We start from the raw sequence: 72,089 nt of genomic DNA on the forward strand, positions 1-72,089 counted from the left end.
TTATTTTGTTTCCAAGGCTCTAACCAATACAACTCGGCCTTATACCCCAAACGGAGAAGCCAACTACAGCTCATAGGGCTTTCAACCTCAACTAGGAGCCCTACTACTAATATCAGACCGGAGCTACTGGTTCTAATACAATATCTGGGAATAAATCAACTTTCAGCAATACTACTCGGACCTTCCCTAAAATCTGACTTGCAAACTTCGACTCCGCTCTTGCATTCTATGATTGTAGCTTCAATCTCCTGTGCGCGGATTGCTAGGAACTACTGGCCCGGGTATGACATGACTTTCTCTTATAGAATATAGAGGATTGAACTGGCGCTAACAGGACAATAACTAGAACCTGGGACCTCCTAGTAAGCAGGAACCAAACAACTATACCGGAGAATTTCGCTAATAAGTATAGGATCTAAGTGGAAACAAAGGTGCTACTTATACTTAAATGAACAACTGGGGATCGAACACTGCCTAGCAAGACTCTCACTATTGCTTTTAGAGTACAACCACTAGCGATAAGAGTTGCCCCCACTAATTAGACTCCTTTATCCTGTTATGTTGCTAGTACCCTTCATTCTATATTCGTAGCTTCAAACTTCTACTAGTAGCTCTTGACCTGGCATTCCTTGGTTCTTATGCTCCTCGGTGAAACCATTGCTTCCGTGTTTTAGTATGTATTACTTCCCTTTCTTTCGTTCTGAAACTCAATACTTGCATCCTATCTCCTATGTTCGATTGTCGGCCTACTACCTACTCCTATCGGAATCAAACTAGGAAATCCACTCGGTGAGCTCAACTCGGGCCAAGCAAATAATACTAAATGAACTAAACTAAAAAAGGGGCCAGAATATTAATGACACTACAAACAAGACTCTCGCAGCTGGCTTCCACGAAGAAATAAAAGAATACAGAATTGGCTACTTATTCCACATGGCATATTTCCTAGATACAATACAGAGTAGCGGTATTTACTTAAGCCTTCCTTTCAGTCCCTTGTGCCCGAGTTGGTGTCTAGCACCTTTCCTAATAATAATGAATTGGATCACTGCTCCCTTGTCTATGCGCCTCACGCTACTTACGGAAATTATGTATTATCACTTTTGCTCTTCTACTACTAGCTACCAGATTGAACCGTGCCTAACAGACACCAGTGTGCTCTCTAAGACGACTTTCGCCCCCCGGCTAATCAGAACAACGTCAATTGTCATAGGGAATAGGAACAGTTACAACGATACTTTACTGGCGGATACAGAATTCTACTTGTAACTATAGGGCTGATACTGCCGATAGAAAGATGGAAAAAGGAAAACAGGAATCCAATTGACTACTCCGCCAACTCACTCTTACTTTAATGCCTATAAGCTTGGCGCGCTACTGACTTCGAAGCTGACCTTAACGAACCATACCCATAAACTCCATTCTGTATTTCAAGATTCAGTATTACAGGACCCCTGGCACACCCTTTGACTAATGAATTGGATTTTTGCTTTCCAACTGCCAACTAATGGTTTCTCGTTCTTGAGCTACCGGCTTGGATTCTGTAACTGGAATACTGGGTATTGTATTTCACTATTACTAAGTAGAACTGAGCTACTACTGATTAGACTGCTCCACCACTATATCAATGTTTAAACACATTATTATTAAGTCAATTAAATAAGGCATTGAAGAAATCCAATATAGATTCAAGTAAGTAAGGGAAGGCTAACTGGCAGAAGGGGCAGACGCAGACTCGGATAATATGCAATAAGTATGGCATGTCGGGGGGAGACATTAATAAGGCTTGGGCTACTCAGCGCCATTCTTAGATTGGTGAATTGACTTCTGTAAGTCAGGTTTTGTTCCATAGTAAGTTGAATCTCTTAGAGCGCTGTTCTACTCTTTGACTACTCGGTTTCATTATAACTTGACTACTTGAAAGAGATATTCTATGGTGGATTTACAACTTTACAGAAATAGGCATAGGTGGGCGAGAAAGAGTTCCTACTCGAGTTCTGGTTCGAGTTATCTTCTTATAGTGGGTAGTTTCATTTATATTGGGTAGTTTAATAGTATTCTTTGCTTGTATAGTAGTGACTTGTCGTCTTGGTGGTCTTATTTTGACTAGTTGAAATACCGGGTTAGAGTTAAAGCAATTAGGCTACGTTCTTTTACTGCCTTCCTTGATTCTAAGTTAGAGTTAAGGTCCCATCCGTACTAGCCAGCAGCTGACGCTGCCCTCTCCTTATTAAGAGCATAGTTCTCTAGGCGCCGCCGCTTTGTAATTCCTTATTTGAAGACCGGATCAGCTGTTAAAGAACGAAAGCAAAGAGATATGGATGTCGTGTCCGAGTAGTTGGAATCAAAGTAAAGGTAGCTAGACTTAAAGCAAGTAAGGAAAGGCTCACTTCTGACCTGAACTAAGTAATGTTATGTTAGTCGCAGTTGGATTCCTGCTTGATAGATTCGGTCTTGGAAGTAAGTGCGAAAGCCTGTTAGAGTAGCTTGCCTCTTGTTGTCAGTAGATTGATTCCTCATTAATAGAGAGATTACCCACCTAGGAGAGAAGCCTTGTAAGCACTAGTAGAATCCCTATATGGAGTTATCGTAGTATAAGCCTATGAGCCCGACACCCATTCTGACCTTCCCTGCCTGAAATCTAGAACTACCCATTTGCAAACTGACATTGCTTGATCTTATTCTGACTATCCGATATCCGATTCTGACTATGATGGCTTCTAATTCTGACTATCATGGCTATTGGTCTGCCCTTCCTCACCTCTGCAAACTGATACTAATGTCTTACTACTTGTCTTACTACTATTAGGATTGGGCTAGCGCTAACAAGACTGATGTTACACCTAACAGAATAACCCCAAGAAAGAGGAATTGGGCTGATAGGAGCAAAGATCAAACTGTGCCCTAACCCACTGGAACTAGTTTGACTGCCGCTACACTCTTTTTCCCTGACTTTTGACTATATCGTAGGCGACTATTAGACTAAGTACAATACTTTAGAAGTTAACTAGTAATGATAGGACTTGAAATACCAAATAGCATAATGAAACTAAGAAGTACAAGAACCAATAAGCCCACAAAATAGAAAGAATGGAACTGTGGACAACCCTGCTAGAACTGCTGCTACTGCTCCCCAAACCCTATGTGCGATTGTGAGTCTGCCCCTACGGCTTTCAATGTACTACCGACTTGAGCTTACTGCTATAAGAATTGATCCACTGCTTCTGAGAGCATAGCTACTGGAAAACAGACCCAGAACTAGTTACTATTAGCCTGGCACTAAGGACTTCCAATAACTTTACCTAGAATACGGGAACCCAACCTATACTGATGAGAGTCAAGTGAACAACTAGTAATTCCATCACTGAAAGCCAGGCTCGAGCTACTGGTTAACAGCCTTATTACGCCTTCCTTTATTCTGAGTTCTGAGTTAGAGTATTATAGGTAGAGTAGCCCCATACTAGTGATTCTATCAATCATGTATTGCTAGCGGATTCTATCAATCATGTATTGTATGTTGCCGGGGCCCTATATTCTTATTGGCGTATCATAGAAAAAGAACTTAGCTCACAACTAAGACTGTTGTTACTGGACTCAAAGCAGCCATTCATGGATCTCATATCCATATTTGTATCTAGCACTGCTGGCACTGACCTCAATGCTTGACTCTTATCGGCCCCGCCGGTCTCTAAGCCTCAACTACTTACTTCCATTCTCCAATTCCAGATCTAGCATCTTGCTTTAGTGTAGAGTTTTGGGTTCCCGCTCCCGCTTCTCAGCCTTACTATCCTTCCTTTCACTCTTTAACCACTGCGTCGGATCCTCCAGCTGCGGATCTCATATCTGTATCCCTAACATAAGGGCTTAGGTCTACTGCTTATTTATTAATAGTAAGCTTGGTTCTACCTTAGCTATATGTTATATGAGTTGTTCTCTTATTGTTATTACTAGATGCACACTCGTACGGACTCCTTATTCCAGTAGATACAAAACTTTGACAGTTGGATTGATTTCTTGTATTTGTTATTTATATCTTATAATAGTGGTTGTACTTATCTATTCTCTTTTACTATAATATGATTTGCTTATCTATTTACTTAATATTAGAAACTGCTCACTGAGTGCTTTAACTACTTAAAGCTTGGTCGTTAGAAGTTGCTTGGCCCATTTCCATTTCTATTTCTTAAAGCAACAGCAGAATATCCGGATTATCTTTATACTGTGCTTTCTTACTTAGGGGCCGAGTAAACTAATCATTATGAAATTTAGACTAAAGGAATTGACACCGGAACTGGCCATTCTCCACTCGTATACTTTGTTTGAGCGTAAGCGGCAGAATCCGGCAATTCTCGTTGTTTAACATGGGTTCAACTCCTATTATAGCAAATCACCTATCTTGCCTCTCTTATGGATGTTACACGACATTTGATAACCAAGTAAGCCAAGCGTATACGCAACAAGTCGACAACAGAGGATGCAGTTAAGTAGAAATAAGGGTATTGCATAGAGCCAGGTGGTAAAGTGGAATATTCCTTTGATATAGGCGGGTGAGAGATTCCGTGCATTCTTAAGACAGGACAGGTCTAGTATCAAGTGTAGTTATTGTTTCCAGAGCAGGTGAGGAATCAGCTCCTCCCGCGCAAGTGTCAGCTGCCCTAGGTTCTGCAATCTAAGTTTGATAAGAAGCCTCAGTCTTAGAGAATTGACTGATTGCCTTTACTGGGAAAAGAAACCCTCTTCCGCGCTCGACTCGAAAGATGAAATGAATTACTTTCGGGGCGCTACTGGAGTGTCAATTTAAGTAGTTGAAATTACTGTTTGACTGAAGTAAGAGAATTCATTGGAGTTAAGTTCCGAGTTTAGTAGTTGAGTATATAAGACGGGTATAAGACGGGTAATCATCAATCAATATTCATTTATGAACTGAATGTCGACTCGATCAGAAGAGTAATCAACAGTGCGAGTCGAAAGTCCTGTTTTCTGTGTAGTGTTAGGAGTGATCTTCTCGGGAGCTCGAAGGGTTCAATGAATTCTTATCGCGCTGAGTACTGCCAGTTCCAACAAGAAACAAGTGTGTTAGAGAGTGAAAGGCAGAATCAAATCTCGAGTCGGCTGTTAGAGCAGAGCCAGATCCTTCAGTCATAGGTAGAGCAGATCAAAATAGGCTTTCAGCACCTTATAATCAAAAGTAGAAAGTGGAGTTTGCAAGTCCTTCTTTAACACCCTTTCTTTCCGTTAGCGGGTGTAACCTCTGTCTTATTCCTCTGATTCTATCTACGACAATACTCGAACAGGGATGAAACTCATTTGACTTAGCCAGCTTACTTCCGAACTCCTTACTGAACTCCAGACTCGGAACTTGCAGCTCCCCTTAGCGCTTTAGTACGTTGACGTTGCTTGAAGACAGGAACTAAACTCACTAATACTATACTTTCTACTTGATACGAGCAGCAATCTAGTAGGGGAGCAATGCTCAGTAACAATCCCCGCTACCCATCTTCTTATGAATCCGCATGTCACATACATGATAGAAATTATTCATTCCAGAATCTACGTAGCATATGAGATACTGACTGAATCTACGTAGCATATGAGATAAGGATTTGAAGAATATACCTTGCATTGCATAAAATATAGTAAAGAATATACAAAGTATAATAGTAGATAATACAGTTGAAAAACAAAGCATTACTTCAAAGACTCATAAAGAAATGAGTTTCGGGATACCTTAGACTTCACTTCTTGCTGTAGGGCCTAGACTAAAAGTACTGGTTGACTTCTTTCCTAAAGCTTGTTCTTGACCACATGTTTGCCCGGTGCGCCCAAAAGGAAAAGTCAATAACAGAACTCCTCCCGCCCGGAAAGTCCGTGTTAGTTAGTTCTCTGCCCGGCCTTATAGTCATTCGCTAATCTGACTCGTAAAGTCAAAGAATAGAGATAGGATAGGCACCAAGCTTTCTTTCCACTGCTTTAGCAAGGTTTTATTGAATCTATAGAGCACCTTATATGGATTCCAGTCAATTCTGGGATTTGCATCTATTTTTACTGGACTTGTAGCTTACTACCTTTCTCAATAATCTTCTCGGCTTCAGAAATATGATGAATTCTTATTACCCTCCGGATTTGAGAACACGCATTTATGGAGTTGGGCCGGAAAGATAAGGTTGTTATTTGCCATTGAGTAAGGAGTTGTGTTACTTGAGAATTGATAGATCTCCTTTGTCTTCCTTAAGAGAGGTCGGTCCATCGATCTAATTGAAATGTGTCTCCACGTGCCGACCACCTCTGTCTATCTCTCTATCTCCTTAGTCGTCGACTCCCTTTCATGAACTAATGGTGAGTTCGGGCTAGCCACAGCCCCTTCCCGACTAGACGCTCTGTCTCGACTCTAGTCTAAATGTTGATAGCCAAAAAGAGGGAAAGAAAGACACAGAAGTCAGAGCAAATAAAACCTTTATTCTGAGAGTCTATCTAAGCCAATCTCATTCATTTAAGCTTGTTTCTTCGGGGCTAGAAGTGTTCCCTACTCACTGAACTCATCGAAAGACCATTTTATGCCTTACTTGATTCCATGTGTTCTATAGAGAATTGGATTATATAAGCAAAGAAGGGAGCAGCCTTTCCTTTCCTGGAATAAGGCTATCGTTCCTCGTTAGGAATCAATCGTTCTTTGGTAAGAATAAGAAGGACGGACGATCTTCATCAAATATATATATGCTGAAACCTATTCTGGATATGCTGAAACCTATTCTTGGCGGTCTAACGTATACGCTTGGCCCCGGGTTCCCTTGATCGACCTAAGGCGTTGGGTATGGGAGAACCCGCTCAAGAGAGTAATGGAACGGAAGGTCTCACTCTATCGCTTGACTTTCTCTTCAACGTGAGTAGAACCTAAACTCTTATTCGGAGATAGCCTTTTACCTTAGGGACATGTTTCACCGATGAGCCCCTTATTCTCTTTCTTTTGTATCTTTTTCCTTTTCTTCTGTTAACAGCTTAGAGTGGAAAGTAGGCGATCTTTCCAAGTCGTCTTGGTGCAAAGACAAATAAGATAATTGGTCTCTTGTTACTAAAGGGTTCCTTCTTGTGAGATCTTCCTGCTTTCGTGAGAATAATGTAACCTAATTCATCTTTACTTATTCATCAGATGGTATCCATAAAAAGAAAAGAAAGGTTGATCAATTGGGATGGTTCACGAAGTATGACCCGCTGTCAAAGCACGACTTGCTCTACCTCGACCTACTCCCTTTGTCTAGGGAAGCAGAGTAAACTACCTCTCTTGTATGGCAGATAGGCAGATAGAAGGCAAAAAGCACTCGCTAATGAAATAATAGAATATGGATTGTAGCCTGGCTTGGGCTAATTACCCTTACACTTTTCCTATGGTTTTCATCAGCTACACTAGGTTTGGTTTGCTTTATTAATGACAAGCTAAGCTAACTCTCTATGGTTGTTTTCTTCCTTTTATTAATTCCATGAACGAAAAATAAGGGACACTGCTGCCAGCCCAGCAGCTGACGCTGACCTTGCTTTGCTCCCGCCACGATTGCCTGCCACACCGCCCCAACTAAGTGTTACCTTTGAGTCAAAGCACATCGGCCTATCATTGTGAAAGTACCTATGTAGGTCTCGTAGGCTATGGAACCCGCTTCATTCCACTCTTATCTCTCATATAGTTTCCCATTAAAGTATCGTATGGAAAGTGTTCTTTGAGTTCATGCTTTGATGGTTTCAGGCTCTTCTTAATATGTAGCCACGTCTATCTTTACCGTTGATGTAGGGAGGGTACGTAATCGGAATCTGTCAACGAACTGTGCAATATTCCAATTGTCCTTACATTACTATTGTCCTTTACTTACATTTGAAGTTCCATTACATAGATAGGGTTCGACCCGGTTGACTCACGTGGTGTCTCGCACCAATCTCAATATTGTATGTCTAGAAGATTTCAATCCAATGTGACGATATCTCTATACTTGATGAAAAGAATTAGACCAAAGGAAACTTGATCGGAAGGCGTGGCCCACAGAATCGAAAGGAAAAGGAATAGACCGACCGCAAAGTAAACTTCCACAGCTTATGCTTATCAATAGTCTTCCATGTATTATCCAGAGGCTTACCTTGGGACTTATTCACGACCTTGCCTACTTACAAATATACTGATGGAAACGGGACAGCGCTATGACTGATGGAAGCGGCGCAATTCTCTTTTCTATTGGAGGAGGCCCTTCTGATCGTTATCTCGTTGGATTTCCTGATCTAACCTAAAAGAAAAGAAAAGGGGACTTCTGGACTGCGCGCTTAGGAGATTCTATAGGCGAATAAAGCAGAAAAGAGTCTTCTGAAAAACCCGTTTCATTAAAGTATGACTCATAAAGGGAAATAAGGTCAATCCATATCTATACCAGTGGAGAAGATATAAGGACAGAAACTATACCTTAAACTCATTTCATAGTATAAGAAAGAAGTGGAATTACCCAGTGATTGGTCTAACCTGGTCAGTAAAGCAGCGTGGTATAGGAAATGGTGTAAACTCTAAAGGCTCTCATGACCTGAAGATCGCAGGCCATTAGTATAGTAGCCTTCCTGCCCCCGCCTAATTACGTCAGATAGAAGACTACTTCTTTCACAGTGAAACGAATATAGAGAGTCTAACCTGTACGAATCAGCCTCATTACTTGAAAAAGACAGACCTATGGGTTCGATTCCTAGTCTCTTTTCACCTTCGGAAGTAAGAGATGGTCTTTCCTTGCTATTTGGAAATAATCTACTTAAGTTCATTCGTATGAATTAGGAAGAATTTGACAAATGACTGATTTACGGAGAAATTCCCGGATGTAGGACCAATCTTAAGAGAAAGGCGAAAAGTCAAGGCTTTAGTTTATATGCCCAAGAAGAACCTGACAATGAAGCTCAGCGGCTGCCAAAGATGGGCTTTTGAGTGGAGTCCAGAACAGAGAAAGTCAAGCCCAGGACGGAGAAATGAAAAGAGGAGTTGGTCTCGTCCTGCAATTACTAATAAATCCAACCAACTGGAAAATAAGCCTTGTAGAGATCGAGGCATCAAAGCGAAATACCTCTCTTCTAATTCTATACTAGTTCCTCTGGCGTAAAGGAGGATGGTTTTCATTTGGACGGGTCAACGCGTTTCTTGAGTCTCAGGGGATCGAAGCAACCCATTATTTCCAATTCATATCGGGATCGAAGCAACCCATTATTTCCAATTCATATCTGATAAAGAATACGATTATCTACTATAATAGAGGGGCCCCGGCAAAGTGAGCATCTTACCTGGCCATTTTCTTAGGCGTAGGTTATTATCCAATTCCGTTATCATCTCCTGAGGAACTAAAGTCAGTATGGGCTAGGGGTGCAATCTCTTTGAACAAGGGATTTTACGTCTGCAACCATGGACGTTTTGTTTTCTCCCAACATCACAGAAATCTTCTACCGGGTTAGGTTTTCTAAATTCCCATGGTCATTTTGGCAACCACAGCTTCTGGCAGAAATAGCAAGAGGGATTGGCGTTCCCTTACGGATTGATCGAACAACAATGGAGGGTGAGTTGGTTTGCCCGCGTTCTTATTGATTTGGATTTGGAAGACAAGATGAATGATACGCTACGAGTAGAGACAGCAACGGGTAGTGTTTGGATTGAGGTTGTTTATGAGAACCTCCCTTTCTTTTGTAGCATCTGAACCACAACATGATAGGGTGCTGGAAGCGACAATGCCCGATCAACCGCCTTTGCCTGCTTTTGAAGTGTTGCCACAATACGATCCTACGGCAGCGACTTCTCCTATTGTGAATCAGGTCAGCGATTATCTTCAGAAAGTTCCATTAGTGCAGGCAGATAATACGTTAGGGCATTTCGTTGATAACACTTGGTCGCCACTAATAATGGCTAATTGGTTGGCTCAAGTGCAATCTCCTGTTAATAACCATGTAGCAACCAATGATTCATCACAATCATCTGCTTCTCATTCATATCAACTGGCCGATATGACGAGTGCTCTAGCAGAGTGCCATTAGCTCGGCATGGGCTGATGCAGCCGCTACCAATGATGGTGAGTGGAAAGAAGTCAAACGTCAGAAGCGTTACATCCAGAGATCTCAGAAAACGGGCAAATGAACACCCACCTTATCAAAGCGAGTCTCTAAGCCAGCCACCACCCGACTTAGAAAAGTGTGTTTTTGGAATTGCATAGGCGCTTCTACTTTGCGAACCCTGTTTACTCATTGTACTACTAACCGCCCTTACATTGTTTGCATCGCGGAACCGAAAATGTAGTTCTCCGCTGTACCAACTTGATACAGGTCTTCTCTTGGTTTGAGTCTAGTTGCTTCTAATGATGCTTTGCTTCTTTCTATATGGCTTTTCTTTGATTCTTCTGTTTCTGATCGTTCTTGGTTGGATATTGGGAATCAACATATTTCGGTGTATGTAATGAGCTTTCATGTTCCACACTCGTTTCTCTTTCTTTTCTTTCATTTTATTTATGCTAAAACTTGAGCCTATTCTAGGCGTACACTTTGGTCAGCTTGGAGTTATTCTTCTTTGACGGCTCCGTATTTGTGGCTTTTGGTTGGTTATTTGAATGCCGGAGCTCATGAGAAATCGGGTGGAAGAGCTCCGATCCTCTTGCCGAGATTTGAAGCAGATGATTGACACTTGTTCTCTCTCCTGTATTGATACAAGAGGAAGAAGTTGGTATACTTGGTCGAACTGTCGTGGTGGTTTGGATAGAATTGAGCTGCGTCTTGATCGCGGGTTCTTCTGGTTTTGTCAGTAATTGGAATAGATTTACTGTTTAGCTCTTCCGCGTCACAGCTCGGATCTACACCCGTTGCTAATTCATTCAGTGTTGTGTTCACTTGCAGCTTCGGGTTCTTATCGTCCATTTCGGTTTAAGGAAATGTTGACTCAACATCCTAATTTATTGGCTGATGTTTCATATTGTTGGACTTCATTTTCCTCCATTTACTAGGCTTTGATACCTTAAGGAAGGGTACTTCCAATCCTCAGATAGCATCGCCAACAGCAACAAAAAGCAAAGAACACTATAAGACGACCTCATCAAAAAGACAGCAAATGACAGTGGAAAGATTCCATACTTGGGAATTCACCCGGTCTCTGCGGGAGGCAACCCGAACAATGAGCTCTTGCTGTTCGAGCCCCCTTGGAGATGAAAATGAGACCTTCGTCGATAAAGCGTGCATCTTTCTGTTGATGTAGATTCCAATTGAAACCTACTAACTTCGAAAGCTCGGTCGAGCTCATATAAAGACAAGTCCATTATCATATGACTTATAGGAAGAAGTAGACTGTTCGCGAATCCGTCTTCTTGTTGAGGAATAGAAAACCAGTGCTATCGCGTATCATATAGTCGATCAAGGCTCCCGGACATTGCTTCTACTTTCATCGATATTGGCTGGGTAAGCTGTAGACTATGCTAGGTATAAGATCTCTAATCTAATGAGAAATGAGGGTACAGGGATCTTTTGTAAACCAAAAGTGAGTTCAAAGCGGAGTGAAACAGAGAAAGTGTGCCTTCCACCCATGCCTGAAAGTGTTTTTGATAGATATAGTGAGTCTGCCCCCTCGAAACGAGTATTCAACTCCCATCCTCGGACTCTCGGTCGAGTACAAAAGTGATTACTACCGAGCATCTTCGTTCCTCTGCGTACGAGCATCTTCGTTACTCTTAATAAGGATCCAAAAAGATATTAGGGGAATTAAGGGATCAAGAGACTGTACTCGCCCTTAACCCCTCAACCATTCCACTTTGGCTGCTTTCTTTCATATAGGGTGTAAGGTTCCTCATGTTATAACTCTGAAAGGTTAGTGGTTATCTCTTCCTTACCCTTCGGCTAAGCCGCTTTGTCTGTTCATTGGATTGATGTCTGATAGCTTTTCCCTCTAAGCTGGAACAAGGGCTTTCAGAGTACATTCCCTCTTGTCGAGTGGGCTCCCCTTTGGATTCTTTCTTTTCCGGTGTCGGTCCTCTTCCTTACCATCAAGCTAGGGTCAAGCTGATCGTGGCAATTTGATTCATTCAATGACCAAGTTTCTCTAATGAAAAGAGCTTTTGAAACGGATTGGAATGCCCCATTCCATTTCGCGTGAATTAGGATCTCTAGTATAGGCTTTCTACTGAGGAAATACCTTTCAGATTATGCAAAATAGCCCCTATCAATACGAAGCAGCGAGGAAGCCCTCTTCCAACTCTGTCTCGGTTGATGCGCCTGCTAATAAGAAAGAAGATTTCCTTTAGACATTATCTTTTGTTATTTGAAGTATTTTCTCCTCTACCATGGAATTGAATTCGTCTTAAGACAGATTAACTAAATGGTCGTGAATTGTATACCTTATATTTCCAAAAGCAGAAAAAGAGCAGAAAATGATTGCATTGCTGGCAGCATCTATTATTGGATTCTACTTCTTTGTTTGCCAGGAGAAAAGTCTTCTTTAGTCATCTGGTGGAAGCTGATTGGAATCAAAAGTCAGTAAACATAGGATTAGGTCTAACCTGCGCTAGAGACTTGAATGGAAGAAATCTCGGTATGTCAATCGGAAGCTTGAATGGAAGAAATCTCGGTATGTCAATCGGAAGCCAAAGAAGAGATAGTATCTGACTTTAAGTAGCCTCGCGTTGGGTTGCCCCGCCCAAAGCCTTATAATGATTCCGTTAAGGCAAGAAACACATACTATTCCATTAGAGACAATCTGATATACAATCTAAGATACATAAGCTATTCTCTTATATACAATCTAAGATACAAACCCAACATAAGATATACGAATAAGACGGATCAGACCGAACTACCAATGCATTTATTCCATCTCTACCGGTGAAAACATCTATTGTAATAACACGAGGAAAGGAACGAAAACAGGCGGACGAACAAAGGATTCGGGTGCTGAAAGCCTGTCTTTTTATATGAGCCATAAGAATAAGAGTAGTAAATAATAAGAATAGAACTGCTAAAAGCAAGACTTTCCTTTGGGGCGAGGGATCATAATAACCCAATAACCCAGGAATCCAACAAATACTAACAAAGACTTTCACTCTCAACTCTAATGGATGTATGGGTGCACTATCTGCTCTCAATTGCATTCTTCAGTCAAGATTTCATTGTCAAATTCCTATCTGCGCACTATATTTCATTGGGTAGCCGAAAACAGACCCTACTTAGTTGCTCAAGCTGTCAGGAAGCAAGGTTGTGCAACAAGCCCTAGTTAGAAGTTTTGTTCTTAAACCAAGTTGGCGATTCATAAAGTCAAGTTAGAGTTAAGTAGACCAGAGATAAAGAATAAGAGGTGTTGTCCGAGTGTGTAATTCCTCTGTATGGTTGACATCGGTTATCCACTGATTTAGACTACAGTACGGAGTGAACTTCTTTCTTATGTTCAAGAAGCGCAACTAACTTCCCTTCCGTCCTTGGCTCTGACTTAACGACTTGCCTACTCGCCCAGCCCGCTCATTCTGTATTTAGCATTCCCAAACCCCATATTTGCTTGTGGCGCCTGCCATTCTACTCTTTTGTTCTTCGGGAGTAATTCTTGGTCTGCTGGGTTTCTTTCTTGGAATTGGTGCTTTGTCTTTTGGTGCGATGCTTCACTCTTTGACTTACTACTCCACTCCTATGCCTGGGTATCCTGACCTTAGAGTTGATCTACGCCAACTACGGGTTTCTCGCCTCTATCACCACTATTAGGGCTCTTATTCAATTACTTTCCTCTTTCCTCTTAGTATTATTCTAAGTCTATGGGCACTACATCTGCCTATTAACCTCTTAACTAGGAATAAGTAATGGAGGAGACAAGTATATACTCTTTATAGCCCGTTGCTTTGCTCGTTGCTTGTCTAGTATTTGCCTTGATGTAATCGATATCAGGAATCTCGGAATGAAACAGTAATACACTAGATCGGAATGGCATGGATGACTTGAACTCTAAATACAGCATATCGGGTATGGTTCGTTCGGTAAGGTAAGGTCAGTTAGGAGTGTGGGGAGCGCCTGGTCCACTATAGAATATTTTCTCAGAAATAAGAGCTTACCAACTATATTACTCTGGGCGGACTACTTATATGACTCAGAGGGGCCCCTACTATATTACTCTGGGCATACTACTTGTATTACTCTGGCTTTGATTTGATGCGAGGTTACCTATAAGATAGTTTACTCAGTGCCAATGCTATTCTTATAAGAGAGAAAGTGTGTTTCGTATGGCACACCCGGATTGAAACCACAGTATGGTACAACACACCCTATAGTATGGTATGGCACAGCAAACACTTAGTATCGCATGGCACACCCACGTATGGCAACCCATGGCAATAAGGATAAAACAGAGGAGTCAGGTTTTATGGCAGGATAGGCAGACTAACCTGGTGGGAGAGCGAATTAAGATAGAGTAATGTCCGACTTAGAGTTGGGCCAGTAGTTCCAGACCAGTATACTGTATTATTTGCTTTTGATCCATTCCTCTTCAACTTCTTTCTATTCTTTATTTATAGCTTTAAAGAACTCGGCGTATAGATTGATTTCCGACTTTCAAAGAAAAGACAAAGGCGCGTAGGTGCCAAGAGAAATAGCACTAGGGTAGGGTTGGGTGTTTTACTTCAAGCGGAAAGTCTCATTCCGTTATTGGTGTTATATGGCAAAAGCATTAATAAGAACGAACCTTCTTACTGGGTGGGGCAACATTACCGAAAGCCTTAACCGAGTAGAAAAGAAAAGATGAAGTAAGTGAAAGCCAACTACTCTCAATCTAGGTGGGGTTACAGCCCCTTGGTCCAAGTCATTTTCTCAGTGAGGATAACGCTGTAGCTCAAAGTACTAAATACGAGTATCATCTTTAAGGGCACTAAGAACAAGCAACGTGAGCTCGCTCGTAAGAACAAACAACCAGCTAACGGGAATTAGCATCTGAGGAAACCAGTGAACTAGAAGCAAAAGGTAGGCTTTTAATAGGGAGTCCTTATAGCACAGTAATCCCTATCTCCTTTGCGGACATTCACCTTGTTAAGCCTTTGAGTTGGATTCAATCTCTAATAATACCTTTCTATGGCAATCCATACGAGCTAATATGGCTCTCTCCGCCGCTACGTGGGGAATATCCTTGGAAGAGTTATTGGGCCTTAAAGTAGCTAATCTCCTAGTTGACTACTTTTTTGGTTTTCTCTCCGAGTGATGCAATAAAGTTACTGCTCTTAGAGTAGGGGCCATGCTTTTTGAAGCCAGTTTTCAAACAGGAGTCTTTCAGGAAGGCATTGTATAGAGATTGGAGGGCTATAACAAGTGATTTTATTGAATACCAGATTACCTCCTGTACTCGGATCAATATTCGGATATTCTCTATTGCCAGCGAAGTGCCACTCGTGGGATCAATCTTACATGCAGTTTTCCTTCCTCTCCTTGTCAGTTTAGTTGAGTGCTTTTTTCACCTCTGCTTGTCAGTGCTTTCCTCAAATAAGAGAGTGGGAGGATATAAGGAGTTATCCTAATACTTCCTTTATCCAAAGTGTTACCTTATATGTAGGTAGGAATAGACAATTCTAGCTTCTTTTTCTTCTCCAGTCGCAAAGAGACATCTTTCTTTCGAGCAGCCTCTGATCCTTATGGTTTTACTGAACAAAACAAGTCAGCACCAACCGCTTATTCCTCTTATTCTCTCGTTGCCAACTAAGATGAAAGGTATACATTCCTGAAAGCTTATTACTTTGAATCCTCAGAAGCTTTTCTGATCCTTAGATCTTGTCGACAACACTGGAACTGGTTCTTCCATCTACAATGACACTCGCTACAATGACACTGGAACTCCATTCAAAGAACTCACAGAAGCTTACTTGAGCGGAGCGGGGTTAGGGTTAGGTTACCTAACTCACAGAATACTTGCAATGAAAGCTGTCTTGTTACTTCATTTCTATAATAGGGTCTCTTCCATTCTTTTCTGAAATCAATCTGTAACTGGGAATTATTCTCTGGAAACGGAAACCGCTTCTTCTCCGTGGGTGGGCAGTGAAGCAGAATTAGGAGCTGGATCTGAAAGCGATGGAACAAAATAGAAGGGTGGTTTTGTAGAATAGGTAATCCTTAATGACATGATTGGCTTAAAATCGAGGTTGGGCAAGACGAACAAGCTTAGGGAGTTCTGTTAAGGCAAGCCGCCAGAGATTGTCCCGGAGAGTCAGCTGCTAGAAGGTATAGATCAAGTGAAGGGTAATATGACTCACTATAACAAGTGAGCCCTGCCAATAGCGGAATTAGGGTAAGCCCTTGTAGTTGTAGTGCGATAGCGAGTTATTAGGACAGTTCCTGTTCTAAGATCAGTTGCCGAAGAAGAATCAGCACGGGAATAGAAGCAGTGTGAAAGTCAGCTAAAGTAAGTCAGCAGCAAGTGAGTATGCAAGCCGAGAGGAAGCTGTGAGAGTGGAATCGTAAAGCGGCAAGTTCTGGTGTTGGCGAAAGGAAGCCAAAGCAGTGTAGAGATGAGCCATAGGTATAGATAGAAGCCTGAGTGCAAATAGCCTATAAGTTTCAGTCGAGGCAGAATAAAGTACGCGCGGGGCCAAGCAACATAGTAAGACCAAGTAACTACGGAGGTACCCAGAGCCAGAGTTAGATGAGCCGGAGTATTTATGGGCCAGAGGTATTAATGAAGCAAGATAGGTCTGAATTCCGCAATTAGAGTTTTCGTCCCCCGTAGAGTTGTGAGCTAGTCCTGTCTCTGCCTTACCTCTGCATTAAAAGATGGAATAGGGAAACAAGAGAATAGAGAATCGGGCAAAATTGAAGAATGCAGTTTCAGAGCAAGTAATAATTTGACTTAATAGGTCTAAATAGAATAAGAGGGTTTAGCTAGGTCTGATATCTGAAAGGTAACTAACCAATATCTGAAAGGTCACTCTGCGCTCACTGTTCTGACTTTCTCTTTATTGCCATACTAGAAAAGAAAATAGGAGACTTCACCCTAGCATTAGGAGTAGGAGCTCACACGGCTTCAGGTCTTATTACCCATTTATATACAAGACACCCTTATTTATATCATGGTATACAAGACACCCTTATTTATATCATGGAGCTTAAACCCAAGTCATTAATTCTGACCTTCACTGCTACGCTACGCCAATACAGTATTCTTCCCCAACCTACACAACACTTTCATAACCGCACTCCTCACCTCAAACAGAAACACACTCCAGCAAAGAACAAGCACTAGGATGAGCACCCGTACTCGTCGCCAACACTTCAAACCATATCTACTCCCAAAGCTACAGCGCCACCCGACCCGAACCCTTACTCTCTACTTGAATATGGAACTCCACTTTCAGAACGAGAACGTCTTGATGGTTCTTCTTATCCTGTTCCTACAGCTGATCTTCAAACTGCTGATGATCTATCTTCTGCTTTTTCGCTGGTGGAAGCTAATAGCAGGACTTGGGCGATATGGAGTTATTGAATTGGAATGTTTTACTCGTAACAAAAACACTCCGTTTTCAGCGTCAGAGTATCAGTTCAATCTTATCCTGCGCAAGTGGAGTCTCGTATGGCTGGGATAAGGTAAAGAACCGCAATTCTACAAACAGATTCCACAAGGGATGATACTAGTGATGAAACTCAAACTTCCTAACCTGCTCCGCCTGCTACTCCAATAGATTCTCCGTAAGCGCTATGAAGTCAAATCATGAATGGAAACTTTGAAAGCATCTGATCTCGTTGATGTCGACCTTCTTTCTTCAGATCCCAGTGCTCCAACCTGCGCAGAAGCTTAAGATCTTATTGATGAATTGAATCCATCTCTTGACTCTCTTGCATCACATCGTCGTTCTTATGATTACCACCAAGATATATCTATACCCGGGCTCACCATAAGCGTAAACACTTACTTCATTGCTTCAAAACCTTGATGACTTCTGGAATGGAATCTTTTTCTCTATTGAAATGCTGGAGTACAGAATCTTGAATAACTATCCACATATATAGATAGGATAAGGTAAATGACTCTCCTGCTCCAGGAAACCCTCTCTCTTGCGCCGTTCACACCACACGCTCTCACTCAAGGGATTGCACTTACTAAGGCTGGGAACAAAACAGATGGTTGTAAACGAATTGAACTTCAATCAGTTACACATTGTAGAATAAAGTAACCAAGACCTTTAGGCTCTAAAGAAAGGGAGCTCGCTAACTTAGATGCGATCGATGCGATGAAGACAGAAGTGTTGAGCGAGTTAAGATTGATTTCTTTCCTGCTAACTTGAGACTTAAGCGCATAGTGGGCAGTTTCTCATTCCATTCTTCAATTAACAATTCAAAAGGTGAACTCTCCTCAACAACAAGGGCTTTTGGAACTCTATGACAAGGAGCTACAGTGGGACAATCACCTTAACCTTTGCTTGCTGTTGACTTTCGCACAGGTCCTGATCAAGTTTCTGCTGACTGACTACTTACTCTCGGGTGAACAGCTTCTTCGGGAGCTCACATATCGGATTATTCTTCTGATGCTGATGAAACAATAAAAGATTCTTCTCTGGAGTCGCCTTAACCTTACTTTATATTCCGCTTTTTCTCCCGCTTCTGCTTTTATGCTGATACTGTTTAAGATCTTTATCTTACTCTTGATCCAAGAACGAAACTTCCTGTTAGCGCCCGACCTCCCAGAGATCTTAGTCCAATAAAACCGACCTCTCTTCTCCACGACACCGTTCAATTGGAATAGATTCTTCCCAGAACCCTTAAAGTCACTACTAATGAACAAGTAGCGGCAATAAAGAAGGTTCTCATTTCATTTGAAAAGTGCTCATTGAAAAACCCATTCTGTCGGTGTTGGCTTCATCATACTTCTCTTCTTTCTCTAAGTTGAAGCTATGGTAAATAAATCTTCTGTGGGGAATTACCTATCTTGCCTTTGTCCAGCTGTTCTAATCTAGTTAAGACGCTTTAAAAGCCCCTGCTCACTTACATTCATCTTCCACCGCGCAGTTGATTGAAGAGGATGGAAGACCAGATAGGCTGCGGATGGGTGTATACTTTCTTTACCTAAATGAGTTGGGGATGAATCAACTACTGAAGACATTAGGGGGAAGGTTGGGCTGATTAAGGTATTCCTGTTTTGGGTAGCTTGAATAAATGCCCACCGATATTCTTTTGAAGAACCGAACCTACCGGTACAGTGCTTAAGAGCAGCAAGCAGCTGACTGAAAGCGCTTACCTTGAATAAAACGATTGTTATTGTTGCAAGAAATGAACGTCAGAAAGAAACAAAGAATAAGCAAAGCGCCCCGAGGCTCATGTGTTCTTTTTCTCTACAGAACTTGGTCTGTCTCTGATAGGCTTTTCTTTGATCATAGTAACGCCTTAGAACAGTAGACGGCTTTCCCATCAGTGCTAACTTCAACGACGTAATTCATAGTAATTGAAGCTTGGCCACTTAAGGTTTCGCATCGAGATAGAAGAGGTGTTGATTGAAGAAATCTACCTTTCGCTGGCTTCGTTCACTCAAATAGAATGGCCGTAAGTAACTTCGATAGGGCTATAGCCTTTTAGAAAGAGATTGAACTCTCACTCGAAGGAATTAAGAACCTGTTTAGTACCCGGACAGGAGCCAAGCTAGCGTAAGGTACATTTTCGTGTTAGAATAAGTTAGCAGAGTCAGAAAAGAAAGCAGGAAGTAAGATATTCGAATTTAGATAGAAGGTCGGGTGGAAAGGGCGGCTTAAAGAAGTTCCCCTTAAGCAGCGACAAAGAGCAGAGAGTTCAATGTGAAGTGACTTTCGAAATTCCTCTAAGATAAGACTTGCGCGCACTTATGAAAATGAAATAAGCCATTTTATTGACTCTATTCTATATGTGTCATGCGTAACTCTTTTCTTTGTTATTCCACCGTGTTGCTAGTCTAGCTCGCTAACGAAACTAGAGCAAGTAAAGTCCGTCCTTACCCCTTATTTCGAGGCCAGGCATATACTCTGCTGTATTAGTTAAGTATAGGAAAGGTGCTTGTGTGAAACAGCTATTGACTCTCTGTCAAGTTGGCGCTTAATTGAAGAATTGATTAGATATCCGTTATTTGACCCGTGAAAAGACTATATTATGGACTCATCTTACCAATAGGGACCCACATATAGAAGGATAATGACTTTGCATAGGTACCGGACCTCTCTCTAAAAAGAATATAAGTGGAAGGCACTTTCTTTACCCAATTTAGTCTCATATCATATTAAGAAGAAGTGAACAGATGAACTCATATCATATTAAGAAGAAGTGAACAGATGAAAAGCAGTGCCCAGATGAAGCAGCCAGCGGGAAGTCGAATTCGTTGCTTAAGAAGTCAAGTGAAAGTTAAGTACGAAAGGGTATAAAGTATCTGGTATCCCAATGGTGAAAAAGAACCTCATAACTATATCCAAACTATATAAATAAGTAATGTTACTAGATTCTATAATGGGGGGGTGCTTTCCATTCTCTTCTCTTATGCGTTTATGCACTAAAATTCTACGTGCTAATTAGGGCAGGGCGCTAATGCTTATGTCTTTGGGGTTGAGAGTAAGGTGACAACTTTTCCATATGTATCCGGTTTAGGCTCAAATGCACTATCACAGAACAAGCGAGTTATTTAATAAATTCTCGAAGAGAGTGCTCAACTCATAGAAGATAGAACGTAACAACACTAGAAACTGACTTAAGTGCTCAACTCATAGAAGATAGAGCGTAACAACACTAGAAACTGACTTATTACTCTAGAACTACAAAAACTCCAAAGCTCACTTACGCACCCCGAGTTGCTTGTCAAAAGGAATATTTGTAATCACCATTGTATAGAAGAACGTACACTCACTCTGTTATTCCTGACTTGAAGCTCACTCTATTCTGAGAAGCACAGTTCGAGTCGTTAGGTACAGTTGGGTTTCTTAATACAGGAGTTTCGGAGTGGCATATACTAGTAATAGAACACAGGATCCGGGTCTCGAGTTCAATCCTGTCCGTGCCCATCAACAAACCATTCCATTACTTACTTGTATTATTCCTTATTTGATCTTTGACTCTTCTATAGTGTTTATGTTAGGACAATTCTTTATTTACTGAACTCTATCTAAGCCTTAGAGCAGTTAGTTTTCGTTTCCTTTGCCCCGGGCGCACCTGGTATCCTTACTTCCGAGTGGAATTCCTACTTATTAGTTTCGCTTCTCACCTTTCATTTCGTACTTCCCAATAGAAATAGATTAGTCTTGCCAATAGAAATAGATTAGTTTCAAATTAACTAAAGCAGAACTTATTTGGTGTTGATGGGAAATCCACTATTGAATTGAATGCCCAACAAGCAACGTATACAAACACAACTGCAATACAAAAACGAATCAGGTATTTCAACTAGTCAAAAGAAGAATAGAGCCACACGGGAAGCAAGGCTTGACTGGTCCACTTCAATATCTCGTAATAGAATAAGGTGCTGAAAGCCTATGTGCTTTTAAGACTTTACTTACCGGCAAACAGACTGAACAGCTCTCCCTACTCTACTAGGCATTGAACTATAAAACAGTAATTCTAAGACTTGTAAGACTCCACCTTACTGTATCTCGGGCTTACTTGCCCTAGCTTCCAATCTGATATCCCTGACTTGGGTTCTAATACAACTGATCCGTATCTCCTTTCACCACTGACTGAGAGGCTGACTCTCCTGGCTACCAAACACGACTATTTGAATTGAACTTCAGGGGTCGCTTCTAATCCTTTAGCGTAGAATAAGTAAGTTAACTACGACAAATAAGTAAGTGAACTACAAGCCTATGAACCTCCGTATAATCACCTATAGGTGGGAAGTAATAGAATCAGAGTAGTAATAAGAGAGACACGCAGACAAGTAACTGCTACTTAATAAGCATCAAATACATGAAGTCAAACAAACTGACTATAAGGGTCGATGTAATTGAGCTAGGCATTCCACTACAACTAATCACAGACCCTAAACCCCAACGACTCTTAGGATTAGCCCCGAAGCCTACTCCTGCTATTCAAAACAAGGTGCTGAAAGCCTATAGCTTTTAAGACTTTAGCTAGTGGCAAACAGGCTTGCTCTCCAGCTCTTCTAAGGCAATAACCACTACTCGCGAGAATACAACCACTAACCATAGACGGGCACTACTTCCTTAGTAACACTCCCGTTTTATGGGCATCAAATTCATTATAAGTTCGAGTAGGCGTATGACATGTGGTACAACCTTAGACACAAGCAGTACCGACACAAGAATCAAACCTGCTTGCGGCAAGTAAAACATTCATTGTCGATTGACAAACTTATTGGATTTTCTCTCTATTGCGCCAAGGACCGAGGAAAACTAATCATTTATGGAATCTTTCGTATCGAGCACGTGGTATACTATGGATCCTTGTAAATTCACCACTTACCTATTCTTTGAAATCCGACTTATACTTAGCATCATACCTTTTGTCGACCTCTCCTCGCCCTTAACGGTACGAGCCCATCAAGAGTTTAAAGCTGCCCTTTCCTCGCTGTCACCCTTTCACTACTTACTTCAATACTTATCTTATAATAAAGAATGACTATTCAAAAAGCAGGGCTCAAATCAGGGCTTCTACTATCTATGAGAACTCGAAACTTGGAATCGACTAATCGACTAAGGAGTACCTAACTCGCTACCTACCATAAGTCTTGCTAGCAGTGGCTAGATACCTTAGCTCCCAATACCAATACCAGTAGCCCCAACCAGTTCCAGTCTTCCAACTGCTACTTTGATTCTTAAACTACCTAGCTCAATTCTTGGACTCCCCGGTATCAGTCCTAGCAACAGTGGTTTGGTTCACCGCGGTAGCGAGCGGTTCTTCACCGGTTTGATTCTCATTGGTGTCAGCTCCGTTCTTTGACCTGCCAAGTGCAATTCTGAGTCTACTTATATAGTTCTACCAGTCTGGTAGGGCAGTGTACCAGTCTTGTTAGCAGCGAGTGAAGCCTGTAACTAGCAATACCTAGCTTAGTACCCCAGTGCATCAGCCTACCCGACCCTGGGAATAGTTTGACTACGACACCAGGAGCTAGAGCCTTACACTGACGACTTTCATTCTGAGTCTATACCCGGTTTGATTCTAACTTCCTAACATGGGGTTTCATTCTTCCACTTACTGCTTTCAGGCTTGGATTCAATGGTTGGAGTCTTTGATTCATTGGTTAAAGTCTCAGTGGTATGGGTTGCCGAACACAGGACTCAAAAGAAGGAGTGCAATTAAGAGGAGTACTTGTTTCAGTCTGAGCACCAATAGTTGCATTCTTACTATTCCTGGATTAAGTCTGAGTTTAGGTAGCTCTATTCTATGCCTTGCTAGCTCAATTCCCTTACTTGCTAGCTCCATCCTATGCCTACCCGGCTTCATTCTCACTTTCCGTATTCATAGCCTGGAGTGCAATTCTTTACTTCAGTACCTAACTAATAGCTCTGATACCTTAGCTACCCCTGCTTTAAGTCTGTAACTACCTACCATAAGTCTTGTTTCAAGCGGTTCCAGTCTGAGTCGACTTACTTCCATTCTGATTGCCAGGTCACATCCGTTTTCCTTAATAAGAACAGAGATTTGGATAGTTCTTAATAAGAAGAGATAGAATTCAGTAGTTCATTAGTATAGATCAGAGCCAAACAATTCTCTCTTTTATTCTATGCTTAACACAAGCACCCGAACACACCTCTCCTCTGACTCTTTGAACTAAGCTCTCCTCTGACTCTTTGAACTAAGGCTTTCAGCACCTTCCTCTCTAGCCCGACCTAAACTCATAAGTCAGAATGGAATTGCACCTATGTATCACTGGAATTGACTCTGCCCCGACTTTAGAATAGAAGCACCCGTAAGTAAACCAGCCGACCCGACCCGCACTAACTCTATCTGACTGGCCTACCCATCCTAAAGTCCTTTCTTCGACCCCTAAGATGTTAGGCATAAATTCATTTCTAGGTTCCTCAGGGGATACTCGATGTCATATTTGCGCTATCAAACTCAATAAGATGCGAAAGAATAGCCTTTTCGCCCGACAAGTCACTACTAATGTGTAGCGGTAGCGAGTTAGGGATTGGTCAGCTCCATTCTCAGTAGGAGTAGTTGGAGACCCGAGCTACCTCGTTGAAGCCTTAGCAGCAGTGGTATCCGCCTTGGAATCCTTAGCTACAGTCTGTAACTACCCACCCTCAGGCTTAGTATATGTAGCACATCCGCCTGTCACTGCTTAGCTCCATTCTCAGTGATACCGATTGAAGCCTGAGCGACAGTGGTTTAAGAATGAGTGGCACTGGGTTAAGTCTTGCTTGCAGTGGTTTCGTCCTGTGACTGCTTAGGGACATTCTGAGTCTCTAGGGCACTTTTCAAGTCTGGCTGTTAGGTGTTTGGTTCTCACTGCCCTGGATTTAAGGCTTACACCCAATAGTTCAATTCTGTTACTACTTAAGTTCCATTCTCACTTTGGAGTTAACGAACAGGGGCAAGCAGACAAGTAGGCAAGTAGGAAAGTTAGAATCCAACAAGTAAGTAGAAGAGCCAAGCGTATACTAGCAGCGGGGGCCAAGCCCATTCTGGTTTACTATATATAGAGATTCGAAATTCACCTATATTTTTCCCTTCTATGTCTGTACTGAAAAGCTATATCAAAATGTCTTCCACTTTTCTATATTATTTGTGATTTCCGGGGACTCCTGCCGTTTTAGCTCAGGCTCCTCCGCCCAGAACACATCTATTGTAATAACTTTGTTATATATATTACTTTTGCTACCGCTCAACGTCTTGCGCCGTTGTTTGGTTAGTAGTGGCTTGGTCATTAGTAGTGCCTTGGCCTTTAGACCTACTCTTTCCTCTTCTCTTTCTATATTCTTATCGGAGTCGATCTAGGGTCTCCTCTTCTCTTTCCTCTGATCGAGTAGACTCATTGCTTCCCTTTCTGACCCGAACTAACTATATTCTATAATTAATGATCCCAAGACTTCTCCCTTGATTGACTTCCCCATAAGACTTCTGGCTCACAAACCACATAGCATGTAGGCCTACTAACCAAGCTACCACTACTGGGGCAAATCCACTACTACCCGAAGAAGGTACTCTCTTTCTTTTGACTACCTCGACTATGGACTAGAGCATCTCTGATACCTTAATTCTCACTTGCATTGCAATTGGAACTCCCGGCTCAACTCCCTTCCTTCTTACTAGCTTCTTTAATAACTATAGCTCATCCACCTCTTTTTCTTTGAACTCTCCTATGGCTCTTTGAACTCATTAGTGACTTTCTTTCCTTACCGCTTCTAAGCTTGTCTAGTCCAACTCCTGCCGACCTAAACTTGAATGGCAGCTTTCTTTCTTTCCTTCCCACTACAACACAAGACTTGAGATCAGTAGGTTGATACCAGAATTAGGCTCTCTTCTCTTGCTCATCTAACTATGTCAACTAATACAGATGCAACAGGATTAGATGCACCGGTTGAAGGCTTGGATTCATGGGTTTGAGTCTGAGTATACCTAGCTCACTTCTTGCCTTGCCAGCTGACCCGACCTCTTCTCACCATACTTTCTTCACTGGAACTACTCCCTTTCCGTAAGCACAAGTATAAGAATGAACTGACCTCCTTAAGTGTAAAAGGCAAAGACTGTAATTAACTACAACTTACTAGAAGAGCCTCTACTATTGGCTATGAGCCAAGTAACTACGTATGTGTAGCGGCAGTGAGCTATAACCTTCGACTACTTTGTCTCTACTGTGTCTGTATAGGGGAATGGTTGAAATGACATTCTCTTGGTAGGCAAAGAATATCTGATACTTAATGAGGTAGATGAGCCGAACTCCCCAATTACTATAAGGGCCTCTCCTTTACCTGAAGAAGCGCTTGATGGGTTCCTTTGCCTATAGCTTTCACTCGTATTGCATCTGATCTTGATCTTGAAACTGCTGATTCTCTTTCTTACCTCGCCAGCCTCTCCTTCTTACTGAACTGCTTCCCTTTCCGACCTCAACTATGGCTCTCATCTAATCGCTCCTCTCTTGCTACCTGGCTCATATACTTCTTGCTCTTCTCTGCTAACTTCATTAGGCTAGGCTCCTCTAATCTACCTCAGGCTACTCGGTATTGCACTAGAACTCGACTTACACTTATATGCTCTTTTGAAACAGGACTACCCGGCACAAGTAAGTAATCTCTTTTGACTACCCGACCTAAACTCATAAGTGAGAATGGAATTGCACCTATGGAGCACTGGAATGGACTCTGCCCCGGTACTTTACTCTGCTACTTACTATATGGGCCCGACCCGAACTCAGTTAGAGATTACTTTACTAGCTTCCTCGCCTCAGGCTACAAAGACAGATGCCACTGGGGATGCAACTTACACTCAAACAGTCTCTTTTGAAACAGGACCACTACACTACTATCGGTGGGCTTACTAATAACTTAGGGTTAGGGCTTCCCTTTTGCTTACTTATTAGTTTCATCTGGTTTCATATATAAGGAGAATATAGAATTTAGTAGGCTTTCCTCTACTTAGTCAGTACTGAGTCGGTATCGTTTAAATAAAAGTAGTCTTTCGCAGAGAAATGAAGTCATTATGCCAGTGTTAAGTCTACTCACCACTCCTGGGCTATCCGAACTCGCATCAAAGCCTCTCCTCTTCTCTGTCCTGTGTTCGGCGATAAGTCATACTCTTATCCTTCTCTTGCTTCGGTATCAAGAGCCTGTCCTGTTTTTGGGGCCGCTTCACTCTTTTCATTACAATTCCTGTTTTTGGGTGTTTCTCGTAGACAAATATTCTCTATTTCTTCTTAGCTTACCAAATGAACTTCATCTTCTCCTAAACAGTATCTTTGAACTCAGGCTTCCATCTATACCTATGGCTCCGATACCTATGTCAACTAATATTCCACTGGGGATGCCACTCCTAATGAAGGTGCTGAAAGCCACTGGCCCACTCCCACTGGACGACTATTATACTAGTGGAAGGGCGGATACAGGACTCGCTTCTAACTCTAACTATAACCTATCCCTCTCCTCTTTATTACGGATTCTACCTTTCCTACTAAATCCTCTGCCGGAGCCCTGTTTCCCGAAGTGTTACATCTTCTATGACACGCCTACCCATACCCCTACTAGGCACCAGTTGATCTGAAGTAAAGCACTAGTGGATCTGAAGTCAACAAATCATTCAAATAAGAGATTGAACTCAGCCTTGCCTACCCATCCTAAAGTGCTTTCTGAGACCTTCAATCTGTTAGTAATAAATGCCTTTTTAGGCCCCAATGGGTGTGGTCAATGTAATATTTGCCATAAACCGATCAAAGATGCGATAGAACTCCTTTTACGCCGACAAGTCACGGGCCAAGGCCTCAAACAAAACTGTAAGAATAACAACTGCCCCCCAAGCTACTATTGTTCAACTCGGGATTCACCAACAACAAGAAAAGCACTCGAGCTGGAACAGGCAATTCTGCAACCGGAGATCCAGCTACTCGGTATTCCACTCTAACAAGAACAGGATCTTTTCCCTCTGGCTCATCTCCCTATGGCTCTTCTAACTCTCCTCTGGCTCACTTTCATTCTCACTTTCCTACTCGCTCACCTCGACTACCTGGTTTCATCCTATATTAGTTGGCTTAGAAGCGGGAAGTAAAGGAACTGATCGTAGAGTTTAGGGTGTTGTTGGCAATTAATCTAAGGGCAAGTCGAATCAGTAGAATCTCTAATGGAAGCTCTGCAGAGGTGCTCTAGCTCTAAGTCTTGTTTCGGGTGCTAGTCCAGTAGAAGTGACTTGGTCAGGTTCCGGTATTTCATTGAACTCCTAACCTGTCTGAAACTCTTCCTCGCCTCAAGCGTATACTACAAAGGCAAAAGATGCTGGGCGAGTTAAGTATCCGACAAGTCACAGGAGTGATTACTGGCAAAGAGTGACTTAAGGTACTCCAAATGAAGCCGAAGCCAGTTCCAGTTAGTTATGGGATATGAAGCCGAAGCAGTAGAAGAGGGAAAGGCAACTTCGAGGTATATGATAGCGGTAGTAGAGTCTCTTGGGGTAGTAGCAGTACAGAGAGGTAGGTTCGGTAAGACCTATGCTTTGTTGGTTACCTCGGGTTTATTGCTGATAGGCTAGAATCCATTTCTCTACTTTATCCTTAAGAACTTGGCTCTGTTACTACTGACTCAACAAATACGGATGAAACTGGTTCCATGGCCTACCTCTTTAGGTTTGACTCATTATTCTGTTGATAAAGCTTCCTCACCCGATCCCCAAGTCCTGTCTGTGAATCCAAAGAATAACTAAGCTCTGTATAATGTATAATTGATTCAGGTAACACTTCAGTAAGGTTAAGGCTTGAAGACCTGATTGACGGATGAGAATATTAGTCTCCTACTGTTGCTACTATCTGAACTCACTCCTCTTGCAAACCTTAGGGCTCTCCCTCTCGCCCACTAAAGGAATGGAACTTGCCCAAACTTCCCTTTCTGACCAGACACCCTTACTAGCTCCACTCTGTAACTCCCTATTTTCAGTCTCACTGCCCTAGGTTTAAGGCTTGAACGACCCTGTTACATTCCTACTTTCCAACTAGCAACTTATAAATACTCGGATCCAAGGGGATCAATTCTTCCACTTACTGGGTTCAGCCTGGTGTTTCAGGACACTTTTTCAGTCTTAGTTGTACTGGGTTGATTCTGTCACTCCCTTGTTTGAGTCTTTACTAGCAGCGGCTCAAGCCACCAAGGCACGGGCCAAGGAACGGGCCAAGCAACTACGGAAGGTAGAAAACAAAAGAATCCAACCTACTACTCCACTCTTTCTATTACAATATATGCCTTCGGCGTCAGGAGTTGAGTTCCAAGCGTCAGCGAGTTAAAAGCGGTAGCGAGTTAAGGATTGACTGGTTTGATTCTTAGTGTAGCTCCCCCGCTCCCTATAATGGAGAATATTGTGAACCCTAATACTGGACTCCTTAAGAGTATACGCTTGTAGACTTGTCTCTCCCCGACTCTGTAGAAAGCCCTGCTGGCTCCGTAGTTATGAGTTGAATTCAATACAGGCTCTGCTCCCGTTCCTAGGTCGGCGGTAGAACTATACTATACGCGCATCAACCCCGGCGAAAAGGCAGCTAGGGTATTTCCGCAAAGCCAGTACTTTATTTATGATTGATATGATTGATTAGAAGCCAGAGCAGGATCGATGAACCAACAAAGCCATATACAAAATATCTGTTATTATTAATTGAACTACTGAGACTTGAGACCCGGTCCCTTATGATTATTAGTAGAAGACCTGGTCCCTTATGATTATTAGTAGAAGACCTGAGAAGTAGATAGTTCTGAATTCCTCCTTTTTGGTTGATTTCTTTGATGCGAGGTAAAGCACTGGCCTGGCAATTCTCCGACTTATAGACAAAGGCAACAGGAACAGACCCGATTGCTTACTTAGTTTCATTATGGTTTGATAGTCCAATTCCTACTTTCCTGCTTGAGAGCACGTACTGGGTTGGTATCTAAGATACTGGTTCGGTGCTTTAGTGGTGGAGGCTCATCTACCTTTTCTTAACTCTTGATTGCTCCTCTACCGCCAAGTCACTACAACAAACGCGGTGCAAGTCAGAAGTCAGATTCCACAGAAAAGGAACTTGTGTATTTACTTCACTCTATACCTTGTGCTCGGTAAACTCCATTCCCATGTTTTCTTGGTTGGTTTCCTTTCCTCTCTGCGCTAACAAAGATATTCCCCAAAACAGTTAAGCTCCTGCCGCTAGTGTTCGCTCTGTAAACGAATTCTGTAATTCCTACTTCTGAGGTTGTCTCTGACTTGAAAACGGAAACCCGGATACCAAGTCCATTGGTTTTCTTATACATCTCCTCTGTCAACGACTACTGTTATGGCTCTTAACTACTCTACTACTAGGAGCTACAGCACCAAACAACACTTCCCTTGAAGACCAGACCCGACCTCTTCTCTTATAAGTGCCCGACCTCGACTCTGGCTACTGAGTGAAATTCTAAGTGCTATCTATACCTGCAAGCCCTATCTTTAGTGGTTGCATTCTCGCCCTTACTGGGTTCTTCATAGCCTTCTACTACCTTGTGTCATTCTTGTTGTCGGTGCTTGGCCTCTGTCTTATGACTTGTTGTCAGTGCTTGGCCTCTGCCTATCTGTATTAGTATAAGTTTGAAAGGAAAGTGAGTAGCGGTAGGGTAGTTTAGCCCATTGGAGTAGTAGTTCGCTCCCTATAGCTGTATAGGAAGTCCTGTTAGCCCTTCTTTACGATAGTGCTTAAAGCCCTCGGAGTTACTAGTTGAGTGTTTTTTATCCGTAGCTCAATTGCCTGTTTCTTGTTTCAATCTTGTCAGTAAGTAGACGCATTCTAGTCTCTGTGCGGGAGTCTCGACTCTGCAACTTATTAGTTACAGTCGTTAGGGCCCGTGTGAGATATCCGTTTTGTTACCCCGAGTTTGGTTCTATTCCTTTTTTTAGTTTACTTCTTCTTATTCTAGTTGAGTTTAATACCTGTGCTTTACTTACTATTATGAGTGAGATTTCTTTTAGTTAATAGCTAAGCACTAGTTGTTAATTCCATTCTATAAAAGGTAGTGCTGGGCAGCGAAACTAAGCGTCAGTTCTATTCTCTCTTTCCTGACTCCAAGGTCCTTGCATCTAGTCTGTCATCCTTAAGAGTATTTCTTTATTGAAAGGTTTAGCCTATAACTCTGAACATCAAATACGACTTGACTTTCCCTTTATCTCATTCCCAATAACCTTGTTTAGAGTCTCCCGCTACTGCCCTAAATACGGAATTCACCCAGTAGTGGATTTCTCACTTATTTATTCTCTTATAATAGTAGTACAAACAAGAAACACTGACTCCAACAGCGGCTTCTAATACTGTCACTGCTTACTCAAAGCTGTCCTTCTTTGCTTGAAAGCCCTTCTATTCTGACTTATGTTTAGATCAGGCTTACTTTCTTCACCGACTTAAACTCCTATGTGTAAGTTGCATTCTTATACTACGGAAGGAAATTCTAACTTGAAATTGCTTCATAGCTTAACACAAGCAAACAACCAATAAGGGCCCAGACTTAGATGTCAAAACCAACAACTGTTTTTGCAGCTAATGCCTTAACTCGTACCGCTAACAGGAGCGGAAGAAGGCTTCTTTTTCCAAGTAAAGCTTCATAAGAGCATTCTCCACGACGTACTCTCACTCGAGCTCAACTCAATATGCTTACACCTCAATATGCTTCACTCTTCCAAAGCTTATGTTCGCCCTTATCGTTCCGTAAACCCCTCCTTATCATCCTTTAACGTCTGTTAACTAAGAAAATTGTGTACCTATCATTTGATATCCCTTCCCGAAGTTCTAGTTCATTTGTAGCCCTGTCATCTTTACCCCTTTCTTTTGACTGTACACGCCCTTGCGCTAACACTTATTTGAGTTCGGGGCCAAGCGTATACTAATGTTCTGGAGTTTCGAGTTAGTTTCATTGAATCCGTTATCCTATCCTATATCAAGAGAAGTGTGAGTTAGTACGTTGCCATGAGCAAGTCCTGCCAGTTGAGTTAAGAAGATAGAAAAGTCCAAGATTATCTGCTTGACGGCGCTGCCCCAAAAGACTCTGTATCGGCGTAAGTGTCATATTGTTTAGGTGCGCTAACGTCTTATAGAATAGAGGCAGAGGCACCTACCCCTTTTTTCTTTAATAAGAGAATCGAATGGAGGCATCGAATTAGGACTTTTTCATAACTCGTAGGAGGTGAAGAAAGGACAGTTCTAGTTTAGGTCGGGGCAGAATATCTTTCTGCAGCTCTTGTGATCGGTTCGAGTGCTTGTGTATAAGGCTTCTTCCAGTATTGTTCTAGATTAAAGTAGAGTTCCAGCATAAGATGGAACAGCAGTCTCAGAAGAAACAGAATCATTAGAGTTCCCCGCTCCCTATGATGGATTCCGGTAACCCTTTATCGCTCGCCGACGAATAAATTGTCTTTAATGAAACTATACATTAGTGCCCAAAGAGATGATACTCGAGCTTGCACCACTACTACGGCATTATCTTCTTCTCAAGCTTATGATCTTGTCTATTTTCCTAGCACAGCATACCTTTCTTCGTCGGGAACTGCTTATTCAGTTGCTGATGCGGATCTACATTCGTTCGCAAAGAAAAGAGATGATTCATCTTAACTTTCACGATTCAAATATAACAACACTTTCTCCTTTCCTGGCACAGTAGATTCTCTTGTCGGCTTTACTTGCACTACGGATTCTCGAACAACAACTTATTTTGTTCCTACTTCGGGTACCGCTCCTTACTCTCTTGGACCACCACTGGGGGCTGAAGAGGGCCACTACTCATTAAGTGTTGGGAAAGTACAATTCCACACAGATAGAATTCCAGGTAGCTCCGCTGGGCAAGCCGCTTCATAAGGCTTATCGAGTCCTTGAACATAGGTGAAAGGTTGCTTCATAGGGCAAAACATTGAAGACAACTAAAGGCTGTGAAAATGTACATTTTGTCATGAAGGATAGCCCTCCTGCTCGGATCAACTCGGCTTTATCATTTCCGTACCGCAAAGACATCTGCCAGTAGAAAGTGGTACCAGTGCGGGTGCTGTTAGAGCAGAGCCAGTAGAAAGTGGTACCAGTGCGGGTGCTGTTAGAGCAGAGTATTTATAAGTCCGCAAGTAGTTCTGTTTGAGTTGAATACCAAACCAGTATACGAGTAGTCTAGAGCCATAGGAGATGTGGGCAATAAAGAGTACAGGGTTGGGTTGCAAGAGGAGAGGAAAGATAGGTTCGAGGAATTCTTAAGCTCGAAGTCAGTTAGTAGTTATGAAGGAAGTGACTAGGGTTGTTAATTAAGTTACTAGGGTTGTTAGAGCTATTGGATTCTACTTCTATAATGATGAAAGATCCCTTTACTGCTTTTTGCGTCACCTATGTTCTTAGTAGCCCATGTAACTCCCCCAAACAATACTAGCAGAGGTAAGTGACATTGGCGTAGACAGTTAAGTCGGTTCAGAAAGGAGAGTGAGGATATCCGTAGGCTTAGTCTTTCAAAGAGTTGAGTTGCGCAGTGTTGTGTGACAGTTCAATTGATCTCCGAAATGGATATGCACTGTAGGAGTTATTGGTTGACGTTCAGGGAAGAAGAAAATACACTTGCTTTGAAGCGCTAAGTCAAGAAGAAGGTCAAACTAGGAGAGAAAGAAATAAGTAATCAAACACACAGAGGTAAATAAGAAAGAATGGAATGGAAAACTGAATTAATTAGTTTAGGTCTTGGCGCCGAGAAGCACTAGTATACGCTTTGTTGTTTGCTATGTCTTTGTAGTAGTGACTTTTCCAGTAGTAGCGGCTACGTTGCTGATCTACTTTTCTACTCCCATTATGTTATTAGTAACAGTATGTAGATGTATGTCAGACTTTCAATAAATCGTCCTGCGGATTCAAGTTGGTTTAGTTCTGATTATTATATCTTTGAATCGGTCTCAAGTCTGAGGTCATAGCATCCTTGCAGGAAATAGTTCCTCTCCTCAGGCCCAGGCCTCGTAGCTCGGGTCGCCCTTTTTGTTCATCTTAGTGGAAGCCCGCCTTATTAATAGCGCAGCAGTGAGCTTTGGAGGAAATAAAGCGACTACAGAATCTCTATTTTCGAATATAGAATGTAATGCATAGGTATGATCCTAGCGCCTATAGAGGTGGAACCAAACTACAATTTCTGGTAATTCCAAAAGAAAAAGGGAATTCCATCTAGTACCGGCAAGACCTTGATGAACCAATAACGAACGAAAAGAAGCAAACAAAGAAAATAGGACGACCTCGAACCTGCTTACTATCCAATATCTAAAGGCTGACTCTACTGCCTATGTGCCTTTAACCCCCGGCTTGAATTCCAACTATCTTGCCATCGACCCTGTAGTTGTAGGCTGAAACCAATAAGAGCTCCCAAAAACAGGACTTGGTGAAGAAACGGAATCCGGGTTGACTGTTCCTTAAAGTAGTCGTGTTTCCTTAAAGTAGTGGTCCAAGTAGTAGTCTAGTTTCACATCTGTATTTGTAGTAGTAGTGGACAAGTAGTAGAATCAGTATGAGTAGCCCGAGTTAGATTTGAGTCCAGTCCAGTGAGTGGGGAGGTTCTACTACGGAGTTTGATTCTGACTTTGGAGTGGAGAGCGCAGGTCTTGTTTTCATTGAGTGGAGAGCGAAGTGACCCTCTGATTGCCCAGGCTGCTTATAGGAGTTCTGAGAGTGCCCTGTGTCCCTAGTATACGAGTAGTTGTCTCTTTGCTGTGAGTGGAAGTAGGCAAAAGGTCTTCTGTGCGATCCTTAGAGCCAGAGGAGAGTATTTGTTTCAAGAGGATAGAGAGTCAAGGGAAGCAGCTTCATCTGTATTTGTAGCCAGGGGTATAGAATCACTTGTGACTAATCAATAACAGAGGTAGGGTCGGTACGCTATTAAAGTCTAGTTCTTGCCCCTTTAAGTAGTGGTGGAGTGGTGAGTTTAGACAGAAACCAGAACTGGAGTCGTTAGTTGACAGAGGAGAAGTAGATTAGAAATAACAGTATTTGTAGCCTGAGTTAGCTGAGCCGGGAGTCTAATAGTTACAGAATTAACCTCCGCAGTCACAGGCTATAGCTACTAACTACCAGCAACCAGACTGAACCGAGGTAGTGACAGGCTCAAACCAAGGAGTGGCAGAATAGAGCTGGCAAGGCAAAGACTTCAGCTAGTTAGACTCGGAATGGATACAACATGGGGTTTCAGAATTCAACCACAGCTACAGGGCTCGGGTGGGCTTTCCCTTGGAATAGAGTTAGGTTCGGGTGCTTGTGTTCAGCTTAGAAGAAATAGAGAATATAGGACATGAGTCAATCGATAACCTTAGTCGGCCCCTACTAAATGAGATCTTCTACTTTATATAGGATTACTGAAGAAACAGAATGAGGAGCTAGGTTAGGTATGAGATAGAAGCAGGAGCTATAAGTTAAGTACTGAAGTAAAGAATTCAACCACTTCCACTGATTCCTGCAAGTGCACCTACTCAGTAAGACTCCCACTACTGCTAGTAAGACTTAAAGCAAGGGTGTAGCTAGTGTTGTATATAGAAACTTGGTAAGAAACTGGGTACGCGCAAGGGATCGGAGAAGTTAGTTTGATTAAGGATAGGGAGTGGATAGTAGATTCCAAGTCCGCATCAACAGGATCAGAAGCAACTGAAAGAATTATTGTTCCGTTCCCCAGCTCCGTATTATCAGGTACCACACCTAGTACTCTTTCCCTCAAGGTTCAGTTCCAGTTCGAGGGTAAAGTATCCAGTTTCAAGTCCTGTTGTCGGTGAAGAAAGTGAATCAGTGTTGTCTACGAGATAATAAACAGGATCATATGAAGCTGCAAGACGTTCTCATTCTTCAAGTGGAAGTTCCTGGAGATCTTTGTAGTTTAGTTCGAAAGTAAGCATCAATAAATGTGGTTTCTGTTCTCAATGAAAGTTACGTTCTTGCAACAGAGCTCGGTGTTGGATATAGATAATAAAGGTAAGATGACTCTGATATATATATACTAGCTAGGGCAAGAAAGAAGGTTTACTCTATAATATGAATCAGAGCATCCGCGGGATTAGGAGAAGAAGCTTTTGAAAGAGAATCAGCTGTTTTTGGAAAGTATTCAATTGCAAGTCCAGTAAGAGATCGGTGTTGGCGTAGCTGCCCGCTCAAAGTACTTTCGTGTAGTTCCATTGGAAGTGTGGTTGAGAGTACCAGAAGCTGCACCCATAAGTACTGAAGCTGAAGAGCTGGATCTGTTGCAGTGAGAGTGTAGTCTCCGAGATAGGATGCAGTGCTTGAGTCAATTCCGTTTCTGTTTGAAATGATAGTGTAGTGAGAAAGTATGCAGTTAGAGCAGTTTCAAGACCGGTTGGTTCTATAATCTATCCCCTGCGCCAGTAGTTAGTTACGCTCTCTCAGCCAGTAGTGAGTTACGCTCTCTCAAGTAAGTAATCCCCTAATCTAAACCTCTATAAAGTATCACTATAAGTCATTCCCTCTTTTCCGTCCCTAGGATCTTCGAAGTATAGAGTCCGGCTACGCGCCGCGCTCTAACCCAAGTCTTGAGAGTGAGTCAGCTAACCCAGTCAGGATAGAGTAAGCAAACCATCTAAGCCTGTACCCCACTAGCAAGTAGTTAATAACAAAACCCCTGGCCTGGTACAATCAATAGAAGTATGGGAAGAGTAATAATAAGGTTATAAACAATAAGTATGGGAAGAGTAATAATAAGGTTATAAACCAGCGACCCTTCCAGCCTGTCAGTCTACCCTTTTGCCAGAGCTAGAGTAAGCGCGCTATCTAATCACTGGTGCGAGCTTTCCAGGGGGAAAGAGTGACCCTGCCTGGTGCTATTTTAAGTAATCCCCTCGTTCGAGTAGTAGGCCAACCTTCAAAGCCTTTAGCTAGGAGGAGTTCGATTATAACCCTTGTCTTGTCTCCTGCCTACGCAGTAGTCAGCAACTCATAACTCGTGCAAGAGAGTCCCCAGTATAGAGAGAAGGCTTTTCGCACCTAAACCCCAGCCAGCAAGGAAGACAGCATTGTAGGACTCAGTTCCTTTGTTCTAATGATATAGATAGATATTGTCAGGTTCTAGCATAAGAAAGCAAGCAAGTCTACCCTCCTTATAGAGCTCAAGTTAGGAAGGCTTCTCAAAGAAGTAAGCCGGAGCTTCCAGGTTAGAGAGTAGTTATTAAGTAATTCCGGCGTAAGGCAGCAAAAGGGAAAGGACTTGAGAAAGGAAGTCTCATCTAGTGCTAGATCTCTCGTAAGTTTGAGAGTAAGCCAGTCCCCCGCCCTAAAGTGAGGAAGTTCAAAGCAAGGTTAGATGAGAAGTAATTCCCTTTGGATAGAATTGAATATAGTAAGTTTCGATTAAGCCACAACCTGAGAATCCCTAGATCTAGAGCTAGAAAAAGAAGAAGGTCGGTCGGGTTGGTAAACTTCCTTATGGATTAGCGGTTAAAGAGTCATCGGTTTTAAGCGTGGAATTACTTATACGAGCACGAGAGGCTTACGCAGACTCATAAAGAGCATTGAACTGAACCATTTCGCTATGGGTATGGGGCACGAATGCTTCAAAGAGGCCTTTTGGTCACTTGTTATCAGCATAGGGTGTCCCGATGAAAAGGGTCCTTTCTTTAACCACACTTTAGCAAATGAAGTAGTATTCCTTCCCCCCCCATAAAGCTTCGAAAGCACACACATTTCACTCGATACAATAGACATTGAGACATAACGTAATGGAATACTTGAAATTCCTTCTCCCGGGCGAGTACTCTTACACCAACTTCAAATGATACAGGCATCGAAGGCTTATAACGAATAGAAAGCATTCTCCTTACTTACACGATAACGGGGACGTTCCCACATCTGGATTACGGGACAGACTACTTTACGCAATTTGATACAGGACAGACTGCTAATGGACTTATTATGGATTAAAGTAACGGGGTATGGTTCTCTACCAGCAAGCACATCTCCTCGATCTGCCGGGGATAGGTCTGATTTCAATGTGAAATGAAGGAAATTTCCCGTTCGCTTGACTTTGCCAACTAAGTATATAAAACAACCAGGTAGATGTGCCTTAGTAAATCAATATATCAGCAGTGTGATCCGCGGAAGTCAAAGAAAGCAGGCGTACAGTATCACGGACCAAGGCGAATAAAGTGACAGTCATTTTCGATATGCTCGGTGCGCTCATGAAATAAGGGATTGGCCGTAACCTGGCGCGCGTCACAGATGAAACCGATTCCACGACTAGGCACTCGGAATGCCCCAATAACTTCAATGGATTGATATACTGGACCCTTGCCTTCCGACTGAACAGATAGAAATCTACTCTAACGGTCAGCCCAGTCTCGATCTTTAGTCCCTCCCATTTCCGGTTTGGTTAGGGTTCCCAGATGGAATCTTCACCATTTGTTATCATCTATTTGAGAGAGGTCTGATGCGAGACATGCCAGTGTCTTCGTGTTCTCCGGATTGGGGTCATGTGGAGCGCACCGTCGATGAGGATGCTTACAAACAAGCTTTTTTCTCGGGTTCAATTGTTGTGGTACAGGGCTCTAGTTTACCCGTTTATAGTTTCGTTGATCCTCCAGCCATGTGTTTGAACGGGGCGGGGTCTTGAATAACCTTCTTTCTTCGACCTAGTCATTACAGCTTTATGGTCAGTATCAGCCCCTGGTTGCTTCTTATGAATCGTAACTAAAATAGGCCATCCCAACCGGCACCGGTCTATTGGCAGTAGGAACTGGATCCGATGAATCTCCTCGCCATACTGCCAGTCCTAAGGACTCAGACGAGAAAGCCGCACTCAACCTAGAAAAAGTAGCCAGCGGGCTTGAAAAGCACTTCCTGCCACGTCGGTTAGCTGGACTGGACAAATCGAATTATCTTACCCGCCTGGAAAAAGATTCAAATAACCTGCCTTCCAAACGGCACAGGCACAACCATCACTGGCAACCCCCTCTGTATCGTATGAAGAATGGGCAACGGGCATTCCTGGAACAACTGGGACTGGAAAGGCAGTCAACTCACTCCGGGTCATTGGTAACAATCAAGTCAGTGGTCTATGGAAACTAGCCCCTCTGTACCTTACTTCCCCGGGCATGAAATCCTGCCCGATTCTCTTTCCCTTTAATAACCGATCGGGAACGTTTCGAAGAGCTTTACCTGCGTTGGGCCGAATCAGAGACTTGGCTTAATTAGCCGGCGGATTCGAAAGGGCCGTTCCGATAGAAAGGAAGATCCATGGGTCTTTAGATGGCTATGACCCCAATCGAATCAGGAGGGCGTATCCACGAAATTGGAGGACTCCTCGTAATAGGGTGCTCGCTCCTTCTGGCAGAACATTACCTTACCTTATATTTGAATGAACGAATAGAACTCGGCAGAGCGTTCCCTATCTCCAGATAGTACGCGCCATTCGTTATTCCTATCTGATTCTTTAGTCGTTATAGGAGTAGGATGGAATTCCCTCTAAGAATCGTTCGTAACAAGGTAGCCGTAGGGGAACCTGTGGCTGGATTGAATCCTTCGCGATGGAAATGCAAACCTTTAGGGCTTTGTCTATTTTCTTATATCTTTTTCAGTTAGCTTTGTCTATTTTCTTATATCTTTTTCAGTTAGCTTTGTCTATTTTCTTATATCATGGTGTTGATATCATCTCTATTTCACACTTAACTACGTACAATGGTCTTTGACTGACATCAAATTCTGTGGGGTCACCTATCTGTCTATTATAAATAATTCCTTTATCTCATAGAAAGTACTAAGTAGGGCTAATTCCTTTATCTCATAGAAAGTACTAAGTAGGGCCTGCCTTACTTAAAGGGGATCTTACCTATGGCAGAGATTTCAGAAAGAAAGGAAGTAATCCGTCTTATTGGTAGCCCTTTCGGGGATTAAAGAGATCTCGCCGCAGGGTAGGAGTTCCGGGGGGAATCAATCTAAAAGAGGTGGTTTTCGGGAGTTAGATCCGCTGGAGTAGCAACTTACCTTACAGGTGTCCGAAGAAGTCTGTTGGTACAGATGTAATACGAGATGTGAAAGCTATTTCCTACTGTAGTTTACTAAGAAGTCGAGCCGACTGTAACATCCGACCAGAGAGGTAAGTAAGTGCTGGGAAAGCATGGAATGGCATGTCTGTAACACTTTCTCTTTTTCAAGAGCAAGCAAGCCATAAGGACTCTGTAGATCGCGAGAATGCATGTTCTGATGCTTACAAGGGAGGTTAGCGAGATGCCTTATATGAGGAAATCCAAGAAGCTCCACCTGCCCTAGAAATTAGGATGACTCCCGAAAGCAAGTATTAGGACTACGGCAGGCTCTTTCTCCTCATGCACTGAGAAGTAGCAAAGCTTTACTCATGCCAGCGTTCAGTTCCGTTCCTATTGAGGAAGATCTGCCATTGGTTTCAAAATCACTTATGTCGATGAATCCCAATCAATCCGGACCATCTTCTTACGCCACTGGGCATTTCGTCCTTACGGATTCCGACAACAGCGCTTACTTCTATGACACCACCACTGGCTATATAATAGGATAGGATGCAGTGCTTTATGGTCTTGATATAACCAGATCAAGATGGCCGAGGAACAGGAAAAGAGTGTTTTTGGCTGTTTTTCACGGAACCAGCTTTCCAATTAAGGTAAGGGAACAACAGTTCTCGAAGAAGCGTGACTACCCAGTTTCATCTCCCTTGTTATGGGGGCGGGATCACATTCACAGCCCGGAATCAGCCGGTCAACCTATGGTGTGGAGAAGGGTTAGTTTCAAGTGCTCCCTTAGTCTCAAAGCTTCGTTTTTGTGCCTGCTTCTCTTCTGGCGAAGATACGATCTGCCTCGTCACCATTCTTTTTTAGTGGATCAAGATTTGACTAGTGCAAACTTCCATTTTCAAGCACATACTTGACTTTGCTGAGCGTTGGCTATTTCCCTGTCTGAACGAGAGTGAGAGATAGATCGCTTTAGCTTTAAGCTAGCTCCAAGAACTAAAGCAAAGAAAGCTTCGACCGCGCTTACGACACCGGAAGAGAGAGCGGCCCGATACGAGATCCTTCTTTTCACTATAAATAACTCATAGTCCAATCCATTACAGCCCGGCAGTCTCACAGGCGTAGATCACACTGGAACTTGAGAGAGCAGAAGAGCCAATTGCAAACCTGTCAGCTCATCTTATTTTCTTTGAAAGATTGCTTGTACCAGGGGTCTGTAGACTCGAAAGAAGGCTGGCTTGATTTCGGATTCTGTTACAAATCTTTAGTCGCAAGCAAATGAGTCCTCCTAGATATGAAAGACGGAGGGGAGGGACTTTGATGCGCCGGAGGAGAGAGCCATAGGATCATTGATCCAGACGACAAAAGGCACATGTCCTTCATAGTTCGAGCGAGGTGGGTATGAGGCTTATTTTGAAGATCCCATTTTGTTCATTTGAATAGAAGTGACATAATATAGAATTGCATTTCAGATTCATATAAGTTCTTAATAAGATTATATGACATTTAGTAACAATACACTGTTGCGCTATAAGATTATATGACATTTAGTAACAATACACAATACACTGGTTACATATTGATTTATGAATGAATGAAAGGAAAAGGAAAGGTAAACTTAAGAGCCGAGCAGAGCGGCTATCTTTCTATTTTGGAATGAATGAAAGGAAAGGAAAGGCAGCCAAACCCCATACTAAAATAAAGCAGTAGTGTTTTTGTTACTTTCATCTATGAGTGGTGCACGTCATATTCCATACCTTTGATCTACTTAATGTACTTCGACTTGATACGTTACGATAGACTTTCTACTTATCTTGGATTAACCACAAGGCAGAGTTGGGCCTGTGAACAAACAAGACTCAGTGCTTAAAAGGAAGGACTCCCGTTAGCGCTAAACTCCATTCAGAATTGTTGAACAGAAGCTCGCACCTGACCTATATACCCTGACCTTTAAGCTAAAGCTGTCCTTACTTTGACTCCAAGGTATGGTGAATACAGAGTTCGATTAAGTAGTCACAGAGTTAGCCTCGTTAAGGAAACTGACGCTCGAACACAACAAACAGTAGTTAGGTCTTTGCTTTGAGTTCAATTATTTATTAGTTGACTCCGGTTGCATCAGTAGTTTTGAGTTTCATCCCGATTCCTTACCTGGTGTAGTATAGTTGTCAAGAGCAATAACTGTATTAGTAGCTAGAGGTATTAATGAAGCAATAGGTATAAAAGATTCAATCGGAATCAAGTACTGGTTTAGAACTAGAGAATTGAGTTGACTAAGGAGAGGCCAGGCGCACACAGGACAATTCAGTTAGATTCGATGGAAGGGTATAGTATAAAGGCGGAGGCATAGGTATCGGATAACAAGTATACAAGAGCTAAGCAATAAGGAGTTCAGTCTAGAGTTGAGTACCCGAGTAGCCAGAGTTAGATGAGCCTCATTCAGTTATAAGAGAGGAGTTCGGGGAAGACTTACTTACTTGCCTTTAAGCGCTAAGTCAGAGGATAGAGTCAAAGGCTAAGGCAACCTTATATACGAGTTGCAATTCCAATTATGAAATAAGAAAAGATAGGCCAATGAACAAGTGTGTTAGTTTACTTTCCGGAATGTCGCCCACTAGACGCTTAAGCTGTTCGAGTTAAGTCGACTCAAGAATCACCAGTAGGAATCAAATAAGTTGTTTCAAGATCCGTCGTAGTTGCTAAGGTTAGCTTGGTTGTTAGCGATCCGAGTTTAGCTTACATAAAGGGTGTTGAAATGGAATGTTTGATTATTCAATTATTAAGTGTTATAAGATGTGCTCGAGAGAGATTCAATGAATGTTTTCGCGGAACAAGTTCAATTACAGCGCAGAAGCTTTATTTGGTAAGTAAGCTGTTATAGAATAAGGAGAAGACTCAGTTGAAAGAGAATCAGATGTATATGTATCTGAGGCTGGAGCAGGATATAGAGCAGTGCCAAAGTAAGCTGCAATGAGAGTCTTCATCCCTTGTGGAATACTGTACTTGTTGAATACCGGGTAAGTAGTCCTGTTTCATCAGTAGTGGAGTTGTTTCCAGGGCTTGTACGAACTCCGTACTATGTATGGGGGCTGCCGCGCAACAAGGCACCTACTGACGCGACACGGGTTTACTTTACTAACTTATAAGAACTTTGTTATAACTGTCTTGATTGTTCTTTACAGAATAGTCATGAGATCTGCCTTTCGGGTAAGGTAAGAAAGAATAGCTTTCATTATTGTTTAAATTGGTACCAAAACCATCAAATTGGATTTCTGGGAAGTAGTTATCAAAGTGTTTGAGTCTACCTTTTTGGGGACGGAAACCATATGGTGAGAGCCTTTGGGCATATGTTCCTAATTGCTTTGGAATCTAAACCAGAAAGGGTGGACAGGGTCGGGTAATAAGGATTGATAAGGCCCTTTGTTCGGATAGATATTGGAACCTATAAATAAAGGAATTCGATCTTGCCTGGACCCAGCTATACAGATTTGCAACATGATTTTATGGACATGTCAGGCCGCTTCGCTTTTATTGTTTTAGAATGGATAACCGGGGGGGCAAGTAGGGAACCTGGCAAAGTGGCTTCCTGATCGTAGACCACCCTTAGTTTCGGATATTAGGTGAGAGGGCGCCTATATCATAGCTCTTACTGTGCTTTCCAGATACACCTTTCCATGCTTGAACAAGTCCGCACCCGGATCTTCTCTTATAAGCAAGTCGCTTTTATTTGGCAATAGGCATGGTATGCATTTGAAGCGAAGGGCGCTAGCGCGTCGTAATCAAATAATAAGTGGAGCGGAACACAGTTGGCTGAACAAAAGACGTATGACTTTCGAAAGTAAGGAAAGACGTTGTCGGGAAAAGGAGCTCTAATGGTACTATTTTGGAATAATAATCATAATAATAGGGCTTCATATAGACAAATCCATTATTTGAAAGAGCTAGGCAGCGACTCTCTAGCTTACTGCTATTCTTACTTCTCTTATGGGACTTGAAGCAAAGTAAAGGCAGCGCGTTATAGTCAGTAAAGATATAGAACTTTGCCGGGGAAAGGAAATATTCCATAAGTGTGTTTGCCAGACCCGAGAACCTTTGCTTGGAAGCACCTTCCTTTGGTTTGAAAGGAAAGAAGTGTGTTTGCCGGAGCACTCCCCAGCGAGGCGAGCTACAGCGGCACGACACCCTAAACCGACTTACTTGCATAAAGCGACCTGCACTCTCTTAAACCTAGGTCAGTGAGAATGAGAGGAGGTAGTTTACAGCCTTCAACCAGTACCACCGAGCCAAGCAACTCTCAATCTGGTCTGAAACTCTCACTCCACAAACAAGAACAGACAGATACTTGACTTCCGTTCGCACCCTAGTTCCTCTTGACTTCCGCTCGCACCCTAGTTCCAGTTATCAAGTATGGTTATGAGAGGTCGGGTACATAGATGATAGGCTGTTCTTGAGGTCTGTTATTCTTATTGGAATACCGGGTAGCCATAGGAGAGAGAGGCGAATGCAGCCTAGCCTGTTGTTGGCGATGAGAATGAATCAGCTAGAGAATTGCCTGTTCCTGGTCTTGTGAGAGTTTCATCCCTTGTTTCATCCGATCTCATTGGGGTATATCGAATCAATCTATTAGGGTCGAGTGGTGACCGCAACTCTTCATTTACAAGGGTCGGGATCGGGCTTATTACACACATATATCATAGGTAGCACTCACATTCCATTCGAAAGGCGGATTGTTTTCGGGCCCAGAAATCTGCATTTGGTTGATCCCCGTAAAAGGGCTGTTTTCAGGGTGATGCGCCTATCCTCTTCTCTGGCAACAATAACCGAAGCCTTTCCATCTAATCTTTCTCTGGCTACGGAGTTCAATTAGGCTAAATAAGTAACCTTCTGCGCGATCAGTATTTTGTGACTCGGTGTCAGAAACAAGTATCAGCTTTGATGCGAGGGTAGTTGTTTGGCGGTAGGTTAGGTTAAAAGCACTAGTTGGCGAGTGGAATCCCTTGTTGGTGGTTTCAAAGAGACTGGTTCGGTGCTGTAGTTAAGCTATGAAGCAATTGAATTACAGAATTGTCCTAGTACATAAGGTAGAGTAAGCCCACCGATAGTAGTGGAGTGGTCCAGTCGAATCAGAGGATTTAGCTAGAAAGTTTCAAACTCCATTCTTAAAGGAAAGAGACCTTATTCTAATTCGTGTTAGTCTAGTTCAAGGTCCGTTATGAAAGTCTAGTTATTGCCCCTTTTAAGTAGTAGTCCTGTTTCATATGTATTGTAGAAAGAAGATAGGTTATTTACCTTAGTGGAATAGCTGGACTTCCTTAGTGGAATAGCTTGAATTCACTCCTGACGCTGGGTAGTTAGTTATGAGCAAGTAAAGAAAGCTGTAACTCACCTATCTTTTATACTCGGTAAAGCCTGTAAATTAGCCTTTGATCGTAGTTTAAGCTAGGGTAAACGTTGATTATGGAAAATCCCCCATAAAACTACCTATCCGCTCTTATAGTTAATTTGAGCATAAGAACATAGACCTATGAGTTAGAATAAGAAATACATATATTCCTTCCCGCCCCTTAGCTTACAGAGGCAGACTAAGCACTTGCATAGGCAGAGGGTGAAGCGAGGGATGAAACTAGAAGTCAAACACCATAGTACTCTCTGGAACCACCCGACCCCTTGTAAAAGAATTCAACCAGTATCCGGACTCACTTTCATTCTCACTTTCCTACTAGCTCACCTCCACCTCTTACCTATGGCTCCGATACCGTAGTTAACAAATAAAGTTAGGGCTCTGGACTACTCTACTACTAGTTTTGGCTGTAACCCTAGCTCATGACCTATCCTTGAAGTGCTGACCTAGACTCTTAACCTCTAGCAGAACCACTTGCGTAGGCAGACATTGTTTCTTGATCCTTTCCTGCCTTACCCTTTAGTACCGGTGTTTTTTTACATCTATACGTGTTTCAATGAACTCTAACTCACACTCAAAACTCTATCAAAACGGCTCTGCTCCACCTATTACTGTTTCCTTTCCGAGCACCCAAGTCGACAACTAGGGATTTGACTCATAAGTGTGAATTGAACTAGCCGCTAACAAGGCTCGAACTACCTTACTTTGATTCTTGGACTGCCGATCCGATACCTATGTTTGAGTTTCAAGAAATCAATTAATGGGTAAAGATCCTTTTCTAAGTCAACTGCAACTACTATGAGAATAGAAACCCGGGAATAAAAGAAGGACAGCACCAAGCACGGAATAAGCAAATAAAGAAATAAGCCCAGGAGTCACAGACCAGTAGTAAGGTGCTGGTGGACCGGGTAGGCATCTATTGTGAATGGAATCATTAATATATGCGAACAGGAGAATTCATTTAAGGTTAATAAAGTGAATGGAATAAGGCAGTTAATTAACTTAATGAAATAAGGCGTAGAAGCAAGAAAAGATAGAATCAAACCAAGGAGCAGTAGGCTTAGAGGTATGTCAATTGCTTATTAATGTTAACAGTGATTCAATTTATTATTAATAAGGTATAGTATGCGAAGACATCAGCAGTAATAACAAATACAAAACTAGAAAAACCGCTTCTAAGTTCTTATGCCATTAAGTCTAGACTTGATACTGGGCCTCATCCTGCTCCTGCGGATCCTTTAGCGTCTTTTTCTTCTTAGTAGAGTAGATTCCACCAATTACTTAAGGGTAGGACCTGCCTCCGATCCTAGAACTTGAACGGAACCTTTCCACTATTGTGTTTGCTTTGATTATGGGGTTATTCATCGCCCAGCCCTTTAACATGGGTATGTGACGTGGACTCGGCGGTCAAAGTGAAGTTCATTCTGTGTTTTCCTATAAGCTAAAGGAAAGGTAAATGCCCAGGACTACAAGGACTACCGAAGTTTGACATCTTCTAGAACACCCCGATCCCCTTAACTACAGTTGACTCTAAGCTTACGGTATAGCTTGGCCTGTTTTCGGGAGCTAAACTAAGAGACTGGTTCGGTGCTTTAAGTGAAGCCAGAGTTTAGTCTTAAGTTTACAAGTAGTGGATTGACCCAGTTTCATCCCTAGTTTAGTCTTATCTGAAGTTGACAAGTAGTAGTCCAGTGGAATAAGAGGTTTAGTGTAGAATCAAACCGGTTCTCCAGTATCTCGAGTTTATTATTTCCTATTTCACTCCTGTACTCCCTTTCCTCTTTCACTCCTGTAATTGAGAACTCTAAGAATTAATACATCTGTACTGGGTTGGTTCAGAGCACTTAGAGTTGAGTTGACTTTCCTCGCACCAATTCACTTAAGGGCTGGAACACCTGAGTGAGAATGAAACTAAGTAGTCAAAGAATTCAATTACGAGCTAAGGCTAAGTCAGAGGCATAGGTACCTATTTTTGCTGTTCTAGTTCCCGAGTTTATAACTTCTTATTTAGGGGTTTGTTGCGCAAGAGGTGAGAAAGGCACTAAGCCTACTTAAGGCCTTGAAACCAACCCGTAGTACTGTTATGGTTCTTGTTTAATACCGAATAGCTTCCTCGCCCGCCTGTCGAACATGAGTCCGATTGTGTGTCTCAGATGGATAAGGTAAGTCAGCAAGTTCAGGAGCAGATTCCTTAGGAGCAGGAAACTCCATTCTTATAGATTCCGGAGGAGGAGTTACAGAGTTACCGACTAAAGTGAAGTTAAATAAACCCATATCACTGAATTCTATCTTTCTAAAGGAGAACTTTCTATAAAGGATAACTGATGATCCAGCTTTCATAACTGCTGCATCTCGGCACCCTCTGCCCTTAACCCAGCTTCCGAACAAGTAATTGAATTGGAAGACCTAGCTCCTAGGCTCAACTCTAACAACATCTTTTCTTAGACCACATAAGACCAGTAGAAGACCGTGTACAGGAGCTCAATCAATATAAGTTAGTATGGGTTATAAACGAGTCCTTATTGTCTACTCCGACAACAAATCATTGAACCCTGCCCAAGCTGCTGGCAACAATTCTCTACTTCCCGCTTCAGAAGGCATTGATTCTGCCCCGGCCTGGCCTATACATCTGCCCTATTATTAAGTACGCAGCTTCAAAAGATGGTTCCCCTGCCGACCTATCTTCTTTATTAAAGATTCTAACTTGCCCACCTCTCCTCTTCTCTGGCAACAACTACTGATGCAACAGGACCATAGGACTACTACTAGTTCTTTCAACAAGCCCTGCAGCTGTCCACTATTAACAGCATTCGCCTCTCTCTCCTATTGCAACTAAGACGGTTATAGCTCTGTACTCTGGACTACTCGACTACTAGTTGGGGGTAAACGTTACCAATTTGAATCTCAATAAGTTTAGTCTGCTTCTCCGGTCTTAAACTAATACTAAGGGAGTGGTCTTCAACTCTTCCAATTAATAGTCAAGGGCAGTCTTCCTTTTGCTCTCAAGTAGTCAACAAAGAATGCAACTATCAACTCGAAGACAGTAATATAAGTATGGGCAAGTCCAATTCCTTTTTGATATTCCTCAAGAGCCGGGTCAGCTGCAAGTAAAGAAGCTAGGCTACTCCGGAGCACGCGTTACCCCAGTGATAATTGCACTCCAAGGTAAGAAACAGAAGCAACTGAAGCACAACAAATAAATTCCATTAGAACTTTAGAGTTGACGAACAGGGCGAGCAACTTACCGGCTAGAATCCCTTTCTAAACTAATCCTAATAGAAGATAAGATATAAGATATATACAAAATGGAGTAGTAGCTCGGCGGTTTCTCTTTTCATTTTGACTTAAATTAAGTGAAACACAACCCTACCCTCGTACAAGATAGATCGTATGCGGTCACCACCCAAACACAAGCACCGAACCAGTATCTTAGAAACAAAAGCACCAAACCAAACCCATCTATACCTATGACTACCTCGGTTCAGTCTGATATTGGTTAGCTCTCGAACACAGGAATTGACCATTAACTTCAGGGCTGTACTACTACTACTTGGACTACTACTTGTCCACTTAAGATCAAACTCGGGATATGAAACAAGGGATTCTACTAGTGGGTAAAAGAGACAAGCGTATACTACTTGCTACGTGTTTTCAGAATTAAGTTAGATGAGCCGACTGAAGCAAGTAATAATCTCAGAATGCAGGTGAAGAGTTAATGGTTGAAAGGCGGAAGTCACCTATCAAGTAAGAATGAAGTCGGGGTACTAAAGAACAGGTTATGACCGAGCGTATACTACTGGACTGGACTCAAATCTAACTCGGGCTACTCATACTGATTCTACTACTTGTCCACTACTACTACAAATACAGATGTGAAACTAGACTACTACTTGGACCACTACGCCTACTTCTTGAAATAAGCCAAAGGGACAAGTCACTTCTCCTTAATCTACCTTTACCTGCAACTCTGGCTCTGATAACTATCCCTAGCCCACTTATATAATTCCTAGACGCAAATAGTCTCCTTTTGAACTCACTCCTACTTTTGCTTGGCCCTGAGTAAGAGTCGCCAACAAGGACTGATTCCACGGATCTAGATCAAACTAGTAACGAACAATAAGCCGCGTTAGGGGAGTTCTGTGCTCCTTCTTGCTCTTGCCACGCTAGTGCTCTTTATAGCCCACCCCATGTGCCCTTTCTATCAACTAAACTGTTGCTCTCCCTCGGGCAGGATTCTTATTTATTCCTCTCCACTCCTATGCTGTTCCTATGCTGTATACTCCTATGCTGTAGACTCTTTATTCCCCAACTCATAGATATTCCGACTCCCTATTGATTCTTTATTCCCCAACTCTGTATAAAGGAATTGGGTAACCAACCTCCAGTAGTGCTAGTAACCAACTCGTAGTGCTCTTTCTCTCCATTCAGAATTCACCTCTTTATAGCTAACCCAGTACAGTACTCGAGTTCCCCTCCAGTGTTCTAGAGTTATGAGCAAGTCCTGTGCCATTTACAGCGTTAACTGAGTAAAGGCCTCTTGTTGGTCACAAAACGGATGCTTCTAGTCTCGCAGTAGCTAATAGGTTGTATTCTTGTGTTGGTGCTCTAGCTCTAAGTGTTGTTCGGGCGGATGAGAGTACAGGCTGTCAGATGAGAGTACAGGCTCTTGAGAAGAAGTGTCTGTTTCCGAATTAGTTGTTGATTGCCTGGTTGCAGGTTGCATTCCAGAGTAGAGGGGCCCCGGCGCACAAGTGCAATTCTGTATTTCGAGCACCCGATCTCGATACGAGTAACAACTACTACTCACTCCGTTTTCATTTCTGAATGGAGTTTACTCGGCGCTAACGGGAGTTTCAGTTAACAGCCGACCGCTCTACCACTGAGCTACTGAGGAACTTAGGACTTAAGGAAGCCGACTCTCCTTCCTTCTTTGGACCAACCAAACAACCTATGACTTAAGAAATTGTATGTCTTTCTTTTTCACATAGACCTGGAGAAAGGGTTTAGATAGCAATCCACTTTCCCTCCCCGGAGAAAGGGTTTAGATAGCAATCCACTTTCCCTCCCCGGCTGGAGAGCCCCCAGGACAGGACAAGGGCGGTCAACCATCCACTCTCGATATTGCATATTGATCAATCGATCGGAGCGTCCTGCCAGTTCGCTAAGTATACTCACTCTACCGAGGGGCAACAAAGGCTGGTTCCTGCCAAAAACAAGGCTTCTCATCCCATCATCTAGGAGTTTGCAAGTATGAGAGAGGACTCTCTCTGTATATTCATGAGATGTAGAAGTAGAAGATGCTATCCAACTAACATCATTATTGTTCCCCTGCTCTGTATTCCAGATGTAAGTCACCAACCCTTTCAACAAACTTAGGCGCGCAAGACTAAGTGCATTAGTGGGAGTTAGTATCGAGTCTTTCGTAGAGTTTAAGTTCTCATTTCCTCCTTTCCTTGCTCGCACCTTCACTCATTAACTTCCCGCTTAAGACCAATACGAAGCAACAGCAGCTCCTCAAAGGAGAAGGCAACAGGAGAAGAGAAGAGCGGAAGCACAAATACAATACACGCAATGAGATAACTCAATTCGAGGTTGACTTTGCTAGCAGTATGAAAATACTTATATTATGGATTTCTTATTCTATATGTATTAGAATACTTATATTATGGATTTCTTATTCTATATAATATACCCATGCCCTTATTCTTCTCTTCACTATTATACTTCTACTTGCTTTCTTCGGTTCCTTCTCTGCTTCGGCTGGCTGTTCTTTTACTGTATATCCCTGGCTTTCTGCCTTGATTGTGGCAAGGAATGGGATTCTTATTAACCTCTATCCGGTCCCGGGACCACTTCTCCCTGTTCCTTTTCATTAAGCTTCCGTTAATAGCCTTGGTCCAGCATTAGATCCCGTGGGTCCGGGCATTCCTTACTGAACTTATTATTATCCTTACTGAACTTATTATTAGTGAGCTGGGGTCAGCCAGTGTAGAAGAATACTTGGCCAATGGAGCTCCCGTTCCTTCCATCCGACCGGATGCAGAAAGAAGAGATGAGGACTGGGAGTGCATTAATTCCCCAGGTTCGGTTGCTGCGACTTCGGAAGATTGATAATAGTATCGACTTGCTCCACCTTCCTCGAATTCCTTTATTGATGGCCCAGCATTGATATAACTCATTGTATCTAGTATTGGCTGGGAGGCGAGCAGAGGATGGGATTCATTTGATCGTTTCGGAACCCTGATTGAGGCTTATCGTTAGCGCCAGTGGAACAAGCATTTTGATACGGAGAGGAAGATGGCGGTGGGCTCGGAAAAAGCGAAATATGGGGCCTGGCCTCTATTGGTTTACTTGCTCCCATTGCCTCCCCTACCGGTTTCTAGCGCTTGGCTGGGCCAGCATGACATGACTTGGATCTTCGAGTTTAGGTGCATGGGCTTCTCTGGCCATTAGAGGCACGAGATTTAGATGAATAGCCAGCACCAAAGAAGCATTCTGAATTCTTTATACTCTGATTTGAACCTAAGCATTCTGTCCTCTATTTCTATATGATGATATACGACAACTTCACTTGAAACCCGAACGGAAAGAGACTCTAGTAAACCTTGAAGAAAATCCTGTACTAGACTGTTTTCTTCCAAACACTACTCCGTTCCTTGGGTATTCATTCGATTCGGCTGAGGCTTATGATCTTGAAACTGTTTCTTTACTGGCCTTTCACTTGAAGATTCCCTCGCTTCTGCTTTATACCCTTCTGTATTTCCCGTAAGTCATCTCTGCGACAGGAAGTTCTTTATACTTCGAGTGCTGTCACCTAGGAACAGTAGTACTCTCTTTCTTGTGTTAAAGTATTTGTTGGCTCGGCCCAAGAATCGAAAGCCCCTGTAGCACCACTGACTAAAGAAGAGAAGGAGCGGGATAAGGATCATACTAAATTGAAAGATCTGTTGCCGAAGCTATGAGTAGGAGATCAAGAAGAATAGGGAACAAGATAAGATATGGAAGCAAGATATAGAGTAGGAACAAAAGAAGTTGTTGTTGGAAGAAGCTAAGCTGTGTTGTCTCCGGGAAAAGAAAACACTTTTCAATCAGGGTTTCCGGCGTGACTTGAATAATGGCCTTTTTCAGCCCCGAGAGTAACCCTTAGATACCGAACCGTAACGCGAAGCAGTAAACTGTTTCCAGAGAAGAAAATAGAGAATCAGCTGTATCTAAAGCAAGGTGAAAAGACAGTATAGTTAGATTTTCCGCAAGTAAGAGCAGGCCAGCAATCGAGCTATAGCATTGATGTCTGAGTCATAAGCAAAAGTAGCAGAATTCTCCAAATGAGTAACAGAGTTCCAGAGTGGAGGGACAGCTTTGAGTTCAGTAGCGAAAGAAAGTCTAGTTTGAACCCGAGGAAGGGAAGGCTTTCAGCACCTCAGTCAAGAAAGAAAGTCCGGAGGGGCAGTCTCATCATCAGTAGTTGGTTTCTATACTCTTAGTTTCATTCGTTAGGGAGTGTTGGATTCACTATTTCTATATGGATTCTTATACTTATTAGTTGGATTTACATTCCCCGGTTCTAAACTCTAGCCTTGTTATTACTAGTGGATTTCTTTATGATAGTAGAAAGTCTTATCAGCAGTAGCGAGAGTCTTCTCAGGTCGGGAGTAAGCCCGTTTGCCGGTAGTTCCATTCTTTACAGTTGTGTTTTCGTTCTCCTACTTATGTGTTTGATTCTCTTGCTTTATCCCAGATCCGCTACTTGTTGGTTCAAATCACACTTCTGTGTTTCATCCCCTCCGCTCTAGTCTAGGGTTGGTTGTTACTTATGAGTTTTTCTCCTACTAGTATTGGTTCCAGCCTCTTTCTTTGAAGTTGGATTCCCTTTATCGAGTTCAAGTATACGAAGTACTGTTTATAGTCTAGTTAGCGCCGGTTATAGCCTGTTCGGCCCTAGTCAATTCTTTCTTACAAGCTTAATTCAGAGAAGCACCCGTGTCATTCCTATAGGTAATAGTCTCATTTTCTTAGGATAAAGCAAAGACAGGTAAGGTGTAAGTAAGGATCCGGCTCCGTAGTTATAGAATCGAAGAAGCAAGTATGCGACTTAAAGCAAAGGTCGGGGGGCAGGCTCCTAACAAGGAGATAAGGTCGGTAAAGCAAGAGTAGTTGGCCGGTAGGGCAGCTTTTTAGTCAGTAATGGGTTATGCGTTTGCCTATTATCTGTTATGCGTTTGCCTATTATCTGTATAAGTGACTATCGCTATTGGTACGATTCGGAGTAGAGAATATAGGTATGATCCAGCAACCGCAAAAGGAAGAGAATCGACCTAGTGCTTTTCATTCTTTAGAGTAAGCAGACTTAGCTTAGCCGTTTCTTTCGCCAGAGCTCCTCACACGAGTTCTTAGGAGAGTTCCAGAAGATAAGCCCATCCATTTATTCCTACCATTTATTGGAATTCGGGTGCTTGTGTTGCGGAAAGGAATGTAGACCAAAACTCAGGTAAAAGGAAGCTATTTTCGAATGCAAGTAAGGGTAAGGCTGGAAAGAATCTTTGTATTACTCTAAGGTCTAACAAACAACTAAGATTAAAGCTAAGGTCTATGTTATACGGCAAAATGAATGAGTTGGCAAAGGCAAAGCACGGAATAGATACGTTATAATGAGTTATTCCGGTTTCTGTTTCTTGGTTCCATTTGTATTTCCCTATAATAGGAGTTTCCCGCAGACTCTCTATCAATCTGGGTTCAAAGCTCTTCTTATTTGAGTTGGGCTATCAAATTAGGGCAATAAGGATTTCCCTTGTATACGAGTTGGGGCAAACAAGCAGACAAGATTTCATGGAGTGGAGGCTTTCTCTTGTATTCTATTAGCAAGCAGACGTAAGAGCGGATGTGCTCTCTGTTCTTGAATTTGCTGTAGTCCGCTTTACCTTAACGGAGATGGTACTAGGCAAGGTGAAGGATTTCAGGCCCCGCCAGTAGGTCTAGACCCGTGAATATGCTGATGCCTATATAGGCCCTTTCTTTAATAAAGTAATTGTGTGCTGTCAAAGAGGTATGTACTTATTAGTTTGGAAGAGTAATAAAGTATTAGCAAGAAACCTGCTATCAATCTATCTAAGGGTTTTAGGTGCACTGGTTGTTCTTTGCAGATCTATGTGGATGAGTGTTAGGAAGCAGCTGGGATTTTTCTTGTACCTAGAGGGCATGAGGAGCCACCTACTAGTGCATTAAAGTAGTCATTTCCTCATATAAACAAGTGTAGCGAAGTCAAGGGTAAGGCAAAGGCTTTCAGCACCTTCTTTCTTCTTGGAAAAGGGTGGTCTACGATCAGTATAAGAAACAACCGGTGGGGCTCCTGCCGCCGCTAAATCATAAATTGTAATAAGAAAGGAAAGATAAGGTACAAAAGTGGGGAAAAGTAGGAAGATTAAGCGGATATAATAAATCAAAAAGCTGGATAGGTGTTCTCGAGACTATGAAGCCCTAAAGGGTGACGGAGATCCCGATGCCTCTGTAGGACTAGCCGAGGGTGAGGGTGTCATTGGTATAGGAGAGAGGTTTCCATGTATAGAGTGCGCAAGTCAAGCCCGTTGAAATAGCAGCTATGCCCCTTGGTCCCGAGCGTTTGAACTAATGCGAGTCTCTTGAGCGGAGCTCTTTATGTCAGCTAGTCTAGATCGATTCCTAACCTAATAAGATTGGCAAATCTTTGTTTGTTAAGACTGAATGAAAGACTAAGCCGAAATGCAATAAAGAAAGATCTCATCACTGCACTTGCTTTCCCTAAACTATCTCTCCTTAGAAGTAGGGCGAGCCAAAAAGAAGGAATTCTCTAATCCGATAGCCTTACAACAAACAAGCTTGCTTAACGCACTAGCTTTGAGTTCCGACAAAAAAGCTCTTCCAAAGACAAAGCGCATCGCTCTCATGCTCGGTAAGTAAAGTCAGTTATTCGCCTTACTCGTGCAAGTAAACTACCTTTTTAGTACAACCTTTTCTTCGACCATCCAATATCGAAGTTAGTTAGTTATCGATGGATCATTGAGAACTAGTCTCTAAGTTTGGAGATGCATAGGTTCAAGCATGCAGTCCCATCTATTGGTCCAGAGCCAGTTGACGTTATAGAATCATACCAATCCTAAGTAGCAAGTATACAAGTGAGCAGTTTCAGAGTTCGAGATGAGTTAGTAAGAAAGAGAAAAGGGAGCTTAAAGCCCTAGTTTCAAGCATAGGTCTTGTTGGTATGGGTTAGAGTCTCTTACTATTGTGAGTTGGCGATTCATAAAGTGTAGTTTCTTTGGGTCCTTGCTTGTTCGTTGGGCAAAAGGGTGAACCGGTGAGCTGTTAGGGCAGCCTAGCTCCTACTGGTATGGAAGGTAGAGGAGCAGAAGCAACCAACAGAGCATCTTTTCAACCAGCTAACGACGCCCTGCCAATAGCGAGGTCAGGTCTATCTGGTGTGTATTCCTCTGGTGGACTGCAAATAAGGATTGGCATCTGGTGGACTTAAGCAATGAGGTTTCAACAAACAGTAAGGTTCCACAGAGGTTTCAACAAACAGTAAGGTTCCACACTTATAGCATATATTCCACACTTATAGCATATATTCCACACTTATAGCATATATTCCACACTTATAGCATATGCTGGATAGAAAGAATTCTTTAGTGAAGCCCGAGTTATCCGTTTCATTTCTTTCGCCAAAGTGAGTGAGTTGAGAGAACAAGCAAAGTTGCAACGCGCTAAGAGAGTGGAGTACATTAGTCTAGGGATAGTAGCGTAGTCTAGGTATAGTAGCGGTGGCCTAGCTAAGTGATGAAAGTGAGAAATTAGGTATTGGCATAAGAAAGTGAGAAATGAGGTATTGTCCTAAGAATAAGAAATGAAGTGGAGCGTTTACTGCACACATGCCCTACTTAGTTGTTCCAGAAGTTTCCTACTTAGTTGTTCCAGAAGTTTCCTACTTAGTTGCTCAAGAAGTTTAGAGTATCTCAGGTAAGGTATATTGTTTGTGGCATGACAACTCTATTAGTGGCGAATAGCTTCATCGGAAAGGACTGGCCGCCTCCTAAGCTTGTAGTGTGGGAATCTCAATTACTCTATGTTATGAGAATACACTAGTTCACTGAATCACTGATGTCGGATTGAATGAGGATGTCTCGAGTTGGCCAGCTAACTACAGCATCAAAGAATACTCATGCTACGTCGATGCTCAGGTTGGCTCCATGCGCTTGCTTCCCCTAAACTAGGATGTGCTTCCTCTCTAGTCAGTCACTTTTCAATAAGTGCAAAATAAGCTTTCATATCATCTTGTGTGGAATCATTATAATGGAAAAGAAAAGCAGAAGGGATCCAAGAAGTAGATCTCGTATAAAGGAATGGCCATTGAGACCCAAACACACCTTTGATCAGATAATGCCAATCGACCGAGCAACGCTCCGAAGGCTGCTTTAGCTAATACCGAAAGAGGCTAGAGCCAGAGCCTTAAAGTGGCTGTTCTAGTCCGAAAGGTCAAACTCTATGTGATTGGCTACGCTTGTTCATTTCCCCCCTACCTCTGGATTTCGGTCGCTTCCAATTGTCGGGTAATTCAAAGCTATTCAAAGCATCTCGAAGGGCCAAGCAACTACTAGACGCCAAGCAACGTAGTAAGTAGTTGTGCTAAAGTTGTTACTAGTCCTGTGTTCACCTTCCTCAATTCCTTTGTTCGTGTGACGCGTCAGGCGCGGGGCTTAAGGGCATTAATAAAGGGCACAGGGTTAGTTCCTTCTTTTCTTCTATTACTAAATCTATAATACCTAGCTCATTAACTTCATAATTAAGACATATTATTTACCTGTACTTCGAGAATTAATAGACATCTACTTTATCGCTACTCCTCTAAGTAACTAACTAGTTGACTTCTTTCTTGCTAACCAAGTGGTGCTTCCCCTCTCGCCAACTACAGGCTCGGCCAACTTCAATCCAGGGCAACTAATACAGTTATTGCTCATCCACCCCGGACAGGCGCACACAGGACTTGCACTAGACGAACTCTTTCACTCCAGTACTACACTAAGCCTCTTTCTCTTACCTCGACTTGAAACTACTTCCTCGCCAGTTCCTACTACTTATCTTGAAACGGAAACTAAACTGACCTACTCAAATGACATCTTTCTAAAGGATAATTGATGAAACTCAGGATGGCGCCTATAGAAGTAGAACAAGCCAGCAATTGCGTCTCTTTTTCCCGTGTTTTGGTGACTTGATTTCTTTCTTTCCTTCCTGCTGAAGATCTTAGAACCTGAACCTTATCCTTCTTATTCGTATTATTATTCTTGAGCTCCACTTTCTACTAATCCGGCTTATGATCTCGTAGGCTTAGCACCCAAATCCACTTTACTTGTGAAACCGACAGCACTGTCAACGGTACTATCACTCGAAACAAGACTCCACTTTAATAACCGGCATTTCCACAACTTTCTCTTTAGCCGAGTCAAACAAAACAGTAATTTCAACAACTCCCGCTTCGTCTGCATGATACCCTGCTCCTCTTTCTTCTGATCTATCCTCATGATACCCTGCTCCTCTTTCTTCTGATCTATCCTCTTCCCCGAACAAAACTATACTTTATGAACCGAAATATGTTGTTGCATACCCGAACCCAACTTAAAGTGAAGAAAGAAATCATGGAATTGCAGATTAACCGCCAACACCTGGATACTTAACTCGAACAGAAACTAGAAACATATTTATATAAGGGCAAAAGCATTTACTTCTCTATTGACTACTTTCAGAATGAAATTGAAGCTTTTGAGCAGTGAGGATACCTCGCCTACTTCCTGAACTGCACTACTTGGCCTACCTTTCCTCTTTCATTGCTAGCCTCTCCGTTTTATTACTTACATCCTCCTCCCTTAGCTTCCAGTCCTGTGTATTCGAGCGTCAGTCAAGGAATTCATATGCTCCGGGCCCAGCAACAACTATTTCATAATGGAATTAGTTTACTAATGAGTGAAAGGCTTTACCGATAGAACTGGCACCACTACTATAAGGGGCAAGAACTAGACTTTCCACTTGACCTCGAACAGGAGAAGTGCTACCTGGCCTGGCCTCTACTTCTTACTGAACAGCTGAACTTGCAAGACCCAACAAAGACAGATGAAACAAGGGATGAAACAAGAACAGTAACAGGGCAAGCGTATACTACTACTACTACATAATAAGAATAAGAATTTGGTTACTTCGCCACCGTAGCTCCTTATATACGAGTAGCAATTCCCATTCAGAAATAAGATTAAGATAGGCCGGCCAAGAAACAGTACTAGAGCCAGAATCGGGACAACCAACCACTTACTTTTTACCTAAACCCGGGGCCAAGTCCTCCAACTAAGTCCTGTGTTCGCAAAACCAGGTGCCATCTAATAGAAGTGGAAACCACTAAGAAATAGAAGAGAAATGAACGTATGATAAAACCCAGAAAGACATCTCAATATAAGTAAGCGGAATCATTATTCTAAATGAAAAGAAGAATTGGCATCAATACAAGTAAACCGTAATAATAATAGAGTGTTTCAATACTGAATGGAAGGCGAGAGGGACGTACTGATAGACGGGAAAGTCAGATTGAGGCGCAACCACAAATAGGGCTTGGGCAGCTGGGGCATAAAGTAAGGCTTTTGGTTTGGCAGTCTCGATAGGCTGATAGACGCGGCATTGAGAACGAAAACTAAGGGGCAAAGACATAGTCAGTAGGGGCAAGATCCGGATCGTAAGTTACAGAAAGAAAGTCAGTAGCTAAAGACTTAAGGTGGTAAGCCTAGAGTTCCCGCACTCATACTTTGATTAGAGAATAGTCGATTCTCTCTACCAGTGATGTCAGTCTCATCAGCTGCAGCTCGATTCCCTATCTCTTGATTACAACCTGGCACTGCTGACTTTGATTACTATGTTCCTCTTTGACTCTGACTATTTAGATATAACATCTGTATTTGCTTACTACGCCGGCTATTAGCCTTCCCTTACTAAACTCATTCCTGTAGTCCACCTGGTTGTATTAATAGAGAAACAACCATACTATCTTTAGCACCAATTCGATTCTTCCTTTTCTCATTTAAGTTAACTAACTACCTGGTTGCATTAAATAAAAGATATAGTTTGCATTATCATTATACTAATTCTTCCTTTTCTCATTGATTATGAAATCTTATAGAAGCTTGCCCACACAGGGGTTTCTTTCAGTCTATAATAAGCTTGAACGATCTCTCCTCCCTTTTGAAACTAAACTCACTATTCTCTTAGCGCCCCGACCTATATCTTCATTATGTTTGTCAGAAATCCAGCTGCACCACCCATTCATAGAGTGTCATCGCTTATTCATAGAGTAGTCTCGCTCATTCATAGAGAGTAGCTTCGAGTGTAATCGCACCCAAACAAACAGTCTGTCTCAAATACAAATGCAAAAAGAAAGCTGCTTTGCGCTACTAAAATAGAAAAGAAAATACCTTTTTTAGCCCAAATCACCTTATATAAATAACCATCAATACAGAATGCGAGAGTGAACTAGAAGACTCAACCCCAATGGCGAATGCAGCTGGCGGGGGGCATACAAATATCCAGTAAAGGCGGAGAACAAGGTATGAGTTACAGGCCAATAGACAGTCAAGGGTTATCTAAAGGAGTTGGATCGAAAAGCCCTTTCTTTACTATAACTATACTATTCATTTGATGATTCATTTGACATATTTTGGATATTCCTCTGCAGGTGAAGATTCGGCGTCGGCCTAGGCTTCTTTATACCTTGGATTTGGTACGAGAGCCTATGCTTTAGGAACAGGCTCAGGCTCCATAGCTTCAAGTGTAAAGGATCCTATCACACAGACAGACGAGAAATGGGAAAACTAATCACTGGAAAACGAATCACTAGAATTGATGTTACCTAACCACTTCATATCTTTCTCTTTCTTTGAAAACTCCCCGGGTATTCTTATGGTAGGGACTAGGAGCTCGGAGTTCTAGAGTATAGTAGGTGGGAAGAAATCACTCGTTAGAGTTGTTGTGACGGTTACGGTATGCAGTGCTCAACCGATAGGAACGATAGGTTAGGAGGAACGGAGTAGCTCCAAAGATATAGGATGTTTTGGACTCTACCGATATTAGCTGGTCCTTTAGGGAACGAGCTACATAAAAGCGGGTGGTAGGCCGAAGCAGGTTCTTGAGCTCGACGGAAAGGAATATTTCTTACTGACTTACGAGCTACATACTTTCAGTGAGAAGGATATGGGTACGTTGCCTTGCGCACTAGTGGTTTTCAGATTCCCAGAGTACAGCGCAACGTCCGACCTTAATGGACGATAGGGGCTCTTTCTTATTCTCGAATCCCTTTTTTCAGTACAAAGAATCAAGTTCTATGCTTTAGACGTCAGCCGCATCTGCTACTACCTATTCTAGCAAGAAAGCAAACCACCAACGGATCCTTCCACTTCTATCACAGAGTCTAAGGGTTCCGCGAACCGAGAAACCTTTTTGTTTAAAGGCCTCGCACTTGTGTCTCCCGTCATGACGACAGCCGGCCGAGATGATAGATTGACGTCAGCCGCACAATAGCCTGTTTGAATCGAATCATAAACTGTTCGTCGTGGGGAGTGCTAATCGAGGGCTTCACTTCTTATTTAGCTATTGAACTTCCCTGCTCTGGTTCAAAACTAGCTAGGCATCTTCGTAAGTCTCGTTAACACAATAGACCGGCATTTATCTTGGAATGGAGGACTGAAAACCAAACAAACCCTTCATGTAATTAGGGTGAACCGGTCGCTTACCTTTATCTTATAAGCCTTGTTAGATGATTCATAAAACCTTGCTTCTCTTTCTGATGATAAAGCTTTCTTGTGGTTTCTGCCTCTTATGAGCACCTTCTAAACCATGCCCCACTAGACTTTGTTATGAGCCAGCTTAACCCTTTAGTGATGTTACTTCTAAAACGAAAGAACTCGATTCTATTAGCTGCAGTTGTCCAAATCAAGTTCACAATCCTACAATTTCTTACTATAACCTCCATCGAGAGCAAGAGAAAGAGAAAAAGCTACCCGGGAAGGATAACTCAATTCGATCACTGATTAGAAACTCGCTTAATCACCGTAGAGGTTTACAGGTAAATCGAGGTCTCTAGCATATCCCTTTTTAGGGCTTACAGTTCAATGTCACTGATGGGGAATCCATAGATTGTAGTAGTTCCCAAGAAGAACGTAAAGAAACGAGTCTGTATCGCCACTTTACGAATCTAAATGGCAGCTTGCCCCATAAAGAAAAGACAGCTATCCCCTAAAATGGACCCGAAGGTGGATGCGATTCTCAAGAATGAGCTTCCTGGAGCCTCCTCAGGCTAAAACCAGATCCTAATGCAAGTGGCGGATCAAATCCATACTTTTATACAAATTCTCGCAAAGCCTTACCAGTCAGGGAGGCTAACGAAATGGGCGATCGAACTCAGCATCTACTACATACCGCCAAGTAACTACTAATGTGTAGCGGCAGGAGCTTTCACCGATGCTATCAAAAAACACGGGGTTTTGTAAAAAAGGAATGACTTTGGACCTCCCTAAGAAGGAAAAGAACGAAGCTATCAAAAAAGCTGGGTTTCGTGAAGTGGAATTCTGTATTTGTTTAGGTCGGGTCGAGGTTAACACTTATGAGAGGTGTCGGGTTTCCAAGGGAAGAGAAGAGTGATTGTTTGAAGAGCAATAGGAGTGGGAAAGGCCAAGCAACTACTAGACGCCAAGGCACTGGGTTAAGTCTGTTACTCCCTTGTCTTAGTCTTACTAGCTACATACCAAGACCTAGCTGCACTGGTTTAAGCCTGAGTTGACTACTTGAGAGAAAGAGGAGTCCGGGCCAAGTCACTTACAAGCTTACCGGAAATCCCCCATGGTATAAGGAATAGAGTGAACTTACCGCAATTAACCCTTTTAAGAATAAGTATCACTTACCGGAAATCCCCCCCCTTTCCTTACTGTTACTACTGAGTTGAAGTCTTACCAGCAATAGTATCAGTCTTGGAGGCATGGGTTTGGTTCACCAAGGAACGGATAACCAAGGCACGTATAATGTGCCGCGGTAGTGAGCTAAACGGTAGCGAGCCCTCACCAATATCAGGCTTAGACACCTGAGCTGCATTCTCAGGGGCATTGGTTTAAGCCTTACACTTGGACCGGATAGCCTGATACCCACTAGCTACATTCCCAGCGGCACTGGTTGCATTCTTGCCGGTAGTGGTTAGAGGCCCTAGCTACAGGCTGGGCAGCAGTGGTTTCATTCTGATTGTTAGGTGCCTTAGCCCTGTTGCTGCTGGTTTGGTTCTGTGACTGCTGATTGGTAGGCTTACTTGTAGGAGGGCGGGCGGTGCTTTAGACTTCTACTGACTAGTTGGATTCTGCTCGGTGCTAAGTTCAATGTGAAGACTGGTGGGCAGTGCTTTCAGGCACCAATACACTCCTAATGTGTAGAGCGGTAGCGAGCTAAACAGCACTGTTTGATTCTTGCCCTCATTAGCTTCATTCTGAGTTTCCCTAGCAGCAGGCCTAGTAACTGACTTCGGGCTTCCTCCAGAGTATCTCGGTCAAGCCTTACTAAGTGGGGGCTTCCTTCTTCGGACAATTGGCCCAGCCCAGCTCAATTACATCGACCCTTTTCCTTAATAAAGATAGAGAAAATGAACCGCCAAGTAACTACTAATGTGTAGCGGTAGCCTTGTCGACTTTTCTAGATTATTTGTGATTTATCATTTCTTGTTTTGTCTTCCCCGTACCCACATCTTGAGTTTGAGCATGAGCACCCGAGCTCTACTGTTACTACTGAGTCCAATAACTTCCCTATTTTATAGTTTATAGTTCCCAGCCTAGGTATTCTAGATTCCGGTAACAAACCCAGTACCACCAGAAGTCACCAACCCGACCTAGTAAAGGAATTCCACAAGTCATTCCACAAGCAAAGCAGCAGTAATATCATTCCATAACTACCCGAACCGACCTATAATAAGCACCCGACCCCTAGTAACTTCTTGAAACAAGCTCAGCATGAGACCCCGCACCTCTGTCAACAAATCATTGAACTTAACCCTGTCTTTCTCTTGAAACTAAGTCAGATCTTTCTTCAGGTATTGTAATCCTGTAAAGACATATCGGGAGCACATCTTATAGAATCCAGTAAAGACATAGCTCCACTTCCCAATGAATAGGACTTAACTGCATCCCTTCCGGCAAACTCACTGTATTATTACTTTTACTTTACCTAAGCTTGTTTAGTGGTTACTTGTTCTGTCCGATTCTAGCTTTTGTAGCCTAAACTCCTGATGCCAAGTCAATAAAGAATGCAACAACTACCCGACCCCCAACTAGGCAATAGGCACAACTTCCCGACCCTAACAAGTAAGTCAACAAAGTGAGTGAACTACCCGAGCCGCCAAGACACTACTAATGTGTCGCGGCAGAGCCGCTAGTCAATTCGGGCATTCCACAACTAACCTAACAAGCAATAAAGTAAGGAGCACTACCATCAAGAGCCGAGTTTCATTCTGACTTTTCTGTAACCCTACCTCAGCTGTTCCATTCCGAGTCTAATTATGCTACACAAGGGGTGGAATTCTTCCATTCCTTATTAGCGCACTAGTTCATTCTGTACTTCCTTACTTCTAGCTTAGCTTCAAAGCCGACTTAATAGAAGGGCAACCACTACGGATGAAACTAGACCACTACCTAGCCTAGATCTACTCTTTGGACCACTACTTGTTTGGGCAATCACTTCACTTGATACTTTACCTCACCCTGGAACAGGCAATTCTCTACTATACCCGACCCTAAAAGATGGATCGTAGTGATGCGGTAAATAAGAGACCCATGCTCCTATGGCTCTCATCTCATTTCACCCTGCTCTGCTGTCTCCTATTAACTTCATAAAGAGACCCCAATTCCAGGTTTCAACTTAGAGATCTAGTGGTTGACACTGATTCCTTTTCTTTGGAATCTGACTTACTGTCTGGGCTTCTCGCCGACCTGACCTCGTATTGAAGTTAAGAATTTGTTCACCTATAGTATAGAAAGAAACTGCTAATATGACATTTTGATATACATGCGCTCGAAAGAAAGATAGTAAACTCCTCGAAAGAAAGATAGTAAACTCCAAAGAAAGAGAGAGGGGCAGGAGTAAACAATAAGGTGGAAAGAGAGGAAACAGGATAAAGAGCAAGAACTAGGGCAAAGAAGGGAATCGAGTCTTCTATGGAATGGAAATGAGTAATTCAAGTTAGCAAAAGGATACACTTATTCTGTGCCCTTACGCTCTGAAGCGCTAAATGCAATTCCTATTTCTAGTTTAGTTTGCCGACGCCGTTGTGCTTGTTGATAGTGGAATTTCAGAATGGAATGGAATTGGTTTACTACGGTAGATAAGCAAGAGGTGAGGCAGAAGCACTAACGGAGGGAAAAGAGCCATAGGAAGTCTGCTGAGCTATCAAGTTAGAATGAAACCGGAAATAAAGAATATCAGAGGCAATGAGTTAAACCCGACCCGAACTCTAAAGGGAATCAAAGACATGCAATGAATTGAATAAAGAGAAGGTAGGCTGTGCCCTTAAGTAATTGGTGGAATCAGTATTAGGGGCAGTAGCATCTGTCTTTGTAGCAATAGGAGAAGTAGATGAGCAACCAACCACTTTCTGAGTTTACAGAGCCAGAGCAGAGCCAGATCTAGCAGTAGCAGTGGCAGTAGATTAAAAGCATATGGTCATCCGCATAAGAAAGAGTAGTAGTGAAATCAGTCTTTGCGTCTCGAGAAGAAGTCTCGGAAGCTAGATCTTAAGATGGATCTGGAGTTGGGTAAGATATCTTATTTCATAGAATTCAGTAACTAACCCAACCACTGCCCTTAAGTTAATGGTGTGAGTTTCATCCCTAGTTTCCTCTGTGTCAGGAGAGTAAGGAAGGGAAAGGTAAGGTTCCGTTTCCGTTCTTGTTTAAGAGCTGGAGGACTATGTTCTTAGGCTCAAATGCTTTTATACAGCTTTGTAGTCAATTCCATTCTATAGTTTACTATATCCCATGTGTTCAGCAAGTAGTAAAGTCAAAGGTATTGTTCGAGGAAAACGGTTCTGCAAGCGGAAAGTGGAGGTCGGCAAAAGGGAAGCCCGTTCAAAGCTAAGTTGTTATTTGAATAGAATGGAGTGCACATCTTCTGACATAAGTAATGTAAGTCACCTCTAACGGATTACTCACAACACTCAATAACTCACTGATTCAAGCTCCAATCTCAAATCATATAGCGTTCACTATATAGAAGGTAACAAGACACCTATTCTATTACAGCTTGTTCTTGCGCCATATCTTCTTTCTTATGATTATTCATCTTATGCCAATAACTCTCTCACTAACGACGCACCCCGCCCGATTCAATAAGAATGGAAGGAGACTAATCGCCAACACTGTAAACTCTACCTTACCCTGACGCTGATATGAAAACTGGACTTGTAGCTTACTTTCACACAGCTGATTCTTCTGCCCACTCAAGTGGAAGAACTACTTGTAGCTGACACCCGCACAGCATCTGATTCGGATCCGGATACAACTTCATATCTTTCTTCGGCTTCTTTTATTGAGACGTATTGAGACTTGACCTCGAACTGTAAATTCTGCATCAGATGATCCGTATCCCCTTGCTTTAAGATACTCCACGCGAGCTAGAACACCAACTATAGTATTAGTCACACAAGATATAGTTTAGGGACAAAACACCTATCACAGTCTTCCTTTAATGGAATCTCTCGAGCACCCACAGAGAATAACTCTACTTGAAGAATCGATTGCTGCTGACCTTCCAACTTAGTCTTCTCCTGAACAAGCAGGAATGGAAACGGTAAGGAATTGACACTCTCACTTAACTTTCAGAACAAGTATTCAGGGCAGATGCGTTTGCTGGTTCCCTCGTAGACTTAGCATCCGAACAAGGCTTTCCTCGCCCAGCTTCCAACATGGATGAAACAACGGGGCTCCTGCTTGTATTGTAGTTACTTGGCGGGGATGAAACGGGCATTAAAGAAGAAAACTGGCACCGGAGTTATAGTATTTAAAAGAAAGTATTAGGAGTTTCGAGTTAGGAGTTATATATAATACAGGTAGCAATGACTTCATAGCTCAATCCTCTTCTTATCCCTTATGATTATTCTTCTCCCTTCTTCTTAGTTGCAGAGTTGAAGACCGCTTCTAAGTATTAGTATAAGTAGAATGAAACAAGAAAGAAAAAGAATTCCACTGGTTCTCTTGCCCACCTCTCGGAGAGGAGAGGAGCCTAACTTACTAGCCTTCGCATTCAACATTCCATTCTTTATACGATGACTTTCAATCCTACTCCACGAGACCACTTTGAGCGTAGAGCGTACGCGGCACATTGCCGACCAGAGAAGTAAGGAATACGAGTAGATTCCACCTACCTATGTTCTTTGGTTACCATATTCGATATGTGTGTCAGTCAGTTCAAATATATGATATTCTTTTCTTTCGCCCAATAGCATTAGCGAGTTTACTTGCACTCTCTGAAACAAGCTTTAGGCGCTAAGGGATAGCCTATCAACTCTATGACTACACTCGAACTAGGCGAACAAAAAGACAAGAAGGGCAAAAGAGGATATTCGGTTTCTGGAACTCTCCTTGAAGTGAAGAAAAAGAATAGATATCTTAGAGCATATATCTAATTTAGGAATGAATGTCATCCAGCAGAAACTCCGTAAGCTTATTAAGTAGTTCGCTAACGGGAGCTAAAGAAGGCAAGGCCAACACTCGCATCGCAAACGGAAATGGAATATCTATCTTATTGAGCACATGGGGCATAGTATCGATTTTTGTAACAAGAGAGTACACTCCATAGCCCTTACTTTATCCGGAGTCTTAGACATTTTAGCCTATAATCTTGAGACCCTCTTAACATCTTAAATACATATTGACCCTCTTGCTCTGTAACTCCGGACTTATGTATTTCATTAGAACTCCTTTAACTCCGTACTTTGGGGTTGAATTCTTATAATACTGTTATGGCTCTGGACTACTTATACCACTAGTTGGGGCAATAACTAGACTTTCATAGCTTCCCTTTATGAGCAAGTCTTTGCTAGCGCATCTAGTATATCTTAATTCTTCTATCGAGCTGGTACGATCTAGCATGCATAGCTCCAGCCCCGGATTCTAACCTTATCGAGTCGACTTCAATTCTTAATAAAGTTATATATAATTAATTATACTGTGTTTATACTGAGTTGGTATAGGATCAAGGACATGTTTTTCCTTTGAGTTTTTCTAGTTTTTCGAATTTCTTTGATTGAATTGAACTACCCTGCCCGGCGTATTGGAATGAAGAGTTGTGCCTGTGATATATAAGGGCTATCCGTTCAGTTCTGCTATAAGTTAAGTTCTCTTCTCTTTCTTGCTCTAGTACTATGAAGGGGTTTCCTCTCAGTAAAGGAGATACCTCTCAGTAAGGGAGACACCTTTTAAGCCTAGCGGATACTATTTCATCTCTAGATACTATTTCCTCTCCGCTAACAGAATGAGGCTCATCTAACTATGGCTGCTATGATCCTTTATCGACTTGCCGAGTTGCCTGTCTCTGACTTTCCATTCCTGCTAAGAGCACAGGGTTAGGTTGGTGACTTAGCTCCATTAGGCAGAGCTCGTTCTTCTGTTTGCATTTCATTCTGACTTTAGAGTGGAGTTGAGAGCCCTTGTATTCTATTTCGATTACCTATTGAATAGTAACTACACTTTCTACTTGACCTCTATTACTAGGCTAGGCTTACCTCTACCTAAGTCAACTAATTCTGATAGAAACAAAGTAAGCTAACACAGCACCAGTTCCAGTTCGAAAGTAAAGTATAAAGATGTTGGCGAAAGGGAAGCAGTGTAAGGGTGTATTGAATGAAGCTCCTCTGGTCTTCCACTCATACTATTCCTACAAATAATCATACGGGATACTACAGAGAAGAGAGGTTCTCGATTGGCTTTTCCTTGTAATAGAGTCCCTTATTGTAAGTTCCTTATTGGTTGTTTGTTTGACAGGAAGTTGCATGCCCAGTTTCATCCCTAGTATCATCTGGTTTCTTAGATAAGAGAGAATTCTTGTTGGAATGTTTTCTCACTGTTCACTTGTATATAAGGGGAGTCGTCCAGCTTCATCTGTATTTGTAGCCTGAGGAGAGGTGCTCAAGAGCAGACTTAGTTGACAGACAAGATCTGACTTAGTTGACTTTAGGGCACAGGACTCGCTTCTAATTCCACTTTCTTGACTGACTTACGAAATCCGAACGAGAAAGAAGAAAAGTATGGCCTGATTGGCAGAACACATCTACGAGGACAGGACCAAACCAATGGAATAGGAATTTCACCAAGGAGCTGAAAGCCTTAAAGCAAGAAGATATGGGCCGAGATACAGAAACGATAGGCTTAGAGGCGGGAGAGGAGGACTTCTATTATAGTGGAGCTAAATAAGCAAGATAGGAATGTCAGACTAAACACCGCACCTGGGAGAGGCAGGGCAAGGCCAGCCCTAAAGAAAGGAGCGTTAGTTTGAAGAGTTAACTACAGGATTAGATAAAGAAGTGGGAGCTATGTAAATAAGGCTTGGAAGCTATGAAGTAAGGCCTTGCTGGCACCAGTTGCTTTCTTTTGTACGCATTACACTAGTTCGATCAAGGTGGGTAGTAGCGCATTCCTAGTTGTGAGTGAAACCTTTCTCTTGTGTCAATATGATAAGCAGTAGTCGGATCCCTATCCCTCTTTCTCAGTTCAAGTAAAAGTATTGAGCAGTTGCGTGGGTTTCTATTCTTGGAAGGAGTGTTTGTATTACCTGTTTGGAGTTGAATTACTTATATCGGGTTCAAGTCTCATCGGGCCAGTACCATTCAGTTTTCAAGTAGGAGAGTAATCAGAGGGGAGTTTACTGAACACCCAAACAAATAGTTCTCAAGGGAAGATAAAAGCAATAGACCTTTTTTCTCTAATTACTAGAATAAACCTAGTGGAATGACTCTAAGAAAACTAATTATATGATTATGAATTCTCGTATTAGAATAAGTAAATGAACAAACAAGCAAATCAAGAAAACTACCCGAAGACATCATTCGAGAATAAGTCTTTTTATGACCTAGCTCTGGCTCCCTATTAGTACTCCCTTTTGGTTTTTTAAGTGAGAAAGGACAAAAGCCTTATTGCCTGGGGTTTGGGTCTTCCGCCAACTACTAAGTCCTTAGCTCATTTCTTGTTAGTATGGATACTACCTTAGGTTATCTATGCACCTCCCTATTCTTATTCCTCTGTCCGAAAGCAAGGAAGCTAAGCCTTAAAGAAAGCAATGGTAGACTTAAAGCCAAGGATAGTAAGGCTGAGAAGTAGGGGTGCAAAGTAGGGCTTGTCCAACTGGGCTTAGGTCGGTCTGTTGCGACTGATGATTTCAATTCGGATTAAACGTTCTTTGACTTAGGAGTGGAATTCTTTCATATACGATTGAATCTCTAGATACTATTTCATCTCTTATAACTTCATGAGGCTAATCTCACTCTGGTATTGTATTTAACTCCTAACTCAGGTATTCCTACTTATCTGGTATATATACTTAGAATGAAAAGCGGTCTTCCACTCTGAAAGGGGAGTTTCGTTTGGTGCTTACGCTCTAGGTCGAGGCCTATATAAGAAGTGAAGGGTGCTAGTGTTCATTGAATGAAAGCAGTCCTGTTAGTAGTGTTTGGAATCCCGTTGAATTGTTTATTAGTAAGATCAAATCTATCCGGTAGTGGTGTATATTCTTGTTAGCTGCAGTTCGATCTATTGTAGTACAGTTGGATTCCCGAGTGACTAGTGTAGGTCCTAGATTTCTGTGTTTAATCATGAAGTTACGTTGTCCCACTCATTGGTGTATATTGGTTTACTGCATAAGTGAGAATGATAATAAGAATTAGAATAGCTGGAAGGAGATCCAGTTTCTATATGACAAATCATAATCCAAGTGGGAGTTCGGTGCTTTGAAGAGGCGTCTGTCATCTAATAATCAGAATAAGAGGTTGGTGCTCTAGTTCCTTGTCGTAGGGTAGAGGTTATTGTTGACCTTAGTTGTCGACTCGAGAAGAAAAGAATCAAGTCAGCTACAAGGGGTTCTGTTCTACTTTCAAACTGACTTAATAGTCTTACTTTTGAGTTGTAGTTACTTAGCCAAAGCTACCTTCCTGGGGTATTGATTGATCCTCTAACACTGACATTGGATCCTGTCTTTGATTCCTCCTATACAATAGATTATTCTGACTATCCTTACCTTCCCACTTTAACTACTCCTATAATCACCTTGCTTCACCGCATCTAAGGTCCTGATCTAACATCTTAACCTAACCCCAATCCTCTAGCGTATTTTCATACTTTCTCATACTATTCATTATAGTATAGGGCTAACACAAATAGTAGAGATATAGGTCTGTTTGGTCAAGTCAGAACCAAGCTAGTAACAATAGTACTATAAACTCTCTTGACCCGATACCACTCACTTTCTTTCTTGAACTTCACTGTTGGATTGGATCCTGTCCTATGAGTTTGAAGTCCGATACTCCTAAGTTTGTTTGATCCCTATGTTGTTGAAGTCTAGCCTCTGCTGGTTAGTTCTGTTACGGATGAGTACAATTATCAATTTGTAGTGGCTTAATTCTCTTCCTGTCGGAGTTGATTCATTCCTCTAGTTGAGTAGTAGTTAGCATCGAGACTTCTAAGAATGCTGTTGACCTCACAGAATTATGTTTACTGAGCACACCCGCACAAGAGCTATCGTTTAAATCCACAAAGTATTAGAAGTACTCACTACAGAGTTAAAGCAAAGGTAGTAAAGCAAAAGTGAGGCATGTTAGTTTGGGTAGAGCGCTAAGCCTAATAGTTAGTAGCGAGAGGGCAGTTAAGTAAGTCAGAATCAAAGTGAGGAAGGCAATACTCTATATTGGGTTTGGTAACCTTTCAGAAATTAGTGGAAGTTTGAAAGTAAGGCAATAAGGCCTGGGCTGCTGGTGAGTTAGGCTTGGTTTACTTAGTTCGACCCTTGTTAGCATTAGTCTAGCTGCTGATCTCGAATCTTGCTCCACTAGCTTTGAAACCTTATACTGATGTTAACAAGAAATCAACGACTCCTGGCCCTCAGAACTCTGGGTACCAAGTCCAGTTTTTGGGAGCTTCAACTATTTTGTGTTCGTTCATGAAATTGGGGAGCTCTATGAAAAACAATGCTACTACTGCAGAGAACTGAACTGGGGCGTATGACACTAAACTCTCACTTAGGAAATAAGGAACTAAACCTAGTAGTCCGAGCCCTACTTGCTAGAGGGCAAACTTGGACTTGTTCTTTCAACGCCTGTCTTAAGTGCCTATGCTCCTGTTGAAGCCTTAGACCCCCCTATTGGATTCGTAGATGATGAACTCTAGTATAAGACTCGCAGTTGTAATAGTATAGTAAGAGAAAAAGAACGGCGGAATTCAATGAAGTAGTAAGAGGATGAAACCACTGCTAACAACAACGGGCATATAAGAATGGAATCGCGGCTTCCAATACTGTTCCTTATAATCCAAAATATCGCGACTACTGATAGGGCTCACTTTCTCCTGGCTATCGGTCTGACTTCCTTGCCTTAAGTCAGGGTACCCCCACTGTGCTATAGGAATAATAATTGTAGTGGTCAGAATCCAAAGAAGTAGTCAAAGAATGGATTAAATACATATTAATAAGAATATGGTCACAGGTACACGAGAAGAATAGGGGCGGGTACACGAGCTAGTTTAGGGTGCTCTATGCTCTGAAGTAGGAATTCCACTATAAAGTCATAGTTATACAGGACCAGGTGCTCCCCACTCGAAAGGAAGAAAGGAACTCTCCTGTATGTAAAGTAAGGAGACGAAAGTAAGGGCAGCTAACAAGCAAGAGTGGAATGGAAGGAGCAAGTATTAGGATCAGAGAAAAGAGTATAAGACTATACATCGAAACTCGGAATAAGGAGTATAGGTTATAACGCAAGAGCAGATGTGCTAAGGTGTATGAGAAGTTGCAGATATATACTTAAGGGAATCCAAACTAATAAGTAAGTCTACCCGGCTTGGGAAACAAGCTCTAATACTAA

Source organism: Musa acuminata, unplaced genomic scaffold (genome assembly GCF_036884655.1).
Source record: "Musa acuminata AAA Group cultivar baxijiao unplaced genomic scaffold, Cavendish_Baxijiao_AAA HiC_scaffold_435, whole genome shotgun sequence".
Taxonomy (NCBI): domain Eukaryota; kingdom Viridiplantae; phylum Streptophyta; class Magnoliopsida; order Zingiberales; family Musaceae; genus Musa; species Musa acuminata.